A 50700-nucleotide genomic window follows, 5' to 3' on the forward strand; every position below is an offset into this window, starting at 1 on the left:
ACAGTAGGGATTCGTTGAAGTTCGCACTTCAAGGCGGGGAGTATGTTCTGGCAAAACGCTATCGGTGCAGAGCCCTACCATCATCAACCACTACAACTCATATACTCTACTTTCTATACCACAACGTAGGCTAAGTTAGACGTATCTCTGTACAGTGATTTGTTTTAATTGAAAATAAATATGTAAACCGAAATGTTTCTACTCTTTGCCGTACGGAATCGAGCCTTCCACCTACCACTTGCTCGATCACCAGTACTTCCCACAGGAGCTGTTTAGGGACTCACTTAGGAATTCCACTTAAAATTGCTTCGGGGATTCCTTCTAAAGTTTCTTCAAAAACTCCTCTTAGGAATGCTTCAGAATTTCTCCAAGAATTCCATCTCCGATTTCTTCCAGAATTATTCCTGGTATTCCTCTACGTATTCCTTAAGAAATTCATCCAAGAATTTCTTCAGGAATTTCTCTGGGATTTTTCCAGGGATTCCACAATGAATTCCTGCAGGAATTTATCTAATCCATCTAGAGATTCCTTCAGAAATTCCACTAGAGATTTCTCCAGGAGTTCCTCTGGAGATTCCTTCAGGAATTCCTACATGCATTCCTCTAGGATATCCTCCTGAGATCCCTCCAAGAATTCATACAAGATTTTTTTTCAGAGATTCCAAGAAATCCTCCAGGGTTTCCTCAATGTATTCAGGACTTCAGGACTTCCTCCAGCCATTCCTCCAGTAACTGCTTCTGGGATTCTTCCAAGAACTCCACCAGACTTTCCTACAGAAATTTAGCCAGGAATTCTTCAAGGGATTCCTCCATGGGTTTTTTTTTCCCAGAGACTCTTACAGGAATTCCTCCAAATATTTTTCCAGTAATTACTTCAGGGAATCCTCTAAGAATTCCACCAGGAACTCTCCTAGGCATTCTCCCAATGATACTTCCTTGGATTCATGTAGAGATTTCTCCAGGAATTGTTTCAGCGATTCCTCCAGGAATTCTACCAGATATTCCTCCAGAAATAACTTTAGGGACTCCTCCAGAAATTCCACCCGAAATTTCCCAGTAGTTCTTCCAGAAGTTTCTCCTGGGATTGTTTCAGCAATTCTTTCTGGGATTCCTCCAGAAATGCATGCAGGCATTCCTTCAGGATTTAATCCAGGGTCTTTTTTAGAAACTCCTCCAGAAATTACTTCAGGAATTTCTTCAGAGACTCCTTCAGGAACATTACCAGGAATTAATCAAGGAATTCCTTCATATATTATGTCAGCAATTCATCCAGAAATTTCTCCAGGGAATCCTTCATGGATTGCTTCAGAAATTCTTCCAGGATTTTCTCTAGGAATACCTTATGGATTTTTCCAGGAGTTCCTCTAAGAATTCTTCCAGATTTGCCTCCAAGAATTCCGCTCAAATTCATCCAGGAACTTCATTAGGGATTTTTCCAGGGATTTCTCCTCAAATTTCTCCAAGGATTCCCTCAGGGATTCCTTCAGAAGTTCCTTCGAGGATTTCTTCAGAAATTGCTCTAGAAATTCCTCCAGGAATTTCTTAGGGTTTTTTTTTTTCTCCCATTAGATTCCCCCAGAAATTCATCCAGTATTTTTTCGCAAGAATTTCTCCAGAGATTCCTCCAGCCTCAGCAATTCCCAGAGGAAAACCTCAAGGAATTCCTTAAGGCATACTTCCAGAATTTTATGCAGGAACTCCTCCAGGAAATTCTCTAGAAACTACCCCAAAATTCTTTCTTCAGGAATTCCTCCTGTAATTTCTCTAGAAAATGCTCCTGAACATTTTTCAGTTATCATATCAACATTTTTTCCGGGAATTTTTCCAAAACATCTTCCGGGGATTTTTTTAGAAATTCATTTTGGAATACCCTCAGGATTTTTTTTCATATTCCTCCAGGCATTTCTCCAGGAATTTCTCCTGAGAATTCTTAATGAATTGCTTCAGGGGTTTCTCCACGAATTTCTCCAGGGATTACTCCAGGAAATCTTTCGAAGATTTCTCCAGGAAATCCTCCAGAAGTTCCTCTAAGGATTCTTCCAGCAAATCATCTCGTGATTTTTTTTTTTTCAGAAATTCTTCCAGGAAGTTCCTGAAGAAATTTCTCTAGGGATTCCTCCAGGGATTTCTTCACAAATTTCTTCAAGTATTCTCCCAGGGATTCATTCAGAATTTTTTTGCGAGGATTTATCGAGGAATTCCTCCAGAAATTTCACTAGAAATTCTTCCAAGATTTTCTCAAGGGATTTTTTCAGCAATAGAAAAATAATAGAAATAGAAATATGAATCTCCCAGAATTCTTCTGTAGTCTTGTCTAGAAATTCATCTAGTAATTGTTTCAAAAATTTCTCTAGAGATTTCTCCAGGAATTTCATCATGGATTACTCCAGCAATTCCCACAGGAATGCTTCCAACAAATTCCTTCAAGATTTTATCCAGGAACTCCTCCAGGAATTCCTTCAGGAATTACACCAGGAATTTCTTCACGAACTCCTCCAGGATTTGGTCCTGGACATCCTTCAGAAATAATGTCAGCAATTCCTCTAGAGATTCCTACAGGCATTTCTCCAGAGATTTCATCAGGAATTGCTTCAGGGATTCCTCTAGAGATTTCCACATGAATGTTTCAAGGATTTTCCCAGGGATCCCTCCCGAAAATCCTTCGAAGATTCCTTCAGGAAATTCTCCAGAAGTTTCTCCAAGGATTTCTCCAGGATATCCTCTAGGGGTTTCTTCAGAAATTCTTCCAGGAAATTCTCCAGGAATTTTTCAGGGATTCCTCCAGGTATTCCTCCAGGAGTTCCTCCAGAGATTTCTTCAGGGATTTCTCCACAAATTTCTTCAAGAATTTCCTCAGGGATTCCATCAGGAATTCCTTCGAGGACTTATCCAGGAATTCCTCCATAAATTCCGTTAGAAATTCCTCAAGGATTTTAGGGATTTTTCAGAAATGGCAAAAATAATATATATAGAAATCCCCAAGAATTCCTCTGGAGATTCCTCTAGAAACTCATCCAGTAATTCTTTCAAGAATTCCTCTCTGAAGTCAAGGGCTGAAAGTCTCTTTAATAAAGACAAATCAATCAAATCAATCAAGAATTCCTCTAGAGATTCCTGTAGCATTTCCTACAGGAAAACCTCTAGGAATTCGTCCAGGCATTCCTCCAGGAATTTCTCCAGGAACTTCACCAGGAATCCATCCCTCCAGGAAATACCCCAGGAATTTCTTCAGTAATTCATCCAGGAATTGCTCCTGGACATCCTTCAGAAATTATATCAGCAATTCCTCTAACAAATCCTCTAGGGATTTCTTCAAAGATTCTTTCCGGAATTTTACACGGATTCTCCAGGAATTTATCCAGAGATTTCCAGGGATTTCTACACGAATTTCTCCAGGGATATTCCCAGAAAATCCACCAGAAAATCATCTAGAAATTCCTCAAAGGATTCTTCCAGAAAATGCTTCTGGAATTTCTTTAAGGTTTTTTTTTCAGAAAATTCTCCAGCAATTCCTCACAGAATTCCTTTGGAAATTTCACCAAGAATTCCTCCAGAAGTTCTTCCAGGGGCTCCTCCAAGAATTCATCTAAGAATTTCTCTAGGTATAACGTCAGGAATTTGTTCAGAAATTTCTCCAAGCATTCCTCCAGGATTCTCTCTAGAGATTATCCCAGAAATTTATTCAGCGGTTTCTCCAAGAATTCCTCCAGAAATTTCTCTAAGATTTACTCTAGAAATTCCTTCCTTCTGATTTTTTCTAGGAATCTCTCCTGAATTTTCTCCTAGGAATCCTCCAGAAATTTTTCTAGGATTTCCTCATGAAATCTCTTTAGAAATTTCTCTAGGTATTCCTCCCATAACTTATCCAGGTATACTTTCAGAAATTCTTCCAGGGACTCCTCTGGGAATTCCTCCAGGGATTCTACTAGGCTTACTACAGGGATTCAGGGATCCAGATATTTCTTCAAGGATTTAGCCAGGAAGTCTTTCAGGAATTGCTTCGGGGATTCTTCCAGGGATTTGTCCGGGAATTCTTCAGAAATTCCTCTCAGGTTCTCTCCAAAAAAAATATTCAGGAGTTCCGTCGGAAATTTCTGAAATCCTTCAATCATCTTTTCATAGATGTATGTTCCCAAGAACTTCTCCAGGATTACCTGATGATTTTTGTTTTGAAATACATCGAGAATTTTAGGAGGAATTCCTCCAGTGAATAATATTGGCAGATAATTAAAAAAGAATGCATACAGGAACCAGGAAATTCTAGGTGAATCCTCAAAAGCGATCGTAATTTTCAAAATAGTTCAGCTTTAATTTCTTATTAATGTTTAACAAAAAAAAACTATTGCAAAATAATTCACGAGTGAATAAAAATTCTTGATCTTCCAGAAATTGCCCGCATAAACGATAATCATAAGATGTGCTTACCCACCCATTCGGGATACAATTTGAACAGTATGCTGTACTCTCACTTCAAGTAGTATTCATATCACCGAAAAAAGCCAATTAAAAATAATTATGTTAAAGTCATGCGGTGATTAAACCTAGTAAATATAGTATGCTGTATTGTTGAACCGTCTACAGTATGGTCCGTGTATGGTGTTCGTTTATTAGAGTGGTCATCGCTACCAGCACCACGTTGATTTGTGTAGATCAGGCGAGCTTTTACAACGTATTGTACAAAATACAACAGCATGACTGCTGAAGGGTTATATAATGCTTTTAGAATATATTGTTAATAAATTCCATTTCATCGTTTTGCGTAAAAATTTGCTAAGGGTTCTTGCCCCCCTCTGACCGAAAAGCTGGCTACGCCCTTGCATCAGGACGAATGGGCATTATGCGTAATAATCAATAATCAATCGTTGTCACATAGATTGTACTTTTAAGCGCTTATAATGGTAACTCCATCAGAGATTCTTCCTTCTTTCAAATAAGGCTGTTCTTTCCAGCAAAATACCGAATTGCTAAATGTTCCATAATTTGTCTTCTTCGTCAAAGACTGTATAGGGTATTGGTTTCCTTATTAAGCATGTGGCTCCCATTTTCATCCTACGAAAAACAACCAATTGAAGCGCTGTTTGTTTTGTTTTTTTCTTATTTTTGTATTTTTTGTTAGAAGTGAGCACGCATGAAAACAAAAAACGGAATCAATCGGTGCCGTAATCGCTTGTTTTCGGATGATTATGGGAGCGTGAGATTACTGATGGCACACATACCCTATGTGTTGTTAAGTTTGCGGCGATGAAATCCGGCACTCTATAGAAGATTTCACCTTCTTTTAATAGGCTGTTCTTTCAAATTACACTGTTGAAAATTTTGGTCAGCGATCAAACTGCTAATCAAATGAACATGTTTCCTTCTATTAAGAATGGGCTGTTCTCTAGAGTTACACTATTAGTGTGTTTTTGGTGGCTAGGCTGCTGAACTTACCATCAGAAATGTATCCTTCTCTAAATCGAGGTTTTTTTCGAGTTGCACAGTTATGCTGTTTATTGGTGGTCCACTGCTAACTCCGTAGGAGGTTTGTCCTTCTTTTTAAATGTGGCCTCCTTTTAAAAAACACTCGCAGGTGACCAAACTGATATCTACATTTAAAAATGTTCCTTTTTTAAAGGATAAGTGGTTAACTTTTAAGTTAACTTAGTAAACCAGCAACTAACTCATTCTTATGAGATGTTTCTTTCTTTTAATAATAGGCAGATCTTTCAATCCAATTGGTCTAACATCTGTTTAGCCCAGTGATTAATCGCCTCATTCAATTGAGCCTATTCTCCCAGCATCATAATTTTCGCGCTGAGCCTACTTCTCAGCTTCTACACGTTCGCCCTTATTGACTGAAAGCATTATATTTTAAAATGTTGCTTTTTGTAAATCACGTGACCGCGTAACCCTTAAATCAAGTAACACTCCTTAGGGATAACTTGATCGGCTTTCTTTTCTTTTTGATGTTCCAACTAGCTTGTACTGTTATAACAGAAATCAAAACAAATCTCATTTTTGTATCTGAGAATTTCCTACCTATCAAACATACGCTGTTTTTTACTATTATTTATGCTATTAATTAGATGTCAGATATCAGCCCTTCTTCTCAACAAAGGCTGTTATTTGATAAATATTATGCGTTATGCTGATTTAAGAATAACAACTGCTGAATTAATATTATCGAAGAATTTTCCTTCTTTCATACATAAGCTGTTCTTTCGAAGTATACCCTTACAAAAATTTAATTGTTGATATGAAATATTCCATATTTAATTTGCTGTTTTGAGTTTTGAATCTTAGATCTTATCATGATGTAGTCTCTCGATCAGTTAAATTTTTGTATCATATTAACGATTTTCCGCAAAACGGTTTTCCGAAATGTTTCACCGCGAATAAGAATTCCGCGTAATGGTTTTCGGCGAAATGTTAAACAATCTGTATTTTCCCTTCTTTTACACCTAGGCTGTTCTTCCGAGTTATCTTTCAAAATAGTTGTCGGTATTAACCTGTCCATGTTTTCATTAAATATTGTCCCTTCTTTTAAACATAGGCTGTTATTTCTAGTTACACCTAGAACAGTTGTTGGCATTAAGCTAGCAATATTTCCATATGATATATTCCCTTCTTTTACGCATATGCCGTTCTTTCGTGTTTATCGAGATCAAACTGCAAACTGTTTCATCAAATATTTACCCTTCTTTTAATCATAGGCTGTTCTTTAAAGTTATACTGCTATAATAGTTATTTGAAACAAACTTTAGTTTTCAAAAAAGAGAAAAGCATTACTTTTGACAAATACTTAGGCTACCAACAAGGATTCTTTGATACTCATGAGATCAAAATACTGGAAAAGAGACAATGGCAATGTTCTTGTTCCTCCGATTAGCTGTGAAGGCATACCGTAATTTAGAGCTTTCAATTATTCATAATACTCGTCATAAAAAAACTAATACAAATTGAGAGTAGTACATAATTTTATTATTTTTATGCAAATACATATTTACAAAATAATGAAAATAATAGAAATGTTGTTTTTTTTTATATTGAATATGCTTTCCGGGAAATGGTCATTCCGGGAAATGGTTTTCCGGGAAATGGTACATTCCGGGAAATGGCTTTCCGGGAAACGGGTTTCCCGGAAATGGTTTTCCGGGAAACGACGTACAATCGTTTTTTACTTTAACAAGATTTTACACGATTCATGCAAAAGTTGACCTCCTTATGAGAAAAATACAGAAAAGGGAAATTTTCCTTTCAAACTCCAATCGCAATGAGAACAGCTAGGGCTCAACCAGCCGCACCCAAATTGTGAGCAGTAATTTTAGACGCAAAAGGGATTGGAAAAACTTTATTAAGCGTTGATGCGATTAAATTATAATTTTCCCATTAATGGTTGATCCATCCTACTATATATTTACACCGCAGGAATATGAAATGGTGTGATTTGATGAGATTGCTTTGGTCACAATTTTGATCTCTTGCAAATATAAAGACTTGGACAATTTCTTAACTTTTAATCTTACCCAACATTTACCAGGCTATAAAAAAATCCACGATTTGATTTGAAACCTGGAACTCATTCCATGACACTACCGATTGTCCCAAATATGGTCGCAGACTGTTTTCTTGTTTGTTCATCAGGTTACCTAAAAAGCCACGAATTGATGTGTTGAATGCATGGGTTGACATTTGACCAATTCCGGCGGGACACTTTTAACCCGTTTCAGATCATTACCGGGGTGATCTGAGGTTTTTTTTCTTGTTAACCCTTCGATAAATTATTGAAAAAGTCGTATTTTTATGTGTCGCATGCATGATTGTGCTTCACTTCTCTTTTTAATTACTTCTGGTGGAACACCAGCAAACGCAATCCGAAACACTATTATGTACTAGTCTTAGATGTGGCGTACGACTATTTTCTTGCTGACCGTTCATCAGATTATCAAAAAAAGCCGTTATGGTTTGGTTCCCTTATATATTATCCCACTTCTGGCCTCGATTTGATGTGTCGCATGCATAGGTTCGGACTTTTATATTTGATCACTTACGACGAGACACCCAAAATCGATTCCCGGAATCGACCTGTTATCCTAAATATGGTCTGAGACTATTTTCTTGCTAATCGTTCATCAAGTTTGTAGCGATCAGGAGAATTTGTATATATTTTTGTAAGATAAGTCTGTAAATATTCGAAATAAGATAGATTGTAAGGAAATGCGATCTATCTATGATAATTTGAATTTGTAAATATCCCTTAGTTTAGGCAAACGAAAAGACATCAATTAACAAACGCTTCCCGAGGTCGAGGCCATTTGTTTTCCGGATAAGGTGGGAAAGGGAAAGCAGCACGACTATCGGTCAAGTTATCCGCATAGCGGTGTAGTCACGATTGAACACGAAGGGTTTCGGGAAATGACGTACTTCCGGGTACGTCCGAGATTCACTTTCCCTTATCTGAGGCTTCTTAGACTCGATGATTTCGTCCGTGATCGTCCAAAGAATTGGAAGTGTCCGCGTTTGTGCTTAGTTTTCGTATGCCAGAATAGGCTATAAGGTGTGCGTAGAGAATTGTGTGCGATTGATAGTGATTAGTTAACTAAATACCGAGTTTCTCTTCAATCCGCAGTTCGCCGCGCCCAAGCGCGACCGCTTCCTCCCCAACGGACGAGAAGTACCCGGCAACCGCCATACAGCCGGAAGCGGACGGATCCGCCACCATATCGGTCCGAGAAGGCCCGGGGACCTTCAAGTGGACGAGGTCCACAAGCTGGTTCGTCAACAAACCAGCCGGGCAGCATCAATTGCCAGAAACCGCCATTGCATAGGGCACGCCAACTGCCATTGCGATCACGCGGTGACGAGCCGATCAACGACCAACGACCGCCATCAATCAGCCAAGCCGCCGGTGAGTCAACGACCCGGCCTGCAGGTCATCGACTGCGAAGGTTCGTAAGCGGAACACATCGGTGAGTCAACCATTCTTTTTTTGTTGAGAAGTGCGGCGTCCGCTGAGGGCGCCGCGGAGGATCTTTTTTGCCAGTCAAAAGACTGAGTATGAAGTGCTGAAAAGCCAAAACAACACCTCTTTTCGGAGATCGGATTTCCTTCCGACAGCGTCTTGGGGGACCAACGTCTTGGCCCCGTGAAAATGCGTGCGTGAGCCGTTTTCGCCACCACTGCAGGAAAGCTTTGTCACCAGGAGCGCAGACGAATACGATGCCGAGCTTCCAATAAAAGTGACGTCACAAACATAGAGCACTGAGCACAGATAGGAGATAGGGAGTGGCTAAAGGAACGCACACATGCTAGGAGGTAGAAGAGAGTAGAACGAACACAACACCTATGATGATTCAGAATTCGATCAAATATACCCTGTATTGAACATGTATCCTAGGTAATAAGTCAATATACACGTGTAAGCCAATATATTCGTATCCGTCCCATTAGTACCGTGAATAAATGTTATTATGAGTTTTCCTTCCTAGCAATTTGATTGTTTAAATGTGTTGAACATCACTGCGCGTTTCTCTGTAGTTTCGTGTCCCGTCCTCCATGTCGAGTTTGATTGGGTTATTTTATGAGTGTCTTCCAGCTCAGTGAGGGATCTGGTGGCGAGAGGAGAGTTCGCCAATGATGAGAACTTCTCTTTAGTGAGATCGTAGGGGTTCAGGTGAGATCTCTCACCGTCGTCTCTGAGTGTCGTCGTGATTGTGCTGTTATGTTGTGGTAATAGGGATTTCCCGTTTGGCCGTTTTAGATCGTAGCCAGCTGGATCGATCCATAAATCCTTTCCAGGAAATTAAATGGACTCGCCCTTAGGGAGTCTCATCCGGGCAATTTAAAATTGGGCTCGTGGTCTCCTTTCGAGGAGTGGCGCATAAGCCACGTGTTTTATGCTGGATCGCCCAGCAGCGGCTACAAATTGGCGCCCAACTAAAGGTTTTCGTAATATTTGAGTAATCTATTGAGTTTCTGATGTAAAATTATGTAAATTTGTGAATTTTGTGGTATTTATGAATAGTTTTGGGTTCATGTATTGATAGTTTTCGAATGATTTAGTGTTTCTTTCGATATTTTTGAGTCTGTGGAAAGTTCTTTGAGTGTTAAAGTATTTTTTTTGTGATTATTGAGAATTTAGGAGATATTGAGCTTTGGGAAAGATTGAATTTGTGTAGTGTGACATTATACTTTTGTTGGAAAGTTGTTACGTTGGAAATTACCGTTTAGTTTAAGCTTCTTTTCTTATTTATTACTAGTTTTTTTGTATTTACAATATTTCGTTAAAATGGCTCTTAGACTCCCTTATGCGGACCATTTGATAAATGAGGAAGTGGATTATGAGTTAACGATTCGGAGAAAAGGTGAAGAGACGAATAATGATGTTGAGGCGAAATATCGGATGTTGAGGTATTTGTTTAAGGAGGATGAAAAGGAAGGAAGGGTATATGAGTCGCCGTTTACTATTGACCAAGAGTACGATATAATTTGCTCTAGGGTTGGAGAGTTGAGGAATAAGTTGGCAAATGGTTTGGATGACAGAACGTTTTCTCGGTTGAAGCATTATTATGGCAGAGTCTATAGAATAATGACTAAGGATGCTGATTCTGAGCGGATGCGGAAAGAGTTACTGCAGGATATTCGGGTGGAGTTAAACAAATTCGAAGGTAGAAAGGAACAAGAGAAGCGACCAGACCCTTTCAACTTCGAAGGGGATGGAAAGTCTAGTAGGAATGGTGCAAAACCAAAGGGACAGGTTGAGCCAAATTTGAATCAGGATTCGAGGACAGAGGCACCAGTAGAAGCTAACGGACTACAGGTACAGCCTAGCGAGAGGGAGAGAGCTTTAGAAGCGCAGGTCAAGGATTTACAACAGAAAGTGGAGATGCTTTTGAGTCAATCTGAGGGGGCCAAAGGTGGAAACGGAGATAGTGGTTCGGAGAACGGAAACTTGGCAGGCAGACATGGAAGTAGCGAACGATATGCGGGATCTGAAAGCAGCGGTAAATACGCGAATCGACAGGGGAAAACTGAGGCGACAACAAGGCAGTCCCCAAGCAGCCATAGCTCGAGGCAAAAAGAACTAGATAGGAACGTAGCTCTCGGAAATGAAGTGAATGACAGGGACAGACAAAAGCTTGAAAGGTGCGGTTACTATCAACAAGATGACAGGAATCCAGGAATAACAGATGATCGGGTTATGCAGAGGGAGAATCGTTTTTCCCAAGGAAACGAAAGAAATGGGAGTTGGGACAGGCAGCGTAATCGGTTAGATAGTTACAGGACCCGTGATGAGCGAGCGATGCGTCGAAGCGATGGAACTTTCTTCGTCGGGAACAGACAGCTTCAGCGGGAACGGGAACAAGAACAGTATAGAATGAGAGAACCGTGGAGAGATGATATAACACACGATACAGAAGCGGATATGGGTAGAAACGAGTATCGGGATCAGCGAAGAAGTGAGAGGATGCGTAATGAACGGTGGGGAAATCCGTACGATGGGAATCAGTCCGACAGATCGTGGAGACAGCAGCGAGGCGGGTATAGAGAGGCCGATCAGCGTCGTTCGGGAGAGAATGCAACACGACATTGGAATCGTCGACCAGACGAGTCTCCGAGACCGTTCGCTGGGGGAGAACCGCAGATGGTATTCAGCTCGGATGAATTTTCGGAAGATGAGAGAAGGTGGAACAGGAGAGAACAGGAGCCGGTGCGTAACGTTAGAAGAATCAACGAAGCTGAGATTCGGGACGCAGACCGTAGGATGGAGAAGTGGCACGTGAGCTTCAGTGGCGATGCGCGAAGCAGGTCTCTAGAGGATTTCCTGCTAAAGGTTCGTCGACTTGCGAAAATGGATAGGATCGCCGACGACGTCCTCATGCAGAGGATACACACCATTCTGCGAGGAGAGGCGTACGACTGGTACCTGTGTTACGCTGACGAGTTCAACGATTGGAAGCAGTTTGAGGAGAGGATCCGGTATATGTATGGTAACCCAAATAAGGATCAAGGGAATCGCCAGAAGATTTATGAAAGGAAGCAGAGTCGCAATGAAACTTTTCTAAGTTTCAAAATGGAAATTGAGCGGCTCAATAAGCTTCTTAGCACTCCCTTAGATCCACAGCGAATCTTTGAAGTTATTTGGGATAACATGCGGCCCCATTACCGATCGAAATTGGCCTGTAAAACTGTGGACAGTTTACGTAAACTGGAGTACTACGCGTATAGAATCGATGCTAACGATCCGGTTTTTAGAAATGCTCGAGAGGGACCGTCTAGAGCAAATGCAGTCCATAATATTGAGGTGGATCAAAAGGAGGACGAATCATATAGCTCAGAGTCAGAATCGGAAAACGTGAATGCCATAGGAGGCAAGTTCGATAGAGACAGGAGATACAGGGATCAGCGGACAGGTGGTGTTAGTGGCAGAAGTCAGGAAGCAAAGAATCGAGAATCTTCCGGTTCGTCGCAACTACCGTTGTGCTGGAACTGCAGGAAAAACGGTCATTTGTGGCGAAATTGTCCAGAAGAAAAAAGGCTGTTCTGCTATCTGTGTGGCGCGCAGGGTAAGACGGTAACAACTTGCGAAAACCATGCTGGAGATGGTAGAGCGCAGGCTAAGGAGAACTCGGGAAACTAAGTCAGGAATGCCAGGTAGGGAGCGACAGCATTCCGGTTTCAAGAGTTCCCATAGATGCAGACGTGACTCCGTTCGTAGATCCCTATCAGGACGTGTGTGAGGTAAAGATTCATACGGACATGTGCCCGCACGTGGCCGTCAAAATCTTCAATAAGGACTTCGACGCGCTGTTAGATTCAGGCGCGAGTGTAAGCGTCACGAGTTTGGCAGGTATAGCAGAGGAAAACGGCCTGACGGTGCACCAAAGTCCGATTAAGATTGTGACGGCGGATAAAACCGTGCATAGAAGTTTGGGGTATGTGAATTTACCGATGGAATTTCGCGGTATAACGAAGGTTATCCCTACATTGATAGTGCCGCAGGTGGCTAGGAGCTTGATATTAGGTTACAATTTCTGGAAAACCTTCGGGATTCAACCAATGATCAAAGGAACGGATGGGTTCGAGCAGGTAGCAACGGTAGAGATCAGGCCCGACTCCAGTGCAATCGGCGGCCAGCCAGTCCTTCCGATTGAGACTTTGCCGATGATTAAAGCAGCCGATCCAGACGAAACGTTGGATATTCCGGCTCTGGAGTTGCCAGAACCTTCGACAGCAACCCCGGAGACCATTGAAACCGAGCATGACCTAACGCAAGAACAGAGAAAGGAGTTGGCAGCAGCTATCAAGGCGTTTCCGTGTACAACGGAGAATCGACTGGGAAGGACGTCAGTGATCCAGCACGAGATCGTTTTGAATGAGGAGGCAAAACCGAGGCGTCAGCCACTGTACCGGTGCTCACCGGCTATTCAAGCAGAGATGGACGCGGAGCTTGAGCGATATAGGAGAATGGACGCCATAGAAGAATGCGCCAGTGAGTGGGCTAGTGCACTAGTTCCCGTTCGGAAATCTAACGGGAAACTACGTGTTTGCCTAGATTCCCGAAGAATAAACGCTCTCACTAAGAAGGACTCTTACCCAATGAGGAATATGGGAGAAATATTCCATCGCTTGGGTAAGGCGAAGTACTATTCAGTGGTGGATCTGAAAGATGCTTATTTTCAGATCCCTCTGAAGGAGGACTGCAGAGACTTCACGGCATTCAGGACACCCAAGGGCTTGTACCGTTTCAAGGTGTGTCCCTTCGGATTGACAAACGCACCCTTCACGATGTGTCGACTTATGGATAAAGTCATAGGGTTCGACCTCGAACCCTATGTATTTGTATACTTAGACGACATTGTGATCGCCACAAGGTCGTTTAGTGAGCATGTCCGTTTACTTCGTATCGTAGGCGAGAGGTTGGCCAAAGCGAATTTGACTATATCATTGGACAAAAGTCGGTTCTGCAGGAAGAAAGTGTCCTATCTGGGGTACCTGCTGACGGACGAAGGCGTTTCGATCGATAATGCACGAATTGCTCCTATTTTGGACTATGCTCGACCGAAAAATGTTAAGGACGTGAGACGATTGTTGGGACTAGCTGGCTTCTATCAACGTTTCATCGGAGATTACAGTCGAGTAGTAGCGCCGATGTCAGACCTTCTGAAGAAGTCAAAACAGAAGTTTGTCTGGACAGAGGCGGCTGAAACTGCGTTTGGAGACTTGAAAGCGGCGTTGATAGCAGCACCGATCCTTGGGAACCCAGATTTCACCCAGCCGTTCTGCATAGAGTCGGATGCGTCAGACCTTGCTGTAGGAGCCGCGCTGACCCAACAGCAGGAAGGCCAGTCACGAGTAATCGCTTATTTTAGCAAAAAATTGAGTAGTACGCAGCGCAAGTACTCCAGCGTAGAGAAAGAGTGTCTTGGGGTGCTACTGGCGATTCAGCATTTCCGCCATTTCGTAGAGGGCACCCGTTTTCGCGTAATAACCGACGCGCGTAGTCTCTTGTGGCTTTTCACGATCGGCGTAGAATCTGGCAATGCAAAACTGTTAAGGTGGGCCCTGAAGATCCAGTCATATGATATTGAGCTGGAGTATAGGAAGGGCAATAATAACATTGTGGCAGATTGCCTATCACGATCAGTGGAGACGTTACTGGCAGTGGGAACAGACGAGGAATACCAAAAACTAGCGTCTGTGATCGAAGATAATCCCACTGGTTACTGTAATTTTCGTGTGGTTGATGGGGAGATCTTGCGATACTGCAAATCAGCAGATACGATCGAGGACGGACGTTTTAGATGGAAGAAATATCCTCCGAAAGCAGATCGGGTGGAAATCGTCCGAAAAATTCACGAGGAAGCTCATTTAGGTCCAGAAAAGACACTAGCGGCAGTTCGCCAGAGGTTTTGGTGGCCGAAAATGGGAGTTCAGGTCAAGCGACAGTGTCAATCATGTATGAGGTGCCAAACAAGTAAAGCATCCAACCAGAATACAACGCCGCCAATGATGGATCAGAAGAAGGTCGTTGAGTACCCGTGGCAGTTCCTGGCCATGGATTACGTTGGCCCGCTACCATCATCGGGAAAAGGGAGATGCACCTGCTTGTCGGTAGTAACTGACCTTTTCAGCAAGTTTGTCATGGTTCAGCCATTCAGAGAAGCGACGGCTGAAACGCTGACTCACTTCGTGGAGAATTCAATTTTTCTGCTGTTTGGAGTACCAGAAGTGGTTTTAACCGACAACGGAACCCAGTTCGCATCGAAGACGTTTGGAGACTTGCTAGATCGATATCACGTGTCGCACTGGAAGACTCCGAACTATCACCCTCAGGTGAACGACTCTGAAAGGGTGAACAGAGTAATCACCACCGCTATCCGTGCCACTATTAAGAACAACCACAAAGAGTGGGCGAACAATCTGCAGCGGATTGCGAACGCCATTCGAAACACGGTCCACAGTACGACTAAGTATTCTCCATATTTCCTTGTATTCGGAAGGAACCAAGTCTCCGATGGCAGGGAGTATCGGCAGATGCGCGATACGAATGCAGCTGACCATGCCGACCTTAAACCGGAGGAGAAGGAGAAGCTACTTCAAGAAGTGCGGGATAATCTGAAAGCTGCTTATCAGAAACATTCGTCGTATTACAACTTGAGATCCAATGCCAATTGTCCAACTTATTCGGTAGGAGAATCGGTGTTGAAGAAGAACACCATACTTTCGGACAAAGGGAAGGGCGTGTCGGCTAAGCTGGCTCCAAAGTATATACCAGCGGTTGTCAAGCGAGTAGTTGGTAGTCATTGCTACGATTTAGAGGGTTTGGATGGAAAAAGACTTGGCATTTTCCATTGCAAGTTTCTCAAGAAGCTTGCCAAGCCAAACCCTCCATAATTTGACTGGAATTGTTTTTTCAAGCTATGTAACTGTCTTGGGCAGCAACGAAGAACCAGTGCTTTGCCTGGTCTCGCAAAAATACTTGAAGAGAGCTTTTCTTTTCCAGCTATGAACTCTTGGGTACGCCCCAAGAGTTACGATTACTCCGTTGAGCAGTGCTCCGGGTAACGAAAAAACTTATTCGCCACTACAAAGCTTAGCGCTGATCCTCGGATCAGCTGCTGCCCCTACAAAACCTTTCACTTACTAGGGGCATCCTTGGACTGTTCAACAGTCCAAGAAGAAGCTTTGTAGTGAGCTGAAGAAAGGAATTGGTTCATTCAAAGTAGATCCATCAAGTAGAAGAAGTTGTGCTATACGCGATCCCCTCGACCAGAAGTCAGAGAGAGCCCTGGAAGAATTCCCGGGCGATGATCTCGTAAACAGAAGCTCAGAACCGTTGGGTGATGACGAGCAGTACCATTCATGGGAAGTCGAAATCGCGAGTCTGATATTGGGGATTGTCAGATGATGACCGAAAATCAAGACTCAGAAGTTTCTCATTGAAGAATACGATGTTGAGCAACCCGAGTCAATCGAGCGATAGCAACAACATCTTCAAAAACTGGCTTACTTGAAAGGATCGATGTACTGCCCGAATGTGGGAAAGGTGAGATCAAACCTCAAGGTCAATTAAAATATTCATTCATAAGACGTGGGAATTTCCCGAATTTTGTGAATGATATTAGTTTGTAGTTCACAAAGGTAGTCTTATAGTTAAATTAGTACTTAAAATTAATGTCTTTATTCAAAAACATGTACATAAGTTCATCTAAAACTATATTATTTGAGCCGTCCTGCCAATGTCTGTAAATAGGTCCATCGCGCCATCCCTCAATATCGTCCGTCTCATCTCTCGTGTACCTAAAACCAAAAACACAGCATTAAAATCCAATAATAAACTTACTAGTAATTGGAGCGATACTTGCCTAAAACTTAATCATCCAAGCACATCTCCATCCGGCCGGTAAAAGGGTTCTTCAAAGGCAGGTCGTCCTTCTGGGGTTCCGTCCAGTACAGCGTGATTCTCAATCGCCGTGCCTCCATCATTGTCCGTCCGCAGTCACCTCCATCGACAACTCGATTTTTTTGCCGCAATCAAATCTAAACCACAAAGAAACAGAAAAACATTATTACTTACAGTTAAGTAGATACTTCCTTAAGTTTTTCCAATAGTTAAGGCCATTTCCCGTCCGTATTTTGCTGCAAAATTACCTAAAAACTTTCACAAATTTCCGTCGCACTGCACTTTTCAATGTTTACATTTTACTTTGACGTTTCTCTGAGTAAGTGGGTGTTTCAGTATATGAGTGTCGTGAGTGTCCGGAGAGAATTTCCTCTGAGTGACGTAATAGAGTTGGTCTTGTGTATTTCTCATTTATTAATGTTTCGTGAGAGCCGGGGTAGAGCATCGGTATTTGGAGCATTTTTGAATGTTTGTTTGGGAGAATTGTGGGGAGAATTCACGTTTCATACACATCTATTGACGAGAGCCGGGGTGTACTCTGGTGTGTTAATACATGTTGTGTGTAAATTATTGTGGTTGTATTGCGCAAATCCAAGTAACAGGCTTGGAGGGTTTCTGTGAGATGAAACAGTTGCGGAGAATTCAGATGCGGAGCGTAGTACCAGCGATGAGGATTGGTGTGCTTCGAGTCTGGATGATCCTGTTTATTGATGTTATGTGCGGTTGTATCGGAGAGAGGCAGTTAATCGACAGCAAGGTTCGACGTATGTTTCTCTCCATGTGTACCTGTTATATGTAAGTTTACGTTCATTGAGATGTTCGAGAAACTATGTCAATGGTGTGTTGTTATGGTTGGCTTCTGCTGAGACTGTGAGGTGTCTGCAGTAATGCCGTTTTAAGATTTGTTATGGTTTGAGAATTTGTTGGTGTCTGTACTCACACTTGCTCAGAGAACGTTGAATGGCTCGTAGAAATCTTCTTTGGGATGAACCTATATTTTGTAAATATTTTTGTATGATGTATAGAGTTATAATTTTTGAAATATTTTGAATGTGATATATGTTGAATAGGTTAGGAACCCGGATAAATATTGAAATTATGAAAATAAACTAAACTTATAAGGGATTGAAGTAACAAGAAAAAATGAATTTGTACATAATATTCACATTGCAAAATTTACCACTACGAAAATTTGGTTTAAGTGCTTAAACCAAATTTTCGTAAAATAGCCCTGGTGCAATGTAGCGATCAGGAGAATTTGTATATATTTTTGTAAGATAAGTCTGTAAATATTCGAAATAAGATAGATTGTAAGGAAATGCGATCTATCTATGATAATTTGAATTTGTAAATATCCCTTAGTTTAGGCAAACGAAAAGACATCAATTAACAAACGCTTCCCGAGGTCGAGGCCATTTGTTTTCCGGATAAGGTGGGAAAGGGAAAGCAGCACGACTATCGGTCAAGTTATCCGCATAGCGGTGTAGTCACGATTGAACACGAAGGGTTTCGGGAAATGACGTACTTCCGGGTACGTCCGAGATTCACTTTCCCTTATCTGAGGCTTCTTAGACTCGATGATTTCGTCCGTGATCGTCCAAAGAATTGGAAGTGTCCGCGTTTGTGCTTAGTTTTCGTATGCCAGAATAGGCTATAAGGTGTGCGTAGAGAATTGTGTGCGATTGATAGTGATTAGTTAACTAAATACCGAGTTTCTCTTCAATCCGCAGTTCGCCGCGCCCAAGCGCGACCGCTTCCTCCCCAACGGACGAGAAGTACCCGGCAACCGCCATACAGCCGGAAGCGGACGGATCCGCCACCATATCGGTCCGAGAAGGCCCGGGGACCTTCAAGTGGACGAGGTCCACAAGCTGGTTCGTCAACAAACCAGCCGGGCAGCATCAATTGCCAGAAACCGCCATTGCATAGGGCACGCCAACTGCCATTGCGATCACGCGGTGACGAGCCGATCAACGACCAACGACCGCCATCAATCAGCCAAGCCGCCGGTGAGTCAACGACCCGGCCTGCAGGTCATCGACTGCGAAGGTTCGTAAGCGGAACACATCGGTGAGTCAACCATTCTTTTTTTGTTGAGAAGTGCGGCGTCCGCTGAGGGCGCCGCGGAGGATCTTTTTTGCCAGTCAAAAGACTGAGTATGAAGTGCTGAAAAGCCAAAACAACACCTCTTTTCGGAGATCGGATTTCCTTCCGACAGCGTCTTGGGGGACCAACGTCTTGGCCCCGTGAAAATGCGTGCGTGAGCCGTTTTCGCCACCACTGCAGGAAAGCTTTGTCACCAGGAGCGCAGACGAATACGATGCCGAGCTTCCAATAAAAGTGACGTCACAAACATAGAGCACTGAGCACAGATAGGAGATAGGGAGTGGCTAAAGGAACGCACACATGCTAGGAGGTAGAAGAGAGTAGAACGAACACAACACCTATGATGATTCAGAATTCGATCAAATATACCCTGTATTGAACATGTATCCTAGGTAATAAGTCAATATACACGTGTAAGCCAATATATTCGTATCCGTCCCATTAGTACCGTGAATAAATGTTATTATGAGTTTTCCTTCCTAGCAATTTGATTGTTTAAATGTGTTGAACATCACTGCGCGTTTCTCTGTAGTTTCGTGTCCCGTCCTCCATGTCGAGTTTGATTGGGTTATTTTATGAGTGTCTTCCAGCTCAGTGAGGGATCTGGTGGCGAGAGGAGAGTTCGCCAATGATGAGAACTTCTCTTTAGTGAGATCGTAGGGGTTCAGGTGAGATCTCTCACCGTCGTCTCTGAGTGTCGTCGTGATTGTGCTGTTATGTTGTGGTAATAGGGATTTCCCGTTTGGCCGTTTTAGATCGTAGCCAGCTGGATCGATCCATAAATCCTTTCCAGGAAATTAAATGGACTCGCCCTTAGGGAGTCTCATCCGGGCAATTTAAAATTGGGCTCGTGGTCTCCTTTCGAGGAGTGGCGCATAAGCCACGTGTTTTATGCTGGATCGCCCAGCAGCGGCTACAAGTTATTGAAAATGCCGCAGTTTGATGTGTCGCATGTATGGGTTTGGTGCATTTTCTTGTCTGACCTAGCATTGGGCATATCTGGCTGAGACATCGATTTTTGTCAATCGGATCAGCAGAATCGATTCACCGATTTACTCGAATGCTTTGAATCCATGTTTTCACATCAATTCGATATTATAAAATATTACAAAACTATAAAATAATTCGTTTGCAACATTTGTCTAAATAAGGCTGATACAAATTTTATTTTGACTTTTTGTCTCCCCCCCCCCTTCAAAAATTTTTGGCTGGATTTCGCATTTTGAAGGGGGCAACTGAAAAATATTTATCAAAATATCGGGTTTTGCTAAAAATTCTTTAACAAATCCGATGAGTTTTTAATATTTTTTAGATTAAATGCTTTATTATTTTTATCCCCCCCCCCCTCGACCAGCCAACGAGTGGTGGGACAAAAAGTAAAATAAATATTTGTAATGGCCTACATTCAATATCGAAATATTAGAACACTTCGCGACTCCCTAGAGGATTTTTCCCAGAATCCTGTAATAGATAGTCTAAGAGAAGCTTTCACTTGGGATTCTCACAAAATGTTCCAGATTCTTAAATTGGATTATCTTAGAATCCTCCCAAAGTCATGAGAGGAATTCCAAGAGCTTTTCTTTCACATACTTGAGATAAATTCATCTAAAATTGTGAGAGAGATTCCCACAAAACAAAAAAGATTTTCGGAATTCTAGGATAAATTCCCCAAGAAACTTAAAAGAAATGACCCAGAATCCTAAAAAGCGTAGCTTAGAACCCTAAGAAGGATTCCAGAATTCTGAAAAAGGTTCCTTCAAAATACTGGGCGAGTTTGTTAAAGAAACCTGAGATCTACTCTCACAGAATTCTGGAAGATAGGATTCCCCCAGAAACTTGAGAAGACTTCCTCCAGAATGTTGTAAACAAAGGATAGGAACACGATTTTATAAAATCGAAATGACATTAAATTTAACGTAAACGAAGTCTTCTAAAAGGCCGTTCAAAAATCTAAAACGAGAGCCGGTATGCAAACGTAGGTCTCAAACTAGCAATATGCTAAATTGTCTTATTGTATTGTGACATTCAAAGTTTTCTAACTTTGAAAGTGTTAAGCCAAAAAGGCTCAAAATTTGATTGAAAACATGTAATTATATTGGGTTAACACCGTCAAGTTTTATTGAGAATCGCCGCCGTATTGACATCTTTATAGTTGAAATAGTGCAAACGAACCTTATAATTGTTAAGAAGTGCCTAAAATTCACTCTGAAGCGGTTCGAGTTTTGAATTTTATAAAAATAAGTACTCAACCGATTTCGATGAAAATTTTACCACTCAATATATATTATGTTGAATACTAATAGTAAAATTTTCAGACGTTCTACCATACTAACAGTGAAGTTATAGCCTGAACCATTTTCAGAATGAGTGTACAAGATTCCAAAAATCTAATATTCTCGCGTCGGAGATATCTTCGTTAATATTTAACCGATTCTAATGAAATTTGTATGGCTACATCAACACATAATATACTGTTGGTGGTTGGAAAATCAGCCATTTCGATGCATGCAGTCAAAAGTTATACACTAGACCTGTTCACTTTGAAACTTTTTTTCTCCGATTCTCCGTGACACATCAAGTTATCAACCCACATGCAAAAACAAGTCTTCAGTCCAAAATTGAGCCAAATTGATAAAGATTTAAAGGTGTATCAAATCGATTTTGTGTTTTTTTAACCGTTTTCACAGAAATTTACTCATAAATCCAGAAAATTGCTCCGACAGAGTGCCGAAAATACCGTTAGGATATAGTTAGTACAATACTCTACAACTTTGCCGAAGATACTACGATGTTTAAATTGCTTATTTTGAAGCTATTCGATAATTTTAGTTGAAAAATCACGAAAAAACACGATATTTTTACGATTTTACACATAAAAGTCATGTAATTTTACATTATTTTACGTGACTAAATTAATTAGCTATTACTCCTGTGTGTAGCGAACATTTCGTCCATACATCATTTTTGTGTAGGAATTCGTTTTCATTGACTAATTATCAAAAGTATGTCACGTTGATACTAAAAATCGCACAAAGTTACCAGCACGAATTAAAACAAAGTTACCCATGATTAAGACGTCATGCCATCGTATTCTAATGTCTTTCGATTCAAGTATCATAAATGGCGCAGATGATAAGGCTCGAGCCTGCGGATCAGAAGGTCCCAGGTTCAAGCTCAAATACATAATAAACTTTTTTTCTTTCTTTGTAGCAGTTAGGATGATGAATCTGCCATGAGCCATGGCCCATGACTTACACGCAATCTCCCAAATAATGATGATCGGGACCTGCCAATTAAGCCCATTCCAGGACTAGCTAGATATTTAGTTTACTTGTTGACAAGAAATCGTGTCGACGAGATCAGCTGGACGAAATATTGGACATCTGTTTGATACCGATTAATTTAGCTAAAACAATTCAATACGATGATGGAACAGCTTCTGGATAGAACTGTGGAGATTACTTGCATCTATCTAGCCACAAGCTACACAACTACACGATAACGGGAAACTTCATTCTTACTATGCACTCTACGGTTTCGAAACAAGGCTATGATGCCAAATTGCAATGAGATGCAGAGTGTAGTCTCATTAACTTATAGCTGGATCGAGACGCAAAAAATCCTATTCCAGGGCTCGAACCTTGAATCTTCGAATCGGCAGTCTCATGCTCAACCATCTACACCAAATTGAAACTGATGCAGATGCGACAAAGAAATGTAATGACGTTTTAATCATGGGTAACTTTGTTTAATTTTGTGCTGGCAACTCTATGCGATTTTTAGTATCAACGTGACATACTTTTGATAATTAGTCAATGAAAACGAATTCCTACACTAAAATGATGTATGGACGAAATGTTCGTAACACATAGGAGCAATAGCTAATTAAATTAGTCACTTAAAACAATGTAAATTTTTATGACTTTTACATGAAAAACCGTAAAAATATTGTATTTTTTCGCGATTTTTTAACGAAAATTGTTGAATAACTTTGAAATAAGCAATTTAAACACCGTAGTGTCTTCGGCAAAGTTGTAGAGTATTGTTCCAACTATATTTTAACGGTGTTTTCTGTACCTTTTCGGTGCAATTTTCTGGATATTGGGGTACATTTTCGTGAAAATGCTCGAAAAAACACAAAATCGATTTGATACACCTCTAAACCTTTACCAATTTGGCTCAATTTTGGACTGAAGACTTGTTTTTGCATGTGGATTGATAATTTGATGTGACACGGGTAGGTCAAAAAAAGTGAACAAGTCTATTATACACTATTTTCCGTGGTGTAATTTGGGCCGGGACACCCTTTATCCGCTAGGTTCCAATTTTTCGGGTTCTACATGATTCTACACTAAAACTAAACATAAGTGAACCTCAAAATTTCATTGACAAACAATGATTTTTGCACCCTTGCCAGCGGTTTCAATTTTTTTAGTAAGCTCCGTAGCCTACGGGTTAGGAACAAAAGCCTACGGGTTTGGTTGACTGAGATAGTCAAAAATGAGTCTACGTAGTTTATGGACAGCGCCACTGATGTTTGTGGTATTTAAATCGGAAAAACGACAAACTCACGCAGCAATGGTTTTGCCCACGACGTCTATAACCTCCTCCTTTGTTCGAGATCCAAAAAGCAAGGAAAACTGATACGAACAAAATAGGAAGCAATCAAGGGAGTACTAGATTAAAGTTGTGAGCTGTTTTTTGTATGGTGAGTTGATAAATTCACCGGTTTTGCAAGGAAATGGCGCAAATAATGTGGGTATTATGATTTCTTGCCTGATTTGATGCTGTTTGAAAAAAAAAAACCTTGGGTCATTGTATTGTTGTATTCTGCATTTCTTGCCTCTTCAAGTAAAGTTTTGCTCAAACAGCATAAAATTAGCGAAGAAATCATAAAGTCCATGCTGTTTGCGATATTTCATTGCAAAACGAAGAATGTATCGTCTCACCATACAAAAATCTAGCTCCCTTCTTTCAATTTAATACTCCACTGATTACTTCCCATTCGAGTTCTTTATGGAGACGCACGGTCGCTAGTGAAAGTTTCACCAAAGAAATCAAGAAACGAACCCGAAAAACTAAATCTAACACTATTCCCAAACTACAGAGTACAAAAATGCAATGGAAATTCAAGTCTAATTCATTGATTTAATATTGAGCAAAAAGCTGTGAAACCAAACTTAAAACTACGAACTAACATTAACTTAAAGCAGCGTTTCTCAAACTATGGGCCGCGATCCACCAGTGGGTCGCGAGCTGATTTATGGTGGGTCGCGGAAGTTTAGACAATATTGTATTAAATATAGGGGTATTAGACCAAGCCCACTCGTGGGCTTAATACTACACACGCAACAGCACGTCGTTAACGATTTTTAATTTCGTTATCCACCCATTTTCGCACCGGTCGTTCGTTTCCATGTGAGTAAAATAATGATCGCTCGCCTTTGCGCAACGGTGGTCTCTATTCCATCCGTACCTTCGGGTTTTTGCACTTCTGTAAATCATCGCAATATTTTGTGTATTTCTATGGTGTTATTGCAAATCTTATTCAGTATAATAATCTGTGCTCATATTTTGAAAGAAGGGGCTTTGGATAAGACTGAAAACAGTTAGTAAAAATTGAACTCAAATAAATAATTCCCTTGGAGATTTGTACCAGTTTTGGTGCGTTCAAAGATATTGTTTTCTCAATAATGTATGATTGTATTTAATCTCGGAATTCAAGCAATCTTTTTTAATAAATTATGTGTTTGTTGCTTACTGTATGACTTGTAGGTTGAATTTTTATCTAAAATAATATCCATCTCTTCGATATCCATGTTGCCTTTTTCGCAAGAAATTTATCTGAATTTGATATTTTGAGCATCTTTTTAATAATTAGGTTTATTGAATAATTACATCCCTTGCATTTCCAACACATTTATAACGTAGTTGTCTCCTTTGCAACTTCGCGTAGGTCATGATTCTTGAATCCTGGTTATAGTAGAAGCTGTCTTCCAACAGTCTGCGATAAGTTTGCGCAACCTTTTTTCATAAACGTGTATTTTAACTTCAGCTTATGCTATACTCAGTCACAACCTTTTAGTTACAAAGCATCAATCGGAAATCTTAATATATATTGCGATCCTTTGGATGCTGGTATACGAATATTTTGTTGGAAGCAGATTCTATGCGCTTGAAGTAGACTGCGTATTTGTCAAAGTACATAATGAGCGCACTCTCCTTTTTGGCACTTCATACAACAATTGATGTATTTTAACATCCAACACCTTGCTTTTTCTATAACGAGGAACCTACAATATGGCAGTCCTGCACACCGCCTATTTTAATTGATGAAACTTGGCAGCTCGACTACATTTTTTAAGATTTTTATCGGTATGATTAAAGTTTGTTTTTACAAAAAAAAATTACTGAAGTGTTTCTATGATATCTGAATTGAGTTAGGAACAGTCAAAGCATCTTTGAAACATCGTAACTACTCTTATCTAATCTTATACATACGCAGCCAGTACGGAATTACCCTGGAATCACCCTGGTAAGCAATCGTGTTGCTTTTCTTGTCAATATTGATGCTTGCAGCATATCATAGATATGACACATGCATCAAAGTGGCCAGGTCTACTGCGTTGTATTTACGCGCAAAGATGATTCTTCGAAATACTTGGAGTACAGAATATTTTCTTTCGGCAAGGTACTTCTCTAATTTACAGGGGAGGAAGGATGCGTGGACATATTGTACCAAACGATCCAGATAACATGTTGATGAATATGTTTTAAATATATGAAAATGTGGATAAAAGAGCTGTGAATAAATGTGTAATATTGGAAAGATCTCCCCAATTGTTGGGTTGTTTTTATAGACCTGATGTCGAACCTCCTATTCTGTATGATTGGTGTTATTCGCATGGGGTCTTCGCAGATTTTTTTTCCGCTTTGCCTTATTGTTTCTACAAGGGTGAAGTTACCCATTTCGCACACTTTCTTCCTAATGTCTCGTTTATTTAAATCATATTTTTAAATTTATATTTAATAAACCACTCACTGACGACCACCATTTTCAAAAACAGCAATCAAACCAAAACTCCTTTGCCTTTTTCGAAATATTCACGACAAAACGAAAGGCGAGGCACATCTCTTTCAAAGCGGGGGATCTCAGCCCGGAAAGTGAAGAAAGAAAACCTTGTGGTCACTTATTACCGTCAAATGGTATCTTTCCGGGTTAGAAAATACGCACATCTTCTCACTGGAATCTGCGACGGATGACGATAATTTTGGAACTTGTCGGAACGAACTTCGCGAGCTATTTATTTGGACATTTTTCCAAATGTGCGAAACCAAACTTTACTTGCTGCGTAGCAACCCCGGCTCAAACATGTACGTGTTAAAATAGCAAAACTCACTGAATCACTATACATTTCTTCTAATATTAGTTTCAAAACGATCGGCCGAATCAAAAACTAAAGGTGTGATTATGAACAATCGTAACTATTTTTATAAGAAAATCAATACAATTTCATGATCCTAAAATTGGCGAAGAAGGGAAAACTTTATTCATAAGATACTTAAGCAAAGCTTGTCAATTTAAACCTATTATTTTTCTGCGTTTGTATCGTCACTCTATCACAATTGTATGTCAGACAATTTGTTTTGTTCTTCGTGTAACGATCTATGATATTCTTTGGTTGAAAATTTCAAAGCAAGTTAAAATAAAAATTTTAAATATTTGATGCAAACTAAAATAAATTCCTACCTATACAAATCAAGAAAATCATTCTCTAGAAACTATATACCTGGCAACAAATCCATACTCATGTTCTTCTCTTCTTTACGCTACCCAGAGAGCTCAACGCGAGAGAGCGCACGAGCCTACCAGTCTTGTAAACATTCGACACTTTCCACTACCTTCATTCCGGTGCCACAGTCGGGTGTCAGCTTGCTTTGTTACATTCATGTGCTACCGTTACCTCTTATACACAATACGAGCGGTAGGACGAAGATCAATAAACATAAACAAGGGTCAAATCAATGTCGTCTGACACGATGACATTTGTCTAATTCTAGCTTTTCGCATGGATTTCAGCCAATTTCGATTATGAATGTTAATATTAGTTTATTCTTGCTTGTTGAATTGAATACGACAAACATATAGCCAACACAGCTTTCATTGTGGAAGAAGACAGGAATAACAAAAGCCGAACCGTCTCCCGAAGTCGCAATCGTAGTCAAGTGCATTCGTTTGACATGTTTGTTTCGTACGGTAGTTTGATTGTTTGTGTTGCGCATGTCGGAAACAAAGGCAGCCGAATATCGACGAAAAGGTGTCAATGACTGTGATCTCTAACAAGACTGGAGCCTACGGATAGAGACCGTACTTTGCGTGTCTCTACCCAGCAAGAAACGTTAGGCTTACGTAAGACTAATGTAAGATAAACTGGTGAGACAGTTAGGCTAACAAAATCCCTCACGTTAGTCTCAGGTTCGACAAAATTCAGGCTAATATGACACACTTTTGTTAGACATATTTTCGAGCTCGACCCTTTGTTAGGTATGTTTTGGCTAACGTGAGCCTAACATTAGGCATTTTTTGCTCTGGGCTGTTAGACGCCGGTTAGGGATTATTTTTATGCTGGTTTATTTACATCTAGCTGTCATCCACAGTGGAAGTAAAGTTGTGGTAGTGAACATGGTTGGATTTTCACTACCACAACTTTACTTCCACGCTGGATGGCAGCTAGATGTAAATAAACCAGCATTAATATAATCCTCAACAGCTCAAAGCAAAAATACCTGATATTTAGCAAGTTATAAAAGTTAATAATGGTAAGTGATATCGCTTAGCAAATCGCTCAAGAATTTGGGATTCCTCCAGAGAATTTTATAATAACCTTCGTTTTTTAAAATTCCTCCACAGGTTCAACCGGGAAGTCTGTCCGGTTGAAGTTCCTGCCGGAATTTTTGTTGTATTTTCTTCGCTGCAATTTCCGCGAATTTCATGGTTTCGCTGCGGCAACGATGGCCAACCGTACGGCGGTGAACGCTAAAAACGTCCCCGGCACCAATCTGCAGTATCTGATCGTGAAAATCACCTGCAAGCGTATTCCAAGTACTGGAAGGAACCTGGCGGCAGAATTGCTGGTGGACAAAGCGGACATTCGTGTTTTGGGCGGGGTGTTTGGTGGCAATCTTAAACCAACGACGTTTCTGTGCTAAACAGTGAAGATGCTGCAGATCCTGCCGGAGAAAAATATCGTGGTGGAGTTCATAACACGAAGAGTTCAAGTCTGTTCGGGCGCAAGGGGCGTTCTACCTGCGGCTGGCTGGTTCTTCACTGGATTGCTACAAGTACCTGGAACCGCTGACAACCGAAAGCTGCGGCTCCAGAACCGGATGGGCCATTTCGAGTTGGTTCATATGGAAGGGTTCAACGAATTACTGCAGGAGGAACGCGCCTGTGACATATTTTTTCCCCGGATCCAGAAGCAGGACGTTCTGGAGAAAAACAACAACGAACTTGAGCGCTGTAGACGAATGAGAAGGAGAAAAAGCTGAAAACCATCCGGATCAGGGATTGTGGTGGCAAGTGGGATCGCTTGAAGTCGAGAGAACGGCAGCTGGCGGCAGAAATGGTAAAAAGAATCCACGGGGGAGTATAAGGAGCAGCACCGAGATTGGGACCGAGGACGGGAGCGAGACAACGAACGAAGAGAACTGTAGTGACCGGAATCGTCCAAACATATCCGAACCTCCGGCAGACACCCGGCACAAGGAGCGTGAAGTACGTTAAAAATACGGTCTCGTTCAACCAACCCCCCCGTAACTTGACAGTTGAGCTCAGTTTCGCGTACCTACTTGCAAATCGCAGATGTCGCTACTGTTCGTAAACAACGGGTCCATCCTTCACTGACGCAACAATTTTTGTCCATGCGAAAACACCTTTTTGTTTCGTGGTGAGTGGAAGCCAACAAGAGGCTAGCGTTTCGTATCAAAAGGACGTATTCAACAGAAGCGCAAAAACTAATTTTCATTGAATTGAAATTATTTTGATTTTTCTTTTTTATTTGTTGTAAGAAATGTATTAAAAGCGCATGTTTAAACGGTCTTGCATATTTATTGGTGACTACGCATGCTAGACTAAACCGAAGATCAAACTCGAAAAAAAATCTGCAAATGATTATTTTAACTTCCATTTTGGCTTTGCCACCAGATGCGTAGCTGCAAAATGTTTTCATAAGTAACCTAATCAATTACTTGCTGGTGCTTAATAACCGCACCAGAAGAAAACATGAGTTTCTTATTAATTTTATGAAAGCCGACTATTTTGCCTTTACCCGTTTTATAAATACAATGTTCGCTTCTAGTACACAAATTCATCATGCCGCACGTAATTTGCATTAATCTACCACAAAAAAGCCGAAACAACAAATTAAGGTTTCAGTTTAATGTTCAAATATTTGTTGTGCGATTTGTTATTGTCGGTTATCGTCCTTTTCAAAAGTTGTGCTTGCCGCTTCGAATCTGACAGTACCACCCGGACCAAAATTTTTAGGTACGCTGACGTTGTTCGGCAGCTGTCAAGAAGCTCCCGGGTTGCGTTCAACATGGCAAGTGGGAGCGAGTTGACAATCTTTCTCCACAGGTTTATGAAAGCATTCATCCTCAGAATTCTTCGGGAATTATTTTAGAGAATCAGAAGGAAATAAATTCCTCTATGAATTTCCGCACAGATTTTTATTTTTTCTTTCTTTTTAATTTTTTATTCATTGAAATTTTATTTATTTAGCCTAATTCTACACTTGCACAGATTTCTTCGTTCATTACTCTACAGATTCTTTCAGAAATCCTTCCACAATTTATGAGGATATCCACTAGGTTCTTTCGGGAATTTCTTCAAATATCCCATCAGAAATTTATTCTCAGCTTTTTCCGGGATTTTATTTTCCAATTTTTCAGGATTTAATCTAGGGATTCCTCCATGCCTTCTGAGTTTTTTTTTCACGGATCCATTTAAGAATTTCCCAAAAACATTCTTCGTTCAATCTTCCAGAAATTGCTCCAGGAATGTATACAGATATTTTTTCGTTCATACCTCCAGAGATTCATACGGAAATTTCTACACAGATTCCTAAGGAAATTCCACCAGATTTTCTCAGGAATTTCTCCAGCCATTTATTTGAAAATTACTGCAAAGTTTCCTTCAAGAATTTCCCAAGAGCTTTGTTAATTTATCCTGAAATGTATTTGAAAATTTATTTAAAGATTTCTGAGCGAATTTCCTCAAAGACTCCTTCGTCCAGTTTGCCAGATGTTCTTTTGTAAATTTTCTAGGATTTGATCCAGAAATTTCTCTGGAGATTAGTTTTATTCTATTCTGGAATTTTCGCACGAGCTTCTTCTTTTTTTCCTCCCGAGAGTATTTCACTTCCTTCTGATTTTAATCAGAGTTTTTTTTTTACAATTTCCTCTTGCATTATTTTGGGAAATCCTCCTGAAATTTATCGAGATATTTTCAAAAATAGCTCCAGAGATTCTATTGGACAAACACCAGAAAACCCTGATTTAGGTACTTCTTACATTGCTTTAAATTTCGAAATTCAAACCGTTTTTCCACCAATTTCTTCATTATTCCTCTATTGAGAATTTCTTTATTGAGTTTTTTTCGGGATTTCCACCAGAGATTTTTTTGTGATCGACTGTTCGTTGGTTGATATTTTTGAGGGTTTATTGGCATTTCAGTCTAATTTGATCAATCAAAAACAAATATATGTTTTCTTAACCCGACGATTCCGTCCTTATTGTTTTTGATTGACCAAATTAGACTGAAATGCCAAAAAACTCCCCAAAGATATTTCTCCAGATAAATTTGAACACTACTCCAAAGGTTCTTTTAAAATTATATCTACAATTTTGTTTTGTCAATCCTCCTGAAATTCCTTCGGGAATGTATCAAGATTTGTGAAAAAAAATACTGCAGAGATTCCGTAGAATTATTAATGAATTCCTTCGGAAATTTACCCACAGATTCTTCAAGACTATCTCCACAGATTTCTTCGGTCATGGGAGATTCTTTCAAAATTCCAAAGATGCCTTAAAAATTCCTCTAAAGATTCTTTCGGGATTTTTTTTCGAAAAAAATGTCCACAAGTTCCTTTGGAAAATTTTCTACGAAATACTTGGGAAATTCTTTCAAATACTATATCGGAAATTTCATCGGAGCTTCTTTCGCGCTTTATTTTTCAGATTTTATGAGAATTCATCCATAAATTTCTCAGAGATTTCTTCGTTCATGCCATGCCTCCTCAGTTTTTTTGTATTTCCTTTCCTGTATTGCTCCAAGATTTTTAAACAAATATTTTTTGTTTAATCCTCCAGAAGTTCATTCTGAAATTGTGCAGATATTTCTGAGAGGATAACTTCAGAAATTTCTTCGATAATTCCTCCAGAGATTCTTATGGAAATATCTAAGGAAATTTTACCAGTGATTTTCCGGCAATTACTCTAGAGATCCATTTGAAAATTGCTATACCGATTCCTTTAGGAATTTCCCAAAAAAAACTGTTAATTTCTCCAAAAATGGAATCTCCAAAAATGATTTTATTCCAAAATTTCTTGAAAAATTACTGCAGAGATTCCTTTGTTCAGTTTTACCGATATTCTTTAAAATTTATTCCAAGAATTGTTACATAAATTCCACAACAGGTTTTTTTTGGGAATTCTTCTGGAGATTTTTTTAAGGAAATTTGATTTTATTTGGAATTTTTCCACAAATTAATCTGTTTTTGCCTGAATAAATATTTTAAGCATTCTTTCGAATGTTCATTACATTCTAAGGTTCTTTCAGAATTTACGGCTGAGATATTTTGGGAAATCCTTCTAAAATTTCTCGATAGATATATTCTGAATTTGCTTCAGAGATTCTTTAGGACGTTACTCCAGAAAACTTTAATCGAAATACTTCTTAGATTTTTTGGAAATTTTTAAAACCTTAAAGGGTTTTCCCACAAAATACTTCGTTTTTCCTCAATTGAGAATTCTTAATGGCATCGTCCATATATTACGTAACGCTAAATTTGGCATTTTCCGACCCCTCTTCTCCCCTTCGTAACGATTTTGGTATGAAAATCCTATTTTTTTTGTATGGGCCGTAACGCTCGGTTCTTACTCCTCCCTGCCCCCCATGGGCGTAGCCAGAGCGAGAAAGGGGGGGGGGGGTGGCGTCCCCTCCCCTGGCCGCTAGATTTTTTTTATTCGAACCAACCAAAAGGTTATCAACAGTTCAGAGTTCCAGGAAAATTGTCTCAGGAAATAAACTATTCTAATAATTAAGGTTTTTATCCAAAATTATCAAACCTTTTTTACTCGAAAACCACAATATATTTCTCGAGGAAAACCATTTCAATCTTTTCATAGAATTTTACCAAATAACTAGCTTGGTTAAATGTCTAAATAAATTCCAACAATAAAATTCGTCTATAATTTAATTTTTAATTCAGACACGGATTCCTGCATATTTTTTTCTAGATATTCCTACAGAAATTCTTCCAGGAATTTGTTAAGAAAGTTTTCCTGAGATTTTCTAAGGAATTCCTCATGGGATGGCTTCCGAGATTACTAGGGATTTCTTCTGGAATTCCTCCAGGTTTCCCTCGAAAAATTCCTCCAGGGATTCACCCTTGAATTTCTTCTGTGTTCTTTTCAGGGACATTTCCAGGGATTATTTTAAAAAATCCTCCAAGAATTCTTCCTGGAACTTTTTTTAGAATTCCTGGAATTCTTTCAGGATCTCTTCCAGGAATTAATCCAGTACTTCCTCCAGGAAATGTATAGGGATTCCCTTAGAAATTCCCTTTGGTATTGAGTCCAAGATTTCTTCTGGGGTTTCTTCAGGAATTCCTCCAGGAACAGCTAGGGAGTTACTTCACGAACTTCTCTTAGGATTCCTTCAGGATTTCTCCAAGAATTTCGAATGTGTTTTCTTCAGGAATTCATCCTGGGATTCCTCCAGAGATTAACCAGAAAACTTCTTCTGTGATTCTTTCAGGAACAACTCCAGAGAAATTCCTCCAAGGATTCTCTTTTTAGTATTCCTCCAGAAGTTCCTCTTGGAATTGCTTCCAGGATTCCGCCTGGGGTTTCTTCAGAAATTTCTGCAGGGATTTCTTCAGAAACTGCAAGAGAGATTCCTCAAGGAGTTCTTCCACGAACTCTTTCTAGGATTCCTTCAGAATATCTCTAAGAATTCCATGTGCGATTCCTCCAGGAATTCCTTAAGGGTTTTCTCTACGAATTTCTACAGGGATTCCTCCTCGAATTATTGCAGGGATTCCACTGCAAAATGCTGCAGGGATTCCTCTAAAAATGCCTCCAGGGATTCCTATAGAAATGCCTCTAGAGATTCCTCTAGGAATTCCTCCATAAATTTCTCCAGGAATTCTTCTCGAAATTTCTCCAAGAGTTTCTCCAGAGATTCCTTCGGTAATCCCTGCAGGCATTCCTCTATAGATTCCTTCAAGAATTTCACCAGGACTTCATTCGGGAATTCATTCTATGATTCTTTCTGGAACAACTTATTTTAAAAATTCCTCCAAAGATTCCCCTGGAACTCTTCTAAGGATTCCTTCAGGAATTCCTCTATGTATTCGCTAAGAAACTCCTCAAGGAATTTATTTAGCACTTCCTCCACGAACTGTTTAGATATTCCCTTAGGAATTCTTCTTGAAATTTCTTTCGAGATTCCTTCCGGAATTTCTTCAGAAATTCTTCCAGGGATTTCTTCTGGAACTGCTAGGGATTTCTTTTGGAACTGCTACAGGGATTCCTCCACGAACTCTTCTAAGGATTCCTTCTCAAAGAATTCCATCTGTGTTTTTTTTTATTATTCGTGGTATTCCCCTGCGATTTTTTTTGGAGATTCCTCCAAAAATGTCATCAGGAATTCATCCAGAAATTCTTCCCGGCATTCGTGCAGGGATTTCTTTAAAAATTCCCCCAGGAATTCCTCCAGATATTCTTGCAGAAATTCCTCTAGAGATTTTTCCAGGAGCTCCTCTGGTGTTTCCCTCAGGAACTTCTACAAGAATTCCTCCGAGAATTCCTACAGGAATTCTTCAAGGGATTCCTCCAAGATTTTTTCCAGGGACGCCTACAGGAATTCCTTCGAAGATTTCTCCAGGAATTACTTCAGGGGTTCCTCCTAGAATTCCACCAGGCATTCCCAAGCATTATTCCAGCAATTTATCCAGGAATTTTTCCACGGATTCCTCCTTGGATTCTTGCAGATTTCTCCAGAAATTCTTTCAGAGATTCCTCTTGCTATTTCTTCATATATTCCTCCAGGTTTTTTTATCTTTATTAAAGAGACTTTCAGCCCTCGGCTGGTTCGTCTCTACCTCCAGGAGTTGCTTCAGGGACTCTTCCACTAATTTATCCAGGGTCTGCTCGAGGAGTTTCTCCAGAAATAATCCTAGGAATTTCTTCAGGAATATCTCCAAGAATTTCACCAGTTTATTATCTGGGAATTCCTTCATAAATTCTGTCAGCAATTCATTCAGGAATTTCCTTAAGAAATCTTAGGAAAACCTACTGGAATTTTTCCAGGGATTCCTCCAGGAATTCTTCCAGAATTTCTTCCAAGAATTGCTGCAGGGATTCCTCTAAGAATTCCGCTAAGAATTCCTCGAGGAAATTCTTTAGGGATTTCTCCACAAATATTTCCAGGGATTCTTTCAGTAATTCATTCGAGGATTTTTCCAGGGAATTTCTCCTGAAATTGCTCTAGAAATTGCTCCAGGAATTCTCAAAGGATTGCTTCAGAAATTTTTCCCAGAGATACTCTAGAGAATCCTCCAGAAATTCATCCAGTAATTGTTTCAACAATTCCTCTAGAGATTGCTCCAGGAATTCCTTCAGAGATTCTTCCAGCAATTCTCACAGGAATACCTCCACGCATTCCTTCAGGATTTCATCCACGAATTTCTCCAGGAACTCCTCCATGGATTTCTCCGGGAATTGATCCAGGAATTGCTCCTGAACAACCCTCAGAAATTTTGTCATCAACTTCTCCAGGAATTTCTCTAGGAAATCTTCTAGGAATTTATTCAGAAATTCTACGAGGAAATTTTTCTGGAATACCTTCAGGAATTTTTCAGGCATTTCTCCAGGATTGTTTTCAGATATTCCTTCAGGAATTGCTTCAGGCATTCCTCCTCCTCCTTCAGGGACATTTTTTTCCAGGGATTTTAACAGGGATTCCTCTAAGAAATCCTTCGAAGATTCCTTCTGGAAATCCTCTAGAAATTTCTCCAGAATATCCTCCAGAAATTCTCCAAGGATTCTTCCTTGGAAACACTCCAGCAATATCTTCAGGATTTTTTTGGGATTCCTCCAGGCATTCGTCCAGGATTTCTTCAAAAGATTCCCCCAGGAATTGCTTCAGAGATTTCTCCGCATTTTTTTTCTCCAGAAACATAGAAGTAATAGAAATATAAATAGAAATCTTCCAGAGTTCCTCTACAGATTTCTTCAGACATTCATCCAGTAATTCTTTCAAGAATTTCCCTGAAGAATCATCCAGGAAGGCCTCCAGCAATTCCCACAGAAATACCTCTAGGAATTCCTTCAGGATTTTTTTCTAGTAATTTCTCTACGAACTCCTCCAGGAATTACCCCAGGAATTTTTCAAGAATTCCACCAGGAATTTTCCTGGAATTTCTCCTGGACATCTTTCAGAAATTATGTCAGCAATTTCTCCATGAAAGATGTCCTCAGAGATTTTTTCAGGGCTTCCACAGAGATTTTTTCAGGGATTCCTCCAAGCATTCCTCCATGAATTCCACCAGAGATTTCCCCAGAGATTTCTTCACAAATTTCATCAGGGATTTTACGGGATTTTACCAGAGCGTCCTCCAAGAAATCCTTCGAAGATTCCTTCAGGAAATCCTCCAGAAATTCCTCCAAGGATTCTACCAGGAAATTCTCTTGGAACTACTCTAGTGATTTTTCCAGAAATTTCTCTCGGAATTCCCCCCAGAATTCCTTTGAAGATTTCTCCAGTTATTCTTCCAGGGATTTCTGCAAGAATTTATACAGGAAATTCTCCACGAATTCCTGCTGGGTCTCATCCAAGAATTGTTCCAGGAATTCTTCCAGAGATTACACCAAAAAATCGTTCAGAAGTTCCTCCAGCCATTCCTTTAGAATTCTCTCTAGAGTTTTTTCCAGGAATTCCTCTCAGAATTCCTCTGGAGATTTCTCCAGGAATTCTTCCAAGCATTTCTGCTGAGTCTCATCCAAGAATTTATCCAGGAATTCCTCCATCGGATTCCTGTATCGGATTTTTTTTCATAGATTGCTTTTATTACTTTTATCACCTATATTTTGATACAGAAATTTTTTCCGAAAATTCTTGAGATTTTTTCGGAAACTCATCCGGAGATATCTTAGGAAATTTCCCCATAGAATCCTACCGGACTTGATCCAGATATTATTTCAAGAATTAATACACAGAATAAACCAAGATTTCCTTTAAGGTTATTTCCTAGTGATTTCTTTGTAAGATTTCCTCCTGAAATTTCTTCGTGCATTTCTGCTCAGGCTTTTTTCAAAGAACGTCTCTCGAACATTCCTCACCAAAAGGGTATTTGAATGTACCAGAGGCATGGTTGGATTTTCACTACCACAACTTTACTGGATGGGATCTAGATTTAAACAACTTGATAATGTATGATGGTGAATGATAGCGGTTAGTAAACATCTCATGAAGTATCTTTGGGATTCCTACAGAGAATTGTATAATACCCTACCCTTCTTGAGAATCACTGTACAGATTCTTTAAGGAATTGCTTCATTATTTCCATGACAATTTCGTCCGGATTCTATCGAAACAGAACTAGCTGAACAGCAGTTTCTTAAGCTAAAGTTTACTTAAAAATGATTTGTTCCACATTTATGCAGCAAAAATGTTTGTTGGGTGTTTTACAAATTCCTTCAATATATTTCCATTATTTCGGATGTTTCTCCTCAGATTACTGAAAGTATTCTTCCACAGATTGCTTCGGTAATTATTTTGGAAATTCCCTCGGTAGTTTATCCACAAATTCGTTTGGGAAATTCCTCACAAAATCTTTCGAGAAATCCTTCAAACATATCATAAAAAATTTATACAGAGCTCTCAATACGGGATATCCTTCAGTTTTTTTTTGGAATTCATCTAGGGATTGCTTCAGAAATATCTCCAGAAGTTTCTTCGCTTATGCCTCCTGAGTTTTTTTCTGTATTTTCCTAGGTATTTCCTCTATAGATTAATTTGAGAATAGCTTTACAGCCCAACTAACAAAAGTAGCTGCATAAGAGCTTATGGAACAAACGCTAATGTAATAGTGGTTGATTAAGCTCTTATACAGCAAAAATGTTAGTTGGGAGATTCCTTCAAGAATTCCCCAAGAACACGCTATGTTCAATTTTCCAAAATAAAATCCTTCTAGAATGTATCCAATGATTCCTTTGTTAATTCCGTCAGAGATTCCTCTGCAATTTTTCAGGTTTCTCCAGGCTTCAGAAAAAATAATAATTGTTGCAGATTTTCCAAAAAAAAAAAAATATTCGAAAATACATTTAAAAATCTCTGAGAGAATCGCATCAGAGATTTCTCCGTTCAGTCTTCCCGATATTGTTTAGGAAAGTTCTTAAGGATTAATTTCGTAAAATCCACAAGAGATTTTTTTGAGAATTCCCCAGGATTTTTTTTTTTGAAGTTAGTCGATAGACTCCGCAACGGATATTTTCAAATAAATTACTTTGTTATTTCTTCCACAGGAATTCTCTCAAATATTCTTTCAAAATTTCGGAGATATTTCGGGAATTCTACAAGTTTCTTGAGATATATTTTCAGAAAAAGCTCCAGAGATTCTTTAACAAGTTGCTCAAGGAAGTTCTAAGCTTATTTCTTCTTAATTAGATTGAGTTTAAATTATTATTATTATTAATATTTATTAAAGACACTTTACCACTTTGTGGCATTCGTGTCTGGAGATTGAGTTTAAATATGGGCGAAAGTAACATGAAAGATTTCTCTTCATCAACCCTCTCTTCTTCAAATTAAAGTACAGTAGACGTTCGATAACTGCAACATGTTTACGTTTCACTTAGCGAACGAAATTCGGTAACTGCAACGACTGACAAATGTCAACAAGTTGTCAAACGACAAAAAATAACCGTGAACGTGATCCGACAGTTCATTTGGGCTAACATGGCGCATCATTTTGACGTTTGGCGGTGCGATAACTGCAAATTTGTTGCACTTACCGGACTTGCAGTTAAAAAGCATTGCAGTTAAACCGTTTGCACCGACCGAACGTCTACTGTAACACTTATTGGCCATAAAACGCTAGGTTGGGATGCAAACTTGCGTCCAAACGTAAAAAAGTTCAATCAAACTTGCATCTTGTCATTTTAATTTGCAGAAGAGAGTGTCGATGAAGAGAAATCGATCATGTTACTTTCGCCCTAATTTAAACTCAATATCTAATTTCAAAAAATCGTGCTTCAAGATTTTCCCCACATTTTTTCAGTTTTTTTTTCATTTGGGAATTTCTACAGATTTTTTTAAATTTAATTCATTCACAAGATCCTGCAAGATTTTCTCTATATTTTTTTTATTTATTCCTAAGGAAATTCCTTTCTCACAGTGATTGCTACAAAACTTACTTTAGAGATCACTTCTGAAATTTCTGCAGAAATTCCATAGGAACTTACTCCAGAGAACCCTACGGGACTAAATACAGAAATAATTTCAAAAATTTGTTCACAGATGCATTTATGGTTTTTTTTGCGATAATCTGTTTTTTTTTTTTCTTCCAGAGATTCTTTCAAAAATTTCTGCGGGGATTATTTTTGAGAATTTTTCTATGATTTTTTGTTTTTTGCCATTTTTCTTTTTTCCACAAGAGATTATTTTGGAAATTGCTTACAATGGCCATTAAAAGTTTATTCAGAGGTTGTTTCGAGATTTTCTGCAGATGTTTTGAGAACTCGTGCAGAAAAGACATTTCTCTAGAGCTTCGTTCATGACTCCAGATATTTTTTCGGAGATTCCAACGGGATTGCTCCAGGAATTGTTTCAAGAGTTTCTCAAAAAAACATTTTTTTCTTCAGAAATTGTTTTGTATACGTATCTACAGATTTCTCCATATATTCTATGGATATTATTTAAAAAGTGTACATATATTCTGGAGTAATTTTCTTAAGAATTTTCGAAGTAATATTGGATGAAATTCTCTCGAGAAATTTGTGGAGTAATTCCAAAAATATCTAAGCAGGAAATCATAAAGGACCACTGCATAAAAATTTGAAGCAATATTGAAATTAATACCTACAATAATTTTTGGGGGAGAGAAAGAAGGGAAAATTGAAGAAGGAAGAAATTTAGACGAAATTTAGAAATAATCTCCAGAGGAATTCCAGAAAAAAATCTTTTGAGGAACTCACCGAAAAAATACTGGAGAAATTTCCAACATAATCTGGGGAAGAATGAATGGAGGAACCTCTGGAAAAAAATCTATAGGTATAACTGGAGAAATAAACAAGGTTTTTTACTGACAATATTATAAAGGAATCTGAAGAGCAATGCGGATACGTAAAAAAAACTCTGGGGAAATACGTCCGAAAAATTGTCACCGGAATTTCTGATGGAGTTCTCGAAAATTTTTTTGATGAATGAACAAAAAAACCCGTTGAAAAATACTTCGGGATTGTTTTGGAAAATCTCAAGGAAAACCCTTCGGAAAAAGCTTCTTTCCAGATTCCTTCGTTCATGATAACAGATACTCAGAAATTCATCAAAATATTCGCAAAGATATTTTCTAGACTCTTTTGGGAATTGATTCAAATTAATCATCAGAAATTTATTCACAGCTTCTTTCGGGATTTTCTTTTCAGATTTTTCGGGATTTCGACTGGAGATTCCTTCAGGAATATCTCCAAAGATTTCTTCGTTTGTCCCCCTGAATTTTTTTCTGTATTTCCTCCACTCCTTTTGAGAATTTTTCAAAAACATTCCTTGCTCAATCTTCCAGAAATTTCTCCGAGAATGAATCTAGACATCTTCGTTCATTCATCCTGAGATTTCCAAGGAAATTCCACCCGATTTTTTCGGGAATTTCTCCAGAGATACATTTGAGAATTTCCGCACACTTTCCATCAAGAATTACACAAGAAAATGCTTTGTTAGTTTATCCAGAAAGAAATTTGAAATTTTATTCAAAGATTTCCCTCAGAAATTCCTTCGTTTGGATTCGCAGATGTTCTTTCATAAATTTCTCTTGGATTTGTTCCGGAAATTCCTCAGGAGATTTTTGCGGGATATCGTCTGGAGAATATGTTGAAAATTTGTTTCCTTCTGGAGTTTTTGCACAAATTATTTCGTTTATTCCACCAGGGAGTATTTTGTAAATTCTTTCAAATATTCCCTCAGAATTTTATTCAGAGCTTCTTTCGGAATTTCCTCTTGAGGTATTCCGGTAAATATTCCAGAAACTTCTTGAGAGATATTTTCAGAAATAGATGTAGAGATTCTACTGGAAAAACTCCAGAAAATCCTGAGCGAATTACTTCTTAGATTACTTCAAAATTTCGTCATGCCAATGTCTTCATTTTTCCTTATGTTGAAAATTCCTGTAGAAATTTCTTTGAAAAATACTTCACATATTTCTCCAAGTTTTTCCCCACAAATCCCTTTGTTCATGGCTTTAGAGATTCCTGTGAGATTTTTTTTCAGAATCCAAAAAATATTTTAAAAGTTCATTCACAGAATGACACCCCAGCTAACACAAAGTCTTATATGATGTTAGAGACAAACCAGCCAAGGGCTGAAAGTCTCTCAAATAAAGCTAAATCAATCATCAATTATATGATGTTGAATAGGATGCTAAAGTGGAGGCCATATGCGTACATGCTTCCATTTAACCGCGTGTAAAGTGTGCGTATTTCGCCTCCACTTTTGCATCCTATGCATCAAGTGTTGACTGGGACAACAATTTAACACAAATTATGTCGTTCTTTCCTTAAGATATTTTTCAGGAAATTTCTCCTCAGATCTTTACAAAGATTGAGCGACAACTTTCTTCGGGAATGTTCTCACAAATTTCCTTTTTTTATTTCTCCAGAGATGTTTTTTTTTGAAACTCATTCCAACATACCCTCGAAAATTTATTCTGAAATTCTTTGGAGATTTCTTCCAAAGATTTCAGATTTTTTTAGACATTTCTCCAAAGATCTTTTCGTTTATGTCTTATACGATTATCAATTGAAAATTTTACCAGAAATTATTTCGAGAACTACTTTAAGAATTTCCCCAGAACTTTTTTTGTTTCTCCAGAAATTGCTTCGGATATGTATCCACAAATTTCTAAGACAATTGCTCCAGAGACATTCATTCTAAAGACATTCTTCCAGTAATGCAAGTAATTTTTATGATTTCTTTTTTCTATGATTATATCAATACTTCATCCACAATTTCATTCGCGAATATTTCCACAAATTCCTTTGTCCAGAGATTGTTTTAGGAATTCTTTGAAATACTTCATCGAAAATTTCTTCAGAGTTTTTTCTGGGATTTCCTCCAGATTTTTTTTCGGAATTTTTCCAGAGGGCAATTTGAAAATATTCCACAATTCGTTCAAAATTATAATTATCAACAAAATTGTTTTGTTCAATCCTCCTAATAATCCTTTGAGTATGTATCTAGATTCTTGATAAAAAAAATACTACGCAGATACCAGAAAATTGTTTTAGAGATTCACTGGGAAATTTATCCACAGTTTCTTCAAAATTTTCCCACAGATTTCTTCGTTCACAAATCCAGAGATTCTTTCGGAGATTCCTTAGGTATTCCTCAAAGTATTCAAAAAATGTCTTTAGTAATTTCAAAAATGTCTTCGAAAATATATTCATAGATTTCTGCGAGAATTCCTTCAGAGATTCCTTCGTTAAGTTTTCCAGATGGGATTTCTTCTGGAGATTATTTTGAAAATTAGACTCCATCTGGAATTTCCCCACAAATTACTCCGTTTTTTCCTTCAGAGAGTATGATTTTAGCAAAGAATAAAAAATAGAAAGAATGCCAACTCTTGCCTTTTTCTATATGCAAACGACAAGTGACAAGACAAGTGGCGCTCTCTAAATGTATCAAGGTGGAAGCTCTCTGTAACAGTGTTCGTGATTTGGCATACGCGAAGGTGGTATGCGTATGTTTTGGTATCCGCAAACAATCAGTAACGCACATATTCCCTCAAAACTTTCTCTAGAGATTTTGTTTTCTTCTGTATTTCCTCCACATGTTATTCCACAAATTCCTCCAAGAAATTATACTGTTTTCCATCTTTCAGAAATTGCTACGGGATTGTATCCAGAAGTTTCTGAGAGAATTACGCCAGAGATTTCTATGGGAAATTCTTTTCAGATTCGTAAGGAAATTCTGCCATAGATTTTTCGGAAAAGTTTCCAAATATTCAATTGAGAATTGCTGCACAGCTTCCTTCAAGAAAATCACTTCAGCGATTCATTCGTTCATAGCTCCATATATTTCTTCGGAAATTTTCAAATTAATTCTTCATTTATTCCTTCAGAGAATATTCAATAAATTCTATCAAATACACCATTGCAAATTCAGGTTTTTTCCGGGATTTCCTCCATATTAAGCCGTATGAATGAAGCTGAGTAAATTCTCTTTACTAAATCTATGTGAAGCCGTGGAATCTTCACAGAGATCTGAGTAAAGAGTATTTACTCAGTTTTATTCATATGGCTTATTGTTTGAAAATTCCTCCAGACATTTATTTCATAATTGCTCCAACTAAATTGTTTTATTTAATCATCCTGAAATTGTTTAGCGAACAAACCTAAAACAAATACTGCAAAGATTCCAGAGAATTGTTTTAGAGAATTCTTCGAACATTTTTCCACAGATTTCTTCAATGATTTCCCAAGAATATTCTGTGTTCAATTCTCCAGAAATTCCTTCGAAATGTCTGGAGATATTCTCTTAGAAATCATTGCATTTCTGAGGGAATTACTCTAGTCTAGACTATTAGCGTGCGCAGGGTTCTTGCTTATGGGGGGGAGGGGGCACTACAATGATGGTGCAATATATGATCATGGTGCAAAATAAAATCATGCTGTTACACGCAATATGAATTCCCAAAAAGGGATTTCAACATGCTGTGCTGCTAACATCGCCAAGTACTTCACATTGGCATTCTAGAGAAAGCTTCGGATGGTGATGATTTTAAGGCAATGCAAAACTTCAATAAGAAGTCATTATCACGACTCTTATAAATTTTTATAAACGTATCATATACAATTTAATAAATAAAGAAAATTATCAATTATCAATTATACAAAAACAATTAAAGACGTTGTGAAAGAATTTCAATCTCGGACAATAAGAAATACTAGCGTTAGAGAAGACTCCATAGATTCAGTCAGAATTCCGTCAGAATCGGAATCCTTGTTGCAATCCAAAATGCCTCCAGGATTTCTTCAGAAAATCCTAAAGGAATTTCTGCCGGAACTCTTCCACGGATTCCTCCAGGAATTTCTCCAGGATTTTCTAGAAATATCACCAGGAAGCCTAGTATATTTCTCTAGAAATTTCTCTAAAAATCCCTTCAGGAATTCCTCTAGTAATTAGAATTCCTCTAGTAAATACTCCAGAGATTCCTCCTTAAAGTGCATCTCGGAAAAATCCTCTATGAATGTCTGCCAAAATTCCTTCAATATTTCCTCCAGAAAATCCTAAAGAAATTTTTCAAGGAACTCTTTCAGGAAATCTTCCTGGGATTTCTCGAGAATTGATTCCTCCTGGAAATTCTCAAGAAATTTCACCAGGAATTTCACCAGGGATTCATCCATGAATTTCTTCAGAAATTCCTCAAAAAATGATCCACAAAAATGCTTTCAGAAATATTTCCTCCAGAAATCCCACAAAGAACTCATCCAAGAATGTCTCCATTATTTCCTCCATGAATTCCCCCAAGGATTCATCCAGAAAGGATAGAGGATCCTCTGAGAATTTCTACCAGAATTCCTTCAGAGAATCCTGAAGGAATGTCTCCCGGAACTCTTCCAAGAATTCCTCCAGGGAAACCTTCATGGATTCCTCCAGGAATTTCTCCAGGAGTTCCTTCAGATATTCGTCCATGAATTTCTCCACGGATTCCTCAAGATAATCCTAAAGCAATTTTTCAGGAAACTCTTCCAGGAATTCCTCCAGAGATTGCTGCAAGAATTCCTCCAGAAAATTTTCTAGGGATTTTCGCCAGAATTCCTCCATTATTTCTTCCAGGAATTCCTCACGGATTTCCCAGAAAACCCTAAAGCAATTTTCCACTAAGCTTATCCTCGAGGAATTGCTCCATGGATTCCTCTAGAAATTTCTGCAGGAATTCTTTCAGAAATTCGTCCATTGATTCCTTCAGGAATTTCTCCACGGGTTCCTCCAGATAATCCTAAGGCAATTTTACAGGAAACTCTTCCAGGAATTCCTCCAGAGATTGCTGCAGGAATATATCCAGAAAATTCTCTAGAAATTTCCGCCAGAATTCCTTCATTATTCCTCACGGATTCTGCCAAAAAACCCTAAAGGAATTTTTCGCTTAACTTTTCCAGGAATTCCTAGAGGGATTCATCCATGAATTTCTTCAAAAATTTCTTAAAAAAACCTTCAGAAAATCCTCGAGAAATTCCTCCAGACATTCCTCCAGAAAGCCTTTCATATTTGTTTAGATATTTTTTCTAAGAATTCCTCCAGGAATTCATCTAGTTATTCCTGCAGGAATTCATCTAGTTATTCCTGCAGGAATTCATCAATTCTTCAAAAAAAAAAAAATATTCAAGGATTTCTCCAGAAATACCTCCTGGCATGCATACAGGGATTCATCCAGGCATTTCTCTCCAGGGATTCTTTAAGGAATTCTTCAGGTGTTCCTCCAGAAAATCCTCCAGGAATTTCTCCTGGAATTTCACCAGGAATTCCTACAATAATCGCTCCAAGAAATCCTCCAGGAAGCCCAAAATATTACTCCAAAAATACTTCAAAAATTCTTTGGGAAATTGCTCCAGGAATTCCTCCATTCATTCCTCCAAAAAATCCTTCAGAAATTCCTTCTGATTTCTTCGGATTTCTTCAGAAAATCTTTAAACAAATCTCCCAGAACTCTTCCAGGATTTTCTCGAGATATTGCTCTAGGTATTCCTCCAGATAATCCTCTAAGAATTTCTCCTGGAATTCCTCCACAGATGTCTCGAGAGAATTCTAAAAAAAAATACCGGTACTCTTCAGGAATTCTTCGAGAAATTTCGCCATGAATTTCTTCAGGAATTCCTCCACGAATTTCTTCTCGAATTCCTACAGGGATTCATCAATTAATATCTTCAGATATTCATCAAAAATCCTGGAATTCTATCAGAAATCCCTCGAGAAGTTTCTCTAAGACCTCCAGGAATTCTTCCAGAGATTTATCCTGAAATTTCTCCAGGAAGTCTACCACGGATTCCTTTGAGAACGCCTTGAGGATACTTCCAAGAACTCTTCCAGGGATACCTCCAGCAAATTTTACAGGAATTTCTACAAGAATTCCTCCAGATTGTCAGGAATGTCTCCCGCAAGTCTTCCAAGAATTTCTCTAGGGATTGCTTTAGAAACTCCTCCAGGAATTCCTCCAGGAATTTCTCCACGGCTTCCTCCAGATAATCCTAAAGCAATTGCTCACGGAACTTTTCAAGGAATTCCTTAAGAAGTTCCTCTAGACATTCCTCCAGAAAATTCTCTGACAATTTCTGCCAGAATTCCTCCAATATTTCCTCCAGGGATTCTTCCAGGAATTTCTCCAGAAAGTCCTAAAGGAATTTCTACCGTACTTTTCCGGGAATTTCTTCTGGAATATCTCCAGGGATTCTTCCAGGAATTTCTCCATGGATTCCTCCAGGATTTTTTTCGAAAATTCTTCCAGGGATTCATCCATGAGTTTCTTCAGAAATTCCTCAAAAAAATCCTTCAGAAATTCCTCGAAAATTTCCTCCAGAAATTTCTCGAGAATTTCCTCCAGACATTCCTTCAAGAATCTCTCCCAGAAGCCTTAAATATTTGTGAATTCCTCCACGGATTTCTCCAGAAAATTCTAAATAATTTCTTCCGGAACTCTTCCAGGAAATCCTCCAGGGATTCTTCCATGGATTTCTTGAGGATTTTTATCAATATTTACTCCAGTAATTTCTCCACGAATTAATCCAGGGATTTCTCCACAAAATTCTAAAAAAAATTCCCAGAAATCTTCCAGGAATTGCTTGAGAAATTTCTCCATGGATTTCTCCAGGATTTTTTAAGGTGTTCCTATACGGATTCATCAATGAATTTCTTCAGATATTCCGCAAAAATCCATCCAAGTATTCTATCAAAAATTTCTGCAGGAGTTCCTCCAGCCATTCTTCCAGGAAGCCGCAAATATTTTTACAGAAATTCCTCAAAAAATTCCTCCAGAAATTCTTCCAGGAATTCGTGCATATTTTTTTCAGGATTTTTTTCAGAAGAACCTCTAGGAAATCCAAGAAGGATTCTTTTCGGGATTTCTCCTGAAATTGCTCCAGGAATGGAGTTATCCTGGGGATCCTCCAGAGATTCCTTCAGGGATCAATCCTTTCAATCAATTCTTTCAATTCTTTCAGAATTTCCTTCTGGAGTTCCTCCAGGGATTCCTCCAAGAACTTCTCCACGGATTCCCCAGGAAGTCTTCCACGGATTCCTTTGGGAACGCCTCGAGTGATTGTTCCATAAATTTCTTCAGGGATTTATCCTTAAACTCCTGCAGAGATTCCTTCAGAAATTTCTACAGGGATTCCTCCTGAAAGTTTTCCAGGGATTCCTTCTGAAAATCCTCCAGGAATTCCTCCTGGTATGCTTCCACGGATTCCTCTCGTAATTCCACCTGAAATTCCTAAAGAAATTCTTTGAAGAATTCCTCCACGGATTCCTCGAGGAATTCTTCCAAGGCATTCTTGCTTCCAGGGATTCCTCCAGAAATTCCTACACGTATTTCTTCTGAAATTCTTCCAAAGGTTCCGCCTGGAAATCATCCAGCAGTTCCTTCAGGGATTCCTCAATGCAGGGATGTTTTCGATCACCTGGAAATCGTTTGACTCATTTGTCCATAACTCAGTCCAGAAGCCTAACATTGGAATGTTGTGTTCGGCAAAGTTATAGAATAGTGTTTTTCCTATAATTATCACCAAAAAAGCCATATTCTAACTCTTATATATACGGTGCTAGAGCGCTAGTACTACCTACTCATACTAAACGATCGAAAAATCCGATCTTTTAGTAGAAGTAGGTGGTACTAACACTTTCACGCTGTAAATAATAGAGTTAGAATATGGCGTCCTTGGTGATAATTATTGTAAAAACACTAATCTACAACTTTGCCGAACACAACATTTCAATATTAGGCTTCTGAACTGACTTATGGACAAATGAGTCAAATGATTGCCAGGTGATCGAGAACATCCTTGCCTCAATGAATTCCTCCAGAAACCCCTCCTTGAATTTAAGTGTAGAATTAGCAATAAATTACAATACACAAAAAAAACTAAAAAAAACCTTCTGGATTTCATCCAAAAATTCCTTCAAGAACTTCTACAGCAATTCAACCACGGATTCCTCCAAGAATTCTTTTATGGATTTCTTCAGAATTCATCCAGGGATTCATTCTGGAATTACTCCCTAGATTTTTTCAGGAACTCCTCCAGCGATTTCCGTAGGGATTTTCCAGAGCATCCTTCAGCAATTTATTTAGGAGTGCTTCCAGAAATTCTCCCAGGAATTCCTCCATGGATTTCTCCAGAAATTCTCCCAGGGATTACTCTTGAAATTCTTTCAGGGATTCATTCTGAAATTATTCCAGGGATTTTGAAAGGGATTCCTCCAGTCATTTCTCTCGGAATTATTCCAGGGATACATCCTGGAATTCCTTCACGGATTCTTTCAGGAATTCCTCCTAGGATTACAGCAGGGATTTTCCAGTAATTTTTCAAAGCTTTCTCCAGGTTTTCCAAGGATTCTTTTAGGAATGCCTCCAAGGATTTCTCCAAATATTCCTCCAGAAAACCCTTCAGGAATTCCTTCTGGAAAGCCTCCACGGATTGCTCCAGAAATTCCTCCAAGAAGTCCTGCAGAAATATCTCCAAGAATTCGTCCAGGAATTTCTCCGAAAAATTCGTCCAGGAATTTATCCATAAATTCCTCCAGGAATTTCTCCATGGACTCCTCCAGAAATTCTTCAAGAACTCTTTCAAGAATGCCTCCACGGATTCCTCCAAAAATTTCTCCAAGGTTTCCTCCTGAAATTCTTTCAGGGATTCTTCCAGAGATTTCTCCAGGAATTCCTGCTCGGAACTCTTCCAGGAATTCCTCGACAAATTCTTCCAGGGAATCATCCATGGATTTCTTCAGGAATTTTGTTTATGATTTTTTTCAGTAATTTCTGCAGAAATTCTTCCAAGGATTTCGCCAAGGATTCTTCCTGGAATTCCGCCAGGGATTCATCCAGGAATTTCTCCAGTTGACCATCAATGTTAACTTCTTTTCCCGATCAGCCTAGATAGCTGTGTAGTGTCGGTAGCGGTTGTCTCAATTGGCTAAGAATAACACTACGGACCGCCTGATCCAGTGGTAAGAGTCCACTAAACAGGTGACCCCTAATTCATGGTGTTATGCGGCTTTATGCTTACCGTGCCAAAGAATGAATGGTTAGGGGGGTCTAATAAAAACCTAACCACAAACGGAGCCTGTGGAGAATTAGGGCGTCCTCCACAGTATTACGCCCTTACTGCGCTAACCGGAGCAATGGTGCAGTGGACCTTGCGTTTCTCCGAGATAATCAGTTGCCCTTCTTAAGTCTCGAATTTGAGGCTAAATAAGGGCGGGGTTATTCAAATGTTGTTAATTAGCTTACATTACTGCCTATATGGTTTCGCTTAATACGTTTTCGCCATTGGCGTTTTTCAATTGACACCGATTTGGTTCGTCGTTGATGTTTCCTTTTTGTGCTGTGATTGTGAAGAGTGTAATCCTGTCTAGTTTGGGTAGTGGCTACGACAAGGCAACCTCAGATCAATTTTCAGCGTAAAAAGCGTATGTAGCCCAAGTGGATCTACTTCAAAAAGTTCAATTTCATAGGGTAACTTCTGTATAGGTTACCTTGTGAACCCAGCTTTGCTTTTTTCATTATAGATGAACTGTCGTGCCTTGAGCATGCTATATTTTAGAATAACGTTAACAGTATGTTTCAACCTTTCCTTATTGATGCCTTCAAGCAAGCTCTTGTTTTCAGCATTTTTTCGCTGATATTGGCATCTGAAGTAACTCAAACATCGGTTTGAGATGCTTCACTATGATGGAATACTTAGGTAGTACAGTTCATGGTTAACTTAACATAGAATTGCACCTAACCCAAATCTGCATGAGCAGAATTTGTCATGAGTTGACTGATTGGCATGTGTCAGATGAGGACTCTCCATTTGACCTTTTTGGACTTTGGAGTGTTCCTTCGCAAACTTTGCGTATTCAGGTGTCCCTGCTCAACAAGCTAGGGAACCTGTAATAATAGGTTGCGAACACATTTTATGGATAACTCGCTTCCATTGCTACTCCAAGAGAGTTTCATTATGGTTTTGTTATTACAACGCCCTTCATTGTGGTATACCATAGCTACTGCTTTGAAAGAAGCTTGTCCTCTGCGGTCTGTGCAGACCGAAAGAGGTATTCCTGAATGGAACTCGGACTTGTTCAAGTTCTAAATATCTTCGGATAAACCAGTCTTTTGTATAGCTACGAATCTTTAGTTTCTACCCCGAGGATTGTAGCTATAGAATCGATTTAGTGGGCACTTAAAAGCTCTGCTTACTTCAAATCTCCTGCAACAAATGGGGCTCTGTCCTATTTTTCTCCAGAGGGATTTGAGTTTTTCAAACATGTTTTGAACTCTTGTAGTTTTCTATTGGGTATTTTCATGGCGTGAAATTGCTCTGTAGTTTTTTCCCGAAAGGGTGCGTGCGTTGTAAAAAGAAGGAATAATTTCCAGATTTATCTGGTTACGTCGTTCTTTCTGAAATGCTCGAAACGCATTGTCGATTATCACATCTGTGATGTTCGTCTGGCTAACATGCCTGTTCATGTGAACTCACATGTCTCCCAAAAATTTTGGGATGTCCACAGTGACTCTTTTACACAAAGTTGTATACGTTTTCAAGAAAGCACTCGCTCAAACGTAGTTTTTGCTTGGGTGATTTCTTGAATATTGAGGATGCTTTTGATGACGTGCCTTTCTATGTCATATTGAAAATCGCATGACGTCGCAAGCTACCTCCAATGAGCTATAGGCTCTTTTTACGCTTATGCGTTTTACAGTGTCCTTTTTAGGGCACTGATTAACCCCGTTGTGGTATGAGCTATGAGCTCTCGTTGCGCTTATGCGTTCATTCCCTCTTCTAGGGCACCCCTTCCTATTTCATCACCTTTCCCTTTCCCAATTCCCATCCCTTGTCCCATTCTCCCTCAGGTAAATGATGAAATAGGCTCATATGTATGGCGATGGCACAAATGTCCCAAATGGAGGATAACGTGCCTCTGGAGCCGGCCTTCTTATTCTAAGCCCTCCCAGCAAGAA

At 39.2% G+C, this 50700-nt stretch overlaps 1 protein-coding gene and 1 pseudogene across 1 annotated transcript; both read left to right on the plus strand.

The window, feature by feature from the left end:
* Nucleotides 1–10567: 10567 nt before the first annotated feature.
* Nucleotides 10568–12619, plus strand: LOC134286900 (uncharacterized). Its single transcript, XM_062848599.1, has one exon. The coding sequence runs from the start codon at nt 10568–10570 to the stop codon at nt 12617–12619; it is 2052 nt and encodes a 683-aa protein (XP_062704583.1).
* Nucleotides 12620–27684: 15065 nt separating this feature from the next.
* LOC109431800 (pre-mRNA-splicing factor 38-like) lies at nt 27685–29386 on the plus strand (annotated as a pseudogene).
* Nucleotides 29387–50700: the final 21314 nt, after the last annotated feature.

The sequence above is a fragment of the Aedes albopictus genome, chromosome 2 (genome assembly GCF_035046485.1).
Source record: "Aedes albopictus strain Foshan chromosome 2, AalbF5, whole genome shotgun sequence".
Classification (NCBI taxonomy): Eukaryota; Metazoa; Arthropoda; class Insecta; order Diptera; family Culicidae; genus Aedes; species Aedes albopictus.

What these genes read in the sequence shown, in the direction of transcription:
- LOC134286900 (XM_062848599.1), top strand. Translation starts at nt 10,568, where the DNA reads ATGACTAAGGATGCTGATTCTGAGCGGATGCGGAAAGAGTTACTGCAG.